The sequence below is a fragment of the Phyllobates terribilis genome, unplaced genomic scaffold (genome assembly GCF_046119375.1).
Source record: "Phyllobates terribilis strain yellow unplaced genomic scaffold, ASM4611937v1 Scaffold_10__3_contigs__length_209671492, whole genome shotgun sequence".
NCBI classification, from domain to species: domain Eukaryota; kingdom Metazoa; phylum Chordata; class Amphibia; order Anura; family Dendrobatidae; genus Phyllobates; species Phyllobates terribilis.
In genome coordinates, this window is record NW_027362770.1 from 195,571,284 (window position 1) to 195,632,231 (window position 60,948).

At 44.0% G+C, this 60,948-nt stretch overlaps 1 protein-coding gene across 4 annotated transcripts; it reads right to left on the bottom strand.

Moving 5' to 3' along the window:
• Positions 1 to 1,271: 1,271 nt before the first annotated feature.
• ETV6 (ETS variant transcription factor 6) lies at positions 1,272 to 51,538 on the bottom strand. Of its 4 annotated transcripts, none has more exons than XM_073650478.1 (8): positions 51,177 to 51,538; positions 40,705 to 40,840; positions 27,354 to 27,518; positions 26,953 to 27,087; positions 26,320 to 26,865; positions 22,460 to 22,602; positions 22,278 to 22,378; positions 1,272 to 2,156 (listed from the first exon to the last, which is right to left on the bottom strand). In XM_073650478.1, the coding sequence occupies exons 1-8, from the start codon at positions 51,201 to 51,203 to the stop codon at positions 2,051 to 2,053; spliced, it is 1,359 nt and encodes a 452-aa protein (XP_073506579.1). In that variant the 5' UTR covers positions 51,204 to 51,538; the 3' UTR covers positions 1,272 to 2,050. The 4 variants fall into 4 exon arrangements, with proteins under 4 accessions (XP_073506579.1, XP_073506580.1, XP_073506578.1 ...); XM_073650479.1 differs by lacking the exon at positions 51,177 to 51,538 and adding an exon at positions 49,189 to 49,381; XM_073650477.1 differs by lacking the exon at positions 51,177 to 51,538 and adding an exon at positions 46,362 to 46,842.
• Positions 51,539 to 60,948: the final 9,410 nt, after the last annotated feature.

The window sequence follows — 60,948 nt, forward strand, 5'->3', positions numbered from 1 at the left end:
TGGTGATGGATAGGCGGCATTCTCAGTGATGTCACCGCTGATCTCTGGTGATGGATAGGCGGCATTCTCAGTGATGTCACCTCTGATCTCTGGTGATGGATAGGCGGCATTCTCAGTGATGTCACCGCTGATCTCTAGTGATGGATAGGAGGCATTCTCAGTGATGTCACCGCTGATCTCTAGTGATGGATAGGCGGCATTCTCAGTGATGTCACCGCTGATCTCTGGTGATGGATAGGCGGCATTCTCAGTGATGTCACCGCTGATCTCTAGTGATGGATAGGCGGCATTCTCAGTGATGTCCCCGCTGATCTCTAGTGATGGATAGGAGGCATTCTCAGTGATGTCACCGCTGATCTCTAGTGATGGATAGGCGGCATTCTCAGTGATGTCACCTCTGATCTCTGGTGATGGATAGGAGGCATTCTCAGTGATGTCACCGCTGATCTCTAGTGATGGATAGGCGGCATTCTCAGTGATGTCACCGCTGATCTCTAGTGATGGATAGGCGGCATTCTCAGTGATGTCACCGCTGATCTCTAGTGATGGATAGGCGGCATTCTCAGTGATGTCACTGCTGATCTCTGGTGATGGATAGGCGGCATTCTCAGTGATGTCACCGCTGATCTCTAGTGATGGATAGGCGGCATTCTCAGTGATGTCACCTCTGATCTCTGGTGATGGATAGGTGGCATTCTCAGTGATGTCACCGCTGATCTCTAGTGATGGATAGGCAGCATTCTCAGTGATGTCACCTCTGATCTCTGGTGATGGATAGGCGGCATTCTCAGTGATGTCACCTCTGATCTCTGGTGATGGATAGGCGGCATTCTCAGTGATGTCACCTCTGATCTCTGGTGATGGATAGGTGGCATTCTCAGTGATGTCACCGCTGATCTCTAGTGATGGATAGGCGGCATTCTCAGTGATGTCACCTCTGATCTCTGGTGATGGATAGGCGGCATTCTCAGTGATGTCACCTCTGATCTCTAGTGATGGATAGGCGGCATTCTCAGTGATGTCACCTCTGATCTCTAGTGATGGATAGGCGGCATTCTCAGTGATGTCACCGCTGATCTCTGGTGATGGATAGGCGGCATTCTCAGTGATGTCACCGCTGATCTCTAGTGATGGATAGGCGGCATTCTCAGTGATGTCACCTCTGATCTCTAGTGATGGATAGGCGGCATTCTCAGTGATGTCACCGCTGATCTCTAGTGATGGATAGGCGGCATTCTCAGTGATGTCACAAACCACACTGACACAATGGCGGGATTTGAGTTTTGATTTAGTGGCCCCATGAATCAGGTCTCATTTTTCTATAAACCACAAATCAACTGTTTGAGAAAAAAAAATTAAGAAAAATAAAAAAAAATATAGAAAACGACCAAAATAAGAAAAATAAACCCCTTCATTGCCGATCATCCACCCGCACTTCTGATGCTTTAAAGGGTTTTGTTTTTTTTCTACTTGAAATAAAACAAGAAAAAGTCGTTGGAGACCAAACTCCTAACAGGAAGCGACCGAGTGTAAACAGGAAGTAATGCTGCGTGTGATGATGTCACTGGGAAGGTGCTGATGACATCATCCACGTGACATCACCAGTACAGAGAGTGAAGTAAAACCCGAGCGTAGATAAAATGACATTAGTGCAATTTACAAATTTTTACAAAAAGTTGAAGAAAGTTTTGTCTCCGATCCGCGAGGACACCGGAAGTCCCAGCGCGGCGATCACAGTCACAGTGCACCGTCCGCCGCGTCTTTCTCCAGTGCAAATACTTCCAAAAATGAGTCCTGCATTAATAAACAACATAAAAACCCATATTCACTAGTCTTGGTGAAGGCGCCGCACACAATGCCGCCCGCACAGTACCGGTATGCGGCAGTACTATGCCAATTCACTCCCATCGTCAACCACGAACGTCCTTTATACGAGGTGCGGGAGCAGAGTGCCGGGCTCAGCTGCTGCTCCTGCAAGAAGTTACTACTCCAGTCCATGCGATACCGGAACCAGACACATCGCAACCCGCAGAAACCGCGAGGTCTCAGCTCAGCAATCGTCCTCCTGATACATCTGCTCATCCAGCTCCTGAGACTCCAGATGTTCCAGGCGGTCCGTCCTGCCGCTCATTATCTCATCCGGGGTCTTCATAAACCTGAGCACAAGGAGAAGAAGGTTTATACACTGCTGATCTATCCTTCTACAACGCAGCATTATAGCGGTATTTATACAATACATAGGGGCAGTATTATAGTAGTTATATTCTTGTACATAGGGGCAGTATTATAGTAGTTATATTCTTGTACATAGGGGCAGTATTATAGTAGTTATATTCTTGTACATAGGGGCAGTATTATAGTAGTTATATTCTTGTACATAGGGGCAGTATTATAGTAGTTATATTCTTGTACATAGGGGCAGTATTATAGTAGTTATATTCTTGTACATAGGAGCAGTATTATAGTAGTTATATTCTTGTACATAGGGGCAGTATTATAGTAGTTATATTCTTGTACATAGGGGCAGTATTATAGTAGTTATATTCTTGTACATAGGGGCAGTATTATAGTAGTTATATTCTTGTACATAGGGGCAGTATTATAGTAGTTATATTCTTGTACATAGGGGACAGTATTATAGTAGCTATATTCTTGTACATAAGGGGCAGTATTATAGTAGTTATATTCTTGTACATAGGGGCAGTATTATAGTAGTTATATTCTTGTACATAGGGAGCAGTATTATAGTAGTTATATTCTTGTACATAGGGGGCAGTATTATAGTAGTTATATTCTTGTACATAGGGGTCAGTATTATAGTAGTTATATTCCTGTACATAGGGGCAGTATTATAGTAGTTATATTCTTGTACATAGGGGCAGTATTATAGTAGTTATATTCTTGTACATAGGAGCAGTATTATAGTAGTTATATTCTTGTACATAGGGGCAGTATTATAGTAGTTATATTCTTGTACATAGGAGCAGTATTATAGTAGTTATATTCTTGTACATAGGGGACAGTATTATAGTAGTTATATTCCTGTAAATAGGGGCAGTATTATAGTAGTTATATTCTTGTACATAGGGGCAGTATTATAGTAGTTATATTCTTGTACATAGGAGCAGTATTATAGTAGTTATATTCTTGTACATAGGGGACAGTATTATAGTAGTTATATTCCTGTACATAGGGGCAGTATTATAGTAGTTATATTCTTGTACATAGGGGGCAGTATTATAGTAGTTATATTCTTGTACATAGGGGCAGTATTATAGTAGTCATATTCTTGTACATAGGAGCAGTACTATAGTAGTTATATTCTTGTACATAGGGGCAGTATTATAGTAGTTATATTCTTGTACATAGGGGAGAGTATTATAGTAGTTATATTCTTGTACGTAGGAGCAGTATTATAGTAGTTATATTCTTGTACATAGGAGCAGTATTATAGTAGTTATATTCTTGTACATAGGGAGCAGCATTATAGTAGTTATATTCTTGTACATGGGAGCAGTATTATAGTAGTTATATTACTGTACATAGGGGGCAGTATAATAGTAGTTATATTCTTGTACATAGGAGCAGTATTATAGTAGTTATATTCTTGTACATAGGGAGCAGCATTATAGTAGTTATATTCTTGTACATAGGGAGCAGCATTATAGTAGTTATATTCTTGTACATAGGGAGCAGCATTATAGTAGTTATATTCTTGTACATAGGAGGCAGTATTATAGTAGTTATATTCTTGTACATAGGAGTCAGTAATATAGTAGTTATATTCTTGTACATAGGAGCAGTATTATAGTAGTTATATTCTTGTACATAGTAGGCAGTATTATAGTAGTTATATTCTTGTACATAGGGGGCAGTATTATAGTAGTTATCTTCTTGTACATAGGGGGCAGCATTATAGTAGTTATATTCTTGTACATAGGAGCAGTATTATAGTAGTTATATTCTTGTACATAGGGGACAGTATTATAGTAGTTATATCCCTGTACATAGGAGCAGTATTATAGTAGTTATATTCTTGTACATAGGGGGCAGTATTATAGTAGTTATATTCTTGTACATAGGAGCAGTATTATAGTAGTTATATCCCTGTACATAGGAGCAGTATTATAGTAGTTATATTCTTGTACATAGGGGGCAGTATTATAGTAATTATATTTTTGTACATAGGGAGCAGTATTATAGTAGTTATATTCTTGCACATAGGGAGCAGTATTATAGTAGTTATATTCTTGTACATAGGGGGCAGTATTATAGTAGTTATATTCTTGCACATAGGGAGCAGTATTATAGTAGTTATATTCTTGTACATAGGGTGCAGTATTATAGTAGTTATATTCTTGTACATAGGAGCAGTATTATAGTAGTTATATTCTTGTACATAGGGGGCAGTATTATAGTAGTTATATTCTTGTACATAGGAGCAGTATTATAGTAGTTATATTCTTGTACATAGGGGCAGTATTATAGTAGTTATATTCTTGTACATAGGGGCAGTATTATAGTAGTTATATTCTTGTACATAGGGGCAGTATTATAGTAGTTATATTCTTGTACATAGGGGCAGTATTATAGTAGTTATATTCTTGTACATAGGGGACAGTATTATAGTAGTTATATTCTTGTACATAGGGGGCAGTATTATAGTAGTTATATTCTTGTACATAGGGGCAGTATTATAGTAGTTATATTCTTGTACATAGGGGCAGTATTATAGTAGTTATATTCTTGTACATAGGGAGCAGTATTATAGTAGTTATATTCTTGTACATAGGGGGCAGTATTATAGTAGTTATATTCTTGTACATAGGGGTCAGTATTATAGTAGTTATATTCCTGTACATAGGGGCCAGTATTATAGTAGTTATATTCCTGTACATAGGGGCAGTATTATAGTAGTTATATTCTTGTACATAGGGGCAGTATTATAGTAGTTATATTCTTGTACATAGGAGCAGTATTATAGTAGTTATATTCTTGTACATAGGGGCAGTATTAATAGTAGTTATATTCTTGTACATAGGGGAAGTATTAATAGTAGTTATATTCTTGTACATAGGGGCAGTATTATAGTAGTTATATTCTTGTACATAGGGGCAGTATTATAGTAGTTATATTCTTGTACATAGGGGCAGTATTATAGTAGTTATATTCTTGTACATAGGGGCAGTATTATAGTAGTTATATTCTTGTACATAGGGAGCAGTATTATAGTAGTTATATTCTTGTACATAGGGGTCAGTATTATAGTAGTTATATTCTTGTACATAGGGGTCAGTATTATAGTAGTTATATTCTTGTACATAGGGGCAGTATTATAGTAGTTATATTCTTGTACATAGGGGCAGTATTATAGTAGTTATATTCTTGTACATAGGGAGCAGTATTATAGTAGTTATATTCTTGTACATAGGGGGCAGTATTATAGTAGTTATATTCTTGTACATAGGGGTCAGTATTATAGTAGTTATATTCCTGTACATAGGGGCAGTATTATAGTAGTTATATTCTTGTACATAGGGGCAGTATTATAGTAGTTATATTCTTGTACAGAGGAGCAGTATTATAGTAGTTATATTCTTGTACATAGGGGCAGTATTATAGTAGTTATATTCTTGTACATAGGAGCAGTATTATAGTAGTTATATTCTTGTACATAGGGGACAGTATTATAGTAGTTATATTCCTGTACATAGGGGCAGTATTATAGTAGTTATATTCTTGTACATAGGGGCAGTATTATAGTAGTTATATTCTTGTACATAGGAGCAGTATTATAGTAGTTATATTCTTGTACATAGGGGACAGTATTATAGTAGTTATATTCCTGTACATAGGGGCAGTATTATAGTAGTTATATTCTTGTACATAGGGGGCAGTATTATAGTAGTTATATTCTTGTACATAGGGGCAGTATTATAGTAGTTATATTCTTGTACATAGGAGCAGTATTATAGTAGTTATATTCTTGTACATAGGAGCAGTATTATAGTAGTTATATTCTTGTACATAGGGGGCAGTATTATAGTAGTTATATTCTTGTACATAGGGGGCAGTATTATAGTAGTTATATTCTTGTACATAGGGAGCAGTATTATAGTAGTTATATTCTTGTACAAAGGAGCAGTATTATAGTAGTTATATTCTTGTACATAGGGGCAGTATTATAGTAGTTATATTCTTGTACATAGGAGCAGTATTATAGTAGTTATATTCTTGTACATAGGGGGCAGTATTATAGTAGTTATATTCTTGTACATAGGGGGCAGTATTATAGTAGGTATATTCTTGTACAAAGGAACAGTATTATATTAGTTACATTCTTGTACATAGGGGGCAGTATTATAGTAGTTATATTCTTGTACATAGGGAGCAGTATTATAGTAGTTATATTCTTGTACATAGGGAGCAGTATTATAGTAGTTATATTCTTGTACATAGGAGCAGTATTATAGTAGTTATATTCTTGTACATAGGAGCAGTATTATAGTAGCTATATTCTTGTACATAGGGGGCAGTATTATAGTAGTTATATTCTTGTACATAGGAGCAGTATTACAGTAGTTATATTCTTGTACATAGGAGCAGTATTACAGTAGTTATATTATTGTACATAGGGAGCAGCATTATAGTAGTTATATTCTTGTACATAGGAGGCAGTATTATAGTAGTTATATTCTTGTACATAGGAGTCAGTATTATAGTAGTTATATTCTTGTACATAGGAGCAGTATTATAGTAGTTATATTCTTGTACATAGTAGGCAGTATTATAGTAGTTATATTCTTGTACATAGGGGGCAGTATTATAGTAGTTATATTCTTGTACATAGGAGCAGTATTATAGTAGTTATCTTCTTGTACATAGGGGGCAGCATTATAGTAGTTATATTCTTGTACATAGGAGCAGTATTATAGTAGTTATATTCTTGTACATAGGGGACAGCATTATAGTAGTTATATCCCTGTACATAGGAGCAGTATTATAGTAGTTATATTCTTGTACATAGGGGGCAGTATTATAGTAGTTATATTCTTGTACATAGGAGCAGTATTATAGTAGTTATATCCCTGTACATAGGAGCAGTATTATAGTAGTTATATTCTTGTACATAGGGGGCAGCATTATAGTAATTATATTTTTGTACATAGGGAGCAGTATTATAGTAGTTATATTCTTGCACATAGGGAGCAGTATTATAGTAGTTATATTCTTGTACATAGGGGGCAGTATTATAGTAGTTATATTCTTGCACATAGGGAGCAGTATTATAGTAGTTATATTCTTGTACATAGGGTGCAGTATTATAGTAGTTATATTCTTGTACATAGGAGCAGTATTATAGTAGTTATATTCTTGTACATAGGGGGCAGTATTATAGTAGTTATATTCTTGTACACAGGAGCAGTATTATAGTAGTTATATTCTTGTACATAGGAGCAGTATTATAGTAGTTATATTCTTGTACATAGGAGCAGTATTATAGTAGTTATATTCTTGTACATAGGGAGCAGTATTATAGTAGTTATATTCTTGTACATAGGGGGCAGTATTATAGTAGTTATATTTTTGTACATAGGGGGCAGTATTATAGTAGTTATATTCTTGTACATAGGGGGGAGTATTATAGTAGTTATATTCTTATACATAGGAGCAGTATTATAGTAGTTATATTCTTGTACATAGGAGCAGTATTATAGTAGTTATATTGTTGTACATAGGAGCAGTATTATAGTAGTTATATTCTTGTACATAGGAGCAGTATTATAGTAGTTATATTCTTGTACATAGGGAGCAGTATTATAGTAGTTATATTCTTGTACAAAGGAGCAGTATTATAGTAGTTATATTCTTATACATAGGGGCAGTATTATAGTAGTTATATTCTTATACATAGGGGCAGTATTATAGTAGTTATATTCTTGTACATAGGAGCAGTATTATAGTAGTTATATTCTTGTACATAGGAGTCAGTATTATAGTAGTTATATTCTTGTACATAGGAGCAGTATTATAGTAGTTATATTCTTGTACATAGTAGGCAGTATTATAGTAGTTATATTCTTGTACATAGGGGGCAGTATTATAGTAGTTATATTCTTGTACATAGGAGCAGTATTATAGTAGTTATATTCTTGTACATAGGAGCAGTATTATAGTAGTTATATTCTTGTACATGGGAGCAGTATTATAGTAGTTATATTCTTGTACATAGTAGGCAGTATTATAGTAGTTATATTCTTGTACATAGGGGACAGTATTATAGTAGTTATATCCCTGTACATAGGAGCAGTATTATAGTAGTTATATTCTTGTACATAGGGGGCAGTATTATAGTAGTTATATTCTTGTACATAGGAGCAGTATTATAGTAGTTTTATCCCTGTACATAGGAGCAGTATTATAGTAGTTATATTCTTGTACATAGGGGGCAGTATTATAGTAATTATATTTTTGTACATAGGGAGCAGTATTATAGTAGTTATATTCTTGCACATAGGGAGCAGTATTATAGTAGTTATATTCTTGTACATAGGGGGCAGTATTATAGTAGTTATATTCTTGCACATAGGGAGCAGTATTATAGTAGTTATATTCTTGTACATAGGGTGCAGTATTATAGTAGTTATATTCTTGTACATAGGGGGCAGTATTATAGTAGTTATATTCTTGTACATAGGGGGCAGTATTATAGTAGTTATATTCTTGTACATAGGAGCAGTATTATAGTAGTTATATTCTTGTACATAGGAGCAGTATTATAGTAGTTATATTCTTGTACATAGGAGCAGTATTATAGTAGTTATATTCTTGTACATAGGGAGCAGTATTATAGTAGTTATATTCTTGTACATAGGGGGCAGTATTATAGTAGTTATATTTTTGTACATAGGGGGCAGTATTATAGTAGTTATATTCTTGTACATAGGAGCAGTATTATAGTAGTTATATTCTTGTACATAGGGGGCAGTATTATAGTAGTTATATTTTTGTACATAGGGGGCAGTATTATAGTAGTTATATTCTTGTACATAGGGGGGAGTATTATAGTAGTTATATTCTTATACATAGGAGCAGTATTATAGTAGTTATATTCTTGTACATAGGAGCAGTATTATAGTAGTTATATTCTTGTACATAGGAGCAGTATTATAGTAGTTATATTCTTGTACATAGGGAGCAGTATTATAGTAGTTATATTCTTGTACAAAGGAGCAGTATTATAGTAGTTATATTCTTGTACATAGGGGCAGTATTATAGTAGTTATATTCTTGTACATAGGAGCAGTATTATAGTAGTTATATTCTTGTACATAGGGGGCAGTATTATAGTAGTTATATTCTTGTACATAGGGGGCAGTATTATAGTAGGTATATTCTTGTACAAAGGAGCAGTATTATATTAGTTACATTCTTGTACATAGGGGGCAGTATTATAGTAGTTATATTCTTGTACATAGGGAGCAGTATTATAGTAGTTATATTCTTGTACATAGGGAGCAGTATTATAGTAGTTATATTCTTGTACATAGGAGCAGTATTATAGTAGTTATATTCTTGTACATAGGAGCAGTATTATAGTAGCTATATTCTTGTACATAGGGGGCAGTATTATAGTAGTTATATTCTTGTACATAGGAGCAGTATTATAGTAGTTATATTCTTGTACATAGGAGCAGTATTATAGTAGTTATATTCTTGTACATAGGAGCAGTATTATAGTAGTTATATTCTTGTACATAGGAGCAGTATTATAGTAGCTATATTCTTGTACATAGGGGGCAGTATTATAGTAGTTATATTCTTGTACATAGGAGCAGTATTATAGTAGTTATATTCTTGTACATAGGAGCAGTATTACAGTAGTTATATTCTTGTACATAGGAGCAGTATTATAGTAGTTATATTCTTGTATATAGGGGGCAGTATTATAGTAGTTATATTCTTGTACATAGGAGCAGTATTATAGTAGTTATATTCTTGTACATAGGAGCAGTATTATAGTAGTTATATTCTTGTACATAGGAGCAGTATTATAGTAGCTATATTCTTGTACATAGGGGGCAGTATTATAGTAGTTATATTCTTGTACATAGGAGCAGTATTATAGTAGTTATATTCTTGTACATAGGAGCAGTATTACAGTAGTTATATTCTTGTACATAGGAGCAGTATTATAGTAGTTATATTCTTGTATATAGGGGGCAGTATTATAGTAGTTATATTCTTGTACATAGGAGCAGTATTATAGTAGTTATATTCTTGTACATAGGAGCAGTATTATAGTAGTTATATTCTTGTACATAGGGGGCAGTATTATAGTAGTTATATTCTTGTACATAGGAGCAGTATTATAGTAGTTATATTCTTGTACATAGGAGCAGTATTATAGTAGTTATATTCTTGTACATAGGAGCAGTATTATAGTAGTTATATTCTTGTACATAGGAGCAGTATTATAGTAGTTATATTCTTGTACATAGGGGCAGTATTATAGTAGTTATATTCTTGTACATAGGAGCAGTATTATAGTAGTTATATTCTTGTACATAGGGGCAGTATTATAGTAGTTATATTCTTGTACATAGGGGCAGTATTATAGTAGTTATATTCTTGTACATAGGAGCAGTATTATAGTAGTTATATTCTTGTACATAGGAGCAGTATTATAGTAGCTATATTCTTGTACATAGGGGGCAGTATTATAGTAGTTATATTTTTGTACATAGGAGCAGTATTATAGTAGTTATATTCTTGTACATAGGAGCAGTATTATAGTAGTTATATTCTTGTACATAGGAGCAGTATTACAGTAGTTATATTCTTGTACATAGGAGCAGTATTACAGTAGTTATATTCTTGCACATAAGAGACAGTATTATAGTAGTTACATTCTTGTACATAGGAGCAGTATTATAGTAGTTATATTCTTGTACATAGGAGCAGTATTATAGTAGTTATATTCTTGTACATAGGAGCAGTATTATAGTAGTTATATTCTTGTACATAGGGGCAGTATTATAGTAGTTATATTCTTGTACATAGGGGCAGTATTATAGTAGTTATATTCTTGTACATAGGGGCAGTATTATAGTAGTTATATTCTTGTACATAGGAGCAGTATTATAGTAGTTATATTCTTGTACATAGGGGCAGTATTATAGTAGTTATATTTTTGTACATAGGAGCAGTATTATAGTAGTTATATTCTTGTACATAGGGGCAGTATTATAGTAGTTATATTCTTGTACATAGGGGCAGTATTATAGTAGTTATATTTTTGTACATAGGAGCAGTATTATAGTAGTTATATTCTTGTACATAGGGGCAGTATTATAGTAGTTATATTCTTGTACATAGGGGCAGAATTATAGTAGTTATATTCTTGCACATAGGGGGCAGTATTATAGTAGTTATATTCTTGTACATAAGAAACAGTATTATAGTAGTTATATTCATGTACATAGGGGGCAGTATTATAGTAGTTATATTCTTGTAGATAGGGGGCAGTATTATAATAGTTATATTCTTGTACATAGGGGCGGTATTATAGTAGTTATATTCTTGTACATAGAGGCAGTATTATAGTAGTTATATTCTTGTACATAGAAGCAGTATTATAGTAGTTATATTCTTGTACATAGGGGCAGTATTATAGTACTTATATTCTTGTACATAGGAGCAGTTTTATCGTAGTTATATTCTTGTACATAGGAGCAGTATTATAGTAGTTATATTCTTGTACATAGGGGCAGTATTATAGTAGTTATGCTCTTGTACATAGGGGTCAGTATTATATTAGTTATATTCTTGTACATAGGAGCAGTATTATCGTAGCTATATTCTTCTACATAGGAGCAGTATTATAGTAGTTATACTCTTGTTCATAGGAGCAGTATTATAGTAGTTATATTCTTGTACATAGGGGCAGTATTATAGTAGTTATATTCTTGTACATAGGGGCAGTATTATAGTAGTTATATTCTTGTACATAGGGGGCAGTATTATAGTAGTTAAATTCTTGTACATAGGGGCAGTATTATAGTAGTTATATTCTTGTACATAGGGGCAGAATTATAGTAGTTATATTCTTGCACATAGGGGGCAGTATTATAGTAGTTATATTCATGTACATAGGGGGCAGTATTATAGTAGTTATATTCTTGTACATAGGGGCAGAATTATAGTAGTTATATTCTTGCACATAGGGGGCAGTATTATAGTAGTTATATTCATGTACATAGGGGGCAGCATTATAGTAGTTATATTCTTGTACATAGGGGCAGTATTATAGTAGTTATATTCTTGTACATAGGGGCAGTATTATAGTAGTTATATTCTTGTACATAGGGGGCAGTATTATAGTAGTTAAATTCTTGTACATAGGGGCAGTATTATAGTAGTTATATTCTTGTACATAGGAGCAGTATTATAGTAGTTATATTCTTGTACATAAGAGACAGTATTATAGTAGTTATATTCATGTACATAGGGGGCAGTATTATAGTAGTTATATTCTTGTAGATAGGGGGCAGTATTATAATAGTTATATTCTTGTACATAGGGGCGGTATTATAGTAGTTATATTCTTGTACATAGAGGCAGTATTATAGTAGTTATATTCTTGTACATAGAAGCAGTATTATAGTAGTTATATTCTTGTACATAGGGGCAGTATTATAGTAGTTATATTCTTGTACATAGGAGCAGTATTATAGTAGTTATATTCTTGTACATAGGAGCAGTATTATAGTAGCTATATTCTTCTACATAGGAGCAGTATTATAGAAGTTATATTCTTGTACATAGGGGGCAGTATTATAGTAGTTATATTCTTGTACATAGGGGGCAGTATTATAGTAGTTATATTCCTGTACATAGGGGGCAGTATTATAGTAGTTATATTCTTGTACATAGGGGCAGTATTATAGTAGTTATATTCTTGTACATAGGGGGCAGTATTATAGTAGTTATATTCTTGTACATAGGGGTCAGTATTATAGTAGTTATATTCCTGTACATAGGGGCAGTATTATAGTAGTTATATTCTTGTACATAGGGGCAGTATTATAGTAGTTATATTCTTGTACATAGGAGCAGTATTATAGTAGTTATATTCTTGTACATAGGGGCAGTATTAATAGTAGTTATATTCTTGTACATAGGGGAAGTATTAATAGTAGTTATATTCTTGTACATAGGGGCAGTATTATAGTAGTTATATTCTTGTACATAGGGGCAGTATTATAGTAGTTATATTCTTGTACATAGGGGCAGTATTATAGTAGTTATATTCTTGTACATAGGGGCAGTATTATAGTAGTTATATTCTTGTACATAGGGAGCAGTATTATAGTAGTTATATTCTTGTACATAGGGGTCAGTATTATAGTAGTTATATTCTTGTACATAGGGGTCAGTATTATAGTAGTTATATTCTTGTACATAGGGGCAGTATTATAGTAGTTATATTCTTGTACATAGGGGCAGTATTATAGTAGTTATATTCTTGTACATAGGGAGCAGTATTATAGTAGTTATATTCTTGTACATAGGGGGCAGTATTATAGTAGTTATATTCTTGTACATAGGGGTCAGTATTATAGTAGTTATATTCCTGTACATAGGGGCAGTATTATAGTAGTTATATTCTTGTACATAGGGGCAGTATTATAGTAGTTATATTCTTGTACAGAGGAGCAGTATTATAGTAGTTATATTCTTGTACATAGGGGCAGTATTATAGTAGTTATATTCTTGTACATAGGAGCAGTATTATAGTAGTTATATTCTTGTACATAGGGGACAGTATTATAGTAGTTATATTCCTGTACATAGGGGCAGTATTATAGTAGTTATATTCTTGTACATAGGGGCAGTATTATAGTAGTTATATTCTTGTACATAGGAGCAGTATTATAGTAGTTATATTCTTGTACATAGGGGACAGTATTATAGTAGTTATATTCCTGTACATAGGGGCAGTATTATAGTAGTTATATTCTTGTACATAGGGGGCAGTATTATAGTAGTTATATTCTTGTACATAGGGGCAGTATTATAGTAGTTATATTCTTGTACATAGGGGCAGTATTATAGTAGTTATATTCTTGTACATAGGAGCAGTATTATAGTAGTTATATTCTTGTACATAGGAGCAGTATTATAGTAGTTATATTCTTGTACATAGGGGGCAGTATTATAGTAGTTATATTCTTGTACATAGGGGGCAGTATTATAGTAGTTATATTCTTGTACATAGGGAGCAGTATTATAGTAGTTATATTCTTGTACAAAGGAGCAGTATTATAGTAGTTATATTCTTGTACATAGGGGCAGTATTATAGTAGTTATATTCTTGTACATAGGAGCAGTATTATAGTAGTTATATTCTTGTACATAGGGGGCAGTATTATAGTAGTTATATTCTTGTACATAGGGGGCAGTATTATAGTAGGTATATTCTTGTACAAAGGAACAGTATTATATTAGTTACATTCTTGTACATAGGGGGCAGTATTATAGTAGTTATATTCTTGTACATAGGGAGCAGTATTATAGTAGTTATATTCTTGTACATAGGGAGCAGTATTATAGTAGTTATATTCTTGTACATAGGAGCAGTATTATAGTAGTTATATTCTTGTACATAGGAGCAGTATTATAGTAGCTATATTCTTGTACATAGGGGGCAGTATTATAGTAGTTATATTCTTGTACATAGGAGCAGTATTACAGTAGTTATATTCTTGTACATAGGAGCAGTATTACAGTAGTTATATTATTGTACATAGGGAGCAGCATTATAGTAGTTATATTCTTGTACATAGGAGGCAGTATTATAGTAGTTATATTCTTGTACATAGGAGTCAGTATTATAGTAGTTATATTCTTGTACATAGGAGCAGTATTATAGTAGTTATATTCTTGTACATAGTAGGCAGTATTATAGTAGTTATATTCTTGTACATAGGGGGCAGTATTATAGTAGTTATATTCTTGTACATAGGAGCAGTATTATAGTAGTTATCTTCTTGTACATAGGGGGCAGCATTATAGTAGTTATATTCTTGTACATAGGAGCAGTATTATAGTAGTTATATTCTTGTACATAGGGGACAGCATTATAGTAGTTATATCCCTGTACATAGGAGCAGTATTATAGTAGTTATATTCTTGTACATAGGGGGCAGTATTATAGTAGTTATATTCTTGTACATAGGAGCAGTATTATAGTAGTTATATCCCTGTACATAGGAGCAGTATTATAGTAGTTATATTCTTGTACATAGGGGGCAGCATTATAGTAATTATATTTTTGTACATAGGGAGCAGTATTATAGTAGTTATATTCTTGCACATAGGGAGCAGTATTATAGTAGTTATATTCTTGTACATAGGGGGCAGTATTATAGTAGTTATATTCTTGCACATAGGGAGCAGTATTATAGTAGTTATATTCTTGTACATAGGGTGCAGTATTATAGTAGTTATATTCTTGTACATAGGAGCAGTATTATAGTAGTTATATTCTTGTACATAGGGGGCAGTATTATAGTAGTTATATTCTTGTACATAGGAGCAGTATTATAGTAGTTATATTCTTGTACATAGGAGCAGTATTATAGTAGTTATATTCTTGTACATAGGAGCAGTATTATAGTAGTTATATTCTTGTACATAGGGAGCAGTATTATAGTAGTTATATTCTTGTACATAGGGGGCAGTATTATAGTAGTTATATTTTTGTACATAGGGGGCAGTATTATAGTAGTTATATTCTTGTACATAGGGGGGAGTATTATAGTAGTTATATTCTTATACATAGGAGCAGTATTATAGTAGTTATATTCTTGTACATAGGAGCAGTATTATAGTAGTTATATTGTTGTACATAGGAGCAGTATTATAGTAGTTATATTCTTGTACATAGGAGCAGTATTATAGTAGTTATATTCTTGTACATAGGGAGCAGTATTATAGTAGTTATATTCTTGTACAAAGGAGCAGTATTATAGTAGTTATATTCTTATACATAGGGGCAGTATTATAGTAGTTATATTCTTATACATAGGGGCAGTATTATAGTAGTTATATTCTTGTACATAGGAGCAGTATTATAGTAGTTATATTCTTGTACATAGGAGTCAGTATTATAGTAGTTATATTCTTGTACATAGGAGCAGTATTATAGTAGTTATATTCTTGTACATAGTAGGCAGTATTATAGTAGTTATATTCTTGTACATAGGGGGCAGTATGATAGTAGTTATATTCTTGTACATAGGAGCAGTATTATAGTAGTTATATTCTTGTACATAGGAGCAGTATTATAGTAGTTATATTCTTGTACATGGGAGCAGTATTATAGTAGTTATATTCTTGTACATAGTAGGCAGTATTATAGTAGTTATATTCTTGTACATAGGGGACAGTATTATAGTAGTTATATCCCTGTACATAGGAGCAGTATTATAGTAGTTATATTCTTGTACATAGGGGGCAGTATTATAGTAGTTATATTCTTGTACATAGGAGCAGTATTATAGTAGTTTTATCCCTGTACATAGGAGCAGTATTATAGTAGTTATATTCTTGTACATAGGGGGCAGTATTATAGTAATTATATTTTTGTACATAGGGAGCAGTATTATAGTAGTTATATTCTTGCACATAGGGAGCAGTATTATAGTAGTTATATTCTTGTACATAGGGGGCAGTATTATAGTAGTTATATTCTTGCACATAGGGAGCAGTATTATAGTAGTTATATTCTTGTACATAGGGTGCAGTATTATAGTAGTTATATTCTTGTACATAGGGGGCAGTATTATAGTAGTTATATTCTTGTACATGGGGGCAGTATTATAGTAGTTATATTCTTGTACATAGGAGCAGTATTATAGTAGTTATATTCTTGTACATAGGAGCAGTATTATAGTAGTTATATTCTTGTACATAGGAGCAGTATTATAGTAGTTATATTCTTGTACATAGGGAGCAGTATTATAGTAGTTATATTCTTGTACATAGGGGGCAGTATTATAGTAGTTATATTTTTGTACATAGGGGGCAGTATTATAGTAGTTATATTCTTGTACATAGGAGCAGTATTATAGTAGTTATATTCTTGTACATAGGGGGCAGTATTATAGTAGTTATATTTTTGTACATAGGGGGCAGTATTATAGTAGTTATATTCTTGCACATAGGGGGGAGTATTATAGTAGTTATATTCTTATACATAGGAGCAGTATTATAGTAGTTATATTCTTGTACATAGGAGCAGTATTATAGTAGTTATATTCTTGTACATAGGAGCAGTATTATAGTAGTTATATTCTTGTACATAGGGAGCAGTATTATAGTAGTTATATTCTTGTACAAAGGAGCAGTATTATAGTAGTTATATTCTTGTACATAGGGGCAGTATTATAGTAGTTATATTCTTGTACATAGGAGCAGTATTATAGTAGTTATATTCTTGTACATAGGGGGCAGTATTATAGTAGTTATATTCTTGTACATAGGGGGCAGTATTATAGTAGGTATATTCTTGTACAAAGGAGCAGTATTATATTAGTTACATTCTTGTACATAGGGGGCAGTATTATAGTAGTTATATTCTTGTACATAGGGAGCAGTATTATAGTAGTTATATTCTTGTACATAGGGAGCAGTATTATAGTAGTTATATTCTTGTACATAGGAGCAGTATTATAGTAGTTATATTCTTGTACATAGGAGCAGTATTATAGTAGCTATATTCTTGTACATAGGGGGCAGTATTATAGTAGTTATATTCTTGTACATAGGAGCAGTATTATAGTAGTTATATTCTTGTACATAGGAGCAGTATTATAGTAGTTATATTCTTGTACATAGGAGCAGTATTATAGTAGTTATATTCTTGTACATAGGAGCAGTATTATAGTAGCTATATTCTTGTACATAGGGGGCAGTATTATAGTAGTTATATTCTTGTACATAGGAGCAGTATTATAGTAGTTATATTCTTGTACATAGGAGCAGTATTACAGTAGTTATATTCTTGTACATAGGAGCAGTATTATAGTAGTTATATTCTTGTATATAGGGGGCAGTATTATAGTAGTTATATTCTTGTACATAGGAGCAGTATTATAGTAGTTATATTCTTGTACATAGGAGCAGTATTATAGTAGTTATATTCTTGTACATAGGAGCAGTATTATAGTAGTTATATTCTTGTACATAGGAGCAGTATTATAGTAGCTATATTCTTGTACATAGGGGGCAGTATTATAGTAGTTATATTCTTGTACATAGGAGCAGTATTATAGTAGTTATATTCTTGTACATAGGAGCAGTATTACAGTAGTTATATTCTTGTACATAGGAGCAGTATTATAGTAGTTATATTCTTGTATATAGGGGGCAGTATTATAGTAGTTATATTCTTGTACATAGGAGCAGTATTATAGTAGTTATATTCTTGTACATAGGAGCAGTATTATAGTAGTTATATTCTTGTACATAGGGGGCAGTATTATAGTAGTTATATTCTTGTACATAGGAGCAGTATTATAGTAGTTATATTCTTGTACATAGGAGCAGTATTATAGTAGTTATATTCTTGTACATAGGAGCAGTATTATAGTAGTTATATTCTTGTACATAGGAGCAGTATTATAGTAGTTATATTCTTGTACATAGGGGCAGTATTATAGTAGTTATATTCTTGTACATAGGAGCAGTATTATAGTAGTTATATTCTTGTACATAGGGGCAGTATTATAGTAGTTATATTCTTGTACATAGGGGCAGTATTATAGTAGTTATATTCTTGTACATAGGAGCAGTATTATAGTAGTTATATTCTTGTACATAGGAGCAGTATTATAGTAGCTATATTCTTGTACATAGGGGGCAGTATTATAGTAGTTATATTTTTGTACATAGGAGCAGTATTATAGTAGTTATATTCTTGTACATAGGAGCAGTATTATAGTAGTTATATTCTTGTACATAGGAGCAGTATTACAGTAGTTATATTCTTGTACATAGGAGCAGTATTACAGTAGTTATATTCTTGCACATAAGAGACAGTATTATAGTAGTTACATTCTTGTACATAGGAGCAGTATTATAGTAGTTATATTCTTGTACATAGGAGCAGTATTATAGTAGTTATATTCTTGTACATAGGAGCAGTATTATAGTAGTTATATTCTTGTACATAGGGGCAGTATTATAGTAGTTATATTCTTGTACATAGGGGCAGTATTATAGTAGTTATATTCTTGTACATAGGGGCAGTATTATAGTAGTTATATTCTTGTACATAGGAGCAGTATTATAGTAGTTATATTCTTGTACATAGGGGCAGTATTATAGTAGTTATATTTTTGTACATAGGAGCAGTATTATAGTAGTTATATTCTTGTACATAGGGGCAGTATTATAGTAGTTATATTCTTGTACATAGGGGCAGTATTATAGTAGTTATATTTTTGTACATAGGAGCAGTATTATAGTAGTTATATTCTTGTACATAGGGGCAGTATTATAGTAGTTATATTCTTGTACATAGGGGCAGAATTATAGTAGTTATATTCTTGCACATAGGGGGCAGTATTATAGTAGTTATATTCTTGTACATAAGAAACAGTATTATAGTAGTTATATTCATGTACATAGGGGGCAGTATTATAGTAGTTATATTCTTGTAGATAGGGGGCAGTATTATAATAGTTATATTCTTGTACATAGGGGCGGTATTATAGTAGTTATATTCTTGTACATAGAGGCAGTATTATAGTAGTTATATTCTTGTACATAGAAGCAGTATTATAGTAGTTATATTCTTGTACATAGGGGCAGTATTATAGTACTTATATTCTTGTACATAGGAGCAGTTTTATCGTAGTTATATTCTTGTACATAGGAGCAGTATTATAGTAGTTATATTCTTGTACATAGGGGCAGTATTATAGTAGTTATGCTCTTGTACATAGGGGTCAGTATTATATTAGTTATATTCTTGTACATAGGAGCAGTATTATCGTAGCTATATTCTTCTACATAGGAGCAGTATTATAGTAGTTATACTCTTGTTCATAGGAGCAGTATTATAGTAGTTATATTCTTGTACATAGGGGCAGTATTATAGTAGTTATATTCTTGTACATAGGGGCAGTATTATAGTAGTTATATTCTTGTACATAGGGGGCAGTATTATAGTAGTTAAATTCTTGTACATAGGGGCAGTATTATAGTAGTTATATTCTTGTACATAGGGGCAGAATTATAGTAGTTATATTCTTGCACATAGGGGGCAGTATTATAGTAGTTATATTCATGTACATAGGGGGCAGTATTATAGTAGTTATATTCTTGTACATAGGGGCAGAATTATAGTAGTTATATTCTTGCACATAGGGGGCAGTATTATAGTAGTTATATTCATGTACATAGGGGGCAGCATTATAGTAGTTATATTCTTGTACATAGGGGCAGTATTATAGTAGTTATATTCTTGTACATAGGGGGCAGTATTATAGTAGTTAAATTCTTGTACATAGGGGCAGTATTATAGTAGTTATATTCTTGTACATAGGAGCAGTATTATAGTAGTTATATTCTTGTACATAAGAGACAGTATTATAGTAGTTATATTCATGTACATAGGGGGCAGTATTATAGTAGTTATATTCTTGTAGATAGGGGGCAGTATTATAATAGTTATATTCTTGTACATAGGGGCGGTATTATAGTAGTTATATTCTTGTACATAGAGGCAGTATTATAGTAGTTATATTCTTGTACATAGAAGCAGTATTATAGTAGTTATATTCTTGTACATAGGGGCAGTATTATAGTAGTTATATTCTTGTACATAGGAGCAGTATTATAGTAGTTATATTCTTGTACATAGGAGCAGTATTATAGTAGCTATATTCTTCTACATAGGAGCAGTATTATAGAAGTTATATTCTTGTACATAGGGGGCAGTATTATAGTAGTTATATTCTTGTACATAGGGGGCAGTATTATAGTAGTTATATTCCTGTACATAGGGGGCAGTATTATAGTAGTTATATTCTTGTACATAGGGGCAGTATTATAGTAGTTATGCTCTTGTACATAGGGGTCAGTATTATATTAGTTATATTCTTGTACATAGGGAGCAGTATTATAGCAGTTATATTCTTGTACATAGGAGCAGTATTATAGTAGTTATATTCTTGTACATAGGAGCAGTATTATAGTAGTTATATTCTTGTACATAGGGGGCAGTATTATAGTAGTTATATTCTTGCACATAAGGGCAGTATTATAGTAGTTATATTCTTGTACATAGGGAGCAGTATTATAGTAGTTATATTCTTGTACATAGGGAGCAGTATTATAGTAGTTATATTCTTGTACATAGGGGGCAGTATTATAGCAGTTATATTCTTGTACATAGGAGCAGTATTATAGTAGTTATATTCTTGTACATAGGGAGCAGTATTATAGTAGTTATATTCTTGTACATAGGGGCAGTATTATAGTAGTTATATTCTTGCACATAAGGGCAGTATTATAGTAGTTATATTCTTGTACATAGGGAGCAGTATTATAGTAGTTATATTCTTGTACATAGGGGCAGTATTATAGTAGTTATATTCTTGTACATAGGGGCAGTATTATAGTAGTTATATTCTTGTACATAGGAGCAGTATTATAGAAGTTATATTCTTGTACATAGGGGGCAGTATTATAGTAGTTATATTCTTGTACATAGGGGGCAGTATTATAGTAGTTATATTCCTGTACATAGGGGGCAGTATTATAGTAGTTATATTCTTGTACATAGGGGCAGTATTATAGTAGTTATGCTCTTGTACATAGGGGTCAGTATTATATTAGTTATATTCTTGTACATAGGGAGCAGTATTATAGCAGTTATATTCTTGTACATAGGAGCAGTATTATAGTAGTTATATTCTTGTACATAGGAGCAGTATTATAGTAGTTATATTCTTGTACATAGGGGGCAGTATTATAGTAGTTATAGTCTTGTACATAGGAGCAGTATTATAGTAGTTATATTCTTGTACATAGGAGCAGTATTATAGTAGTTATATTCTTGTACATAGGGAGCAGTATTATAGTAGTTATATTCTTATATATGGGGGGGCATATCTTGTACTATAACAGCCGCCATATTTGTGGCTCGCTGGTTGCAGACTGTGTATTACCCTGGTCACTACAGCACGGCGGAGCACCGTTACCTGAAGAGTAGTCTTTGTCCGGGCTCCTTGCGGATGATGTTGAGCTTGTAGTAATGGCGGAGCGCTCGTGACATCTTCTCGTAGGTCATGTTCGTCCTGTTCTGTTTATTGAGGTGCGAGAAGAATTAGTGCGGGGGAGGGGGGATGTGAGAGGTCGGCAGGACGAGATATGAGGGACTCACTTTGTGGTTGCCCCAGAGTCGCGCCAAACCGTTGGGGTCCATGATTCGGAAGACCATCGACTCCTTATCTTCCCAGCGGATGAAGTTCTCGTATCTGGTGTCGGACAGGAGCTGATAGACGTAATCCCAGAGCAGCCGGCAGTCTGGAGGGCGAGAAATACAGAATCAGATGTGCCCCTTACAACTCTACGCTGCACCCATAGGCGGATTATAATGAGGGCAATCTGGGCTACCGCCCGGGGCCTCGGGCCTCCAGGGGGCCCGGGGTGTCTATGGCTAGATTGCCCTCATTATATGTGCGGCGCTGCGGCACATTCCGGCAGTCAAAGGCGGGGGGCCCCGGACCGCTCCCCTAGCAGCGGTGCACGGACGTTGCTTCTTCTCCAGCCGGGCCAGCACTGCAGCAGTTAACTTTCCTGTGCGCGGCCGTGTCTCCTAGCTGTGACGTCATGCAGTGCGCACCCGGCCTGCACTGCTGCACCGGAGAGGAGCAGGAGGACTGGAGCGGAGCAAGTGTGTATGTGTGATTGAGTGAGTGTGTATGTCACAGTGAGTGTGTGTGTCACAGTGAGTGTGTGTGCAGACAGATATCATTGTGTGATGTCTGTTTATATGTATTTTTGTGTTTCAAATGTGTTTATGCGTGTATGTACAGTACAGACCAAAAGTTTGGACACACCTTCTCATTTAAAGATTTTTCTGTATTTTCATGACTATGAAAATTGTACATTCACACTGAAGGCGTCAAAACTATGAATTACCACATGTGGAATTATAGACTTACCAAAAAAGTGTGAAACAACTGAAAATATGTCTTATATTCTAGGTTCTTCACAGTAGCCACCTTTTGCTTTGATGACTGCTTTGCACACTCTTGGCATTCTCTTGATGAGCTTCAAGAGGTAGTCACCGGAAATGGTCTTCCAACAATCTTGAAGGAGTTCCCAGAGATGCTTAGCACTTGTTGGCCCTTTTGCCTTCACTCTGCGGTCCAGCTCACCCCAAACCATCTCGATTGGGTTCAGGTCTGGTGACTGTGGAGGCCAGGTCATCTGGCGTAGCCCCCCATCACTCTCCTTCTTGGTCATATAGCCCTTACACAGCCTGGAGGTGTGTTTGGGGTCATTGTCCTGTTGAAAAATAAATGATGGTCCAACTAAACGCAAACCGGATGGAATAGCATGCCGCTGCAAGATGCTGTGGTAGCCATGCTGGTTCAGTATGCCTTCAATTTTGAATAAATCCCCACCAGTGTCACCAGCAAAGCCCCCCCACACCATCACACCTCCTCCTCCATGCTTCACGGCGGGAACCAGGCATGTAGAGTCCATCCGTTCACCTTTTCTGCGTCGCACAAAGACACGGTGGTTGGAACCAAAGATCTCAAATTTGGACTCATCAGACCAAAGCACAGATTTCCACTGGTCTAATGTCCATTCCTTGTGTTCTTTAGCCCAAACAAGTCTCTTCTGCTTGTTGCCTGTCCTTAGCAGTGGTTTCCTAGCAGCTATTTTACCATGAAGGCCTGCTGCACAAAGTCTCCTCTTAACAGTTGTTGTAGAGATGTGTCTGCTGCTAGAACTCTGTGTGGCATTGACCTGGTCTCTAATCTGAGCTGCTGTTAACCTGCGATTTCTGAGGCTGGTGACTCGGATAAACTTATCCTCAGAAGCAGAGGTGACTCTTGGTCTTCCTTTCCTGGGGCGGTCCTCATGTGAGCCAGTTTCTTTGTAGCGCTTGATGGTTTTTGCAACTGCACTTGGGGACACTTTCAAAGTTTGCCCAATTTTTCGCACTGACTGACCTTCATTTCTTAAAGTAATGATGGCCACTCGTTTTTCTTTATTTAGCGGATTTTTTCTTGCCATTATACAAATTCTAACAGTCTATTCAGTAGGACTATCAGCTGTGTATCCACCTGACTTCTGCACAACACAACTGATGGTCCCAACCCCATTTATAAGGCAAGAAATCCCACTTATTAAACCTGACAGGGCACACCTGTGAAGTGAAGACCATTTCCGGTGACTACCTCTTGAAGCTCAAGAGAATGCCAAGAGTGTGCAAAGCAGTCATCAAAGCAAAAGGTGGCTACTGTGAAGAACCTAGAATATAAGACATATTTTCAGTTGTTTCACATTTTTTTGTTAAGTATATAATTCCACATGTGGTAATTCATAGTTTTGATGCCTTCAGTGTGAATGTACAATTTTCAAAGTCATGAAAATACAGAAAAATCTTTAAATGAGAAGGTGTGTCCAAACTTTTGGTCTGTACTGTATATGTCTGTATATGTTTGTGTGTGCGTGACTGTGTGCGGCCTCCCGCTGTCTCTGGGGGGGGCGCCCTGCGGCCTCCCACTGTGTATAGATGGCTACGTGCGGCCTCCCGCTGTGTATAGGTGGCTACGTGCGGCCTCCCGCTGTGTATAGGTGGCTACGTGCGGCCTCCTCCCGCTGTGTATAGATGGCGCCGTGCGGCCTCCCGCTGTGTATAGATGGCTACGTGCGGCCTCCCGCTGTGTATAGATGGCGCCGTGCGGCCTCCCGCTGTGTATAGATGGCGCCGTGCGGCCTCCCGCTGTGTATAGATGGCGCCGTGCGGCCTCCCGCTGTGTATAGATGGCTACGTGCGGCCTCCCGCTGTGTATAGATGGCTACGTGCGGCCTCCCGCTGTGTATAGATGGCTACGTGCGGCCTCCCGCTGTGTATAGATGGCGCCGTGCGGCCTCCCGCTGTGTATAGATGGCTACGTGCGGCCTCCCGCTGTGTATAGATGGCACCGTGCAGCCTCCCGCTGTGTATAGATGGCTACGTTTGCTCAATATTGAGTCATACAATTAATGTCAGGCTATGTGCCAACGATGCAGAAATGCTCCAGATTTTTTTTGAGCGTTTCTGCATCTCCCTGGCAGAAAAAACGCATGCGGATTGTACATGCGGATTGTACGTGTGTGTTTCCTGCCAGGGACATGCGGGTGTCAAGCGATTTTAGCATCACTTGGAAAGTGCTTGACAACTAGGTCACACAATATAAATCCATGCAACCGGCAACCATCATGGATTTATATAGTGTGACTGTAAAAGAATGGTAAAAATTAAGAATAAATATATACTTACCTTCTGATGGCCTGCCGACGTCAGCGGTCGCGTGACCCATCACATGACTAAATGACATCATGGCAGGTCCTTTTCAGACCATGTTGAGCTGCCGGCAGCCAGGAGGCATCGGATAAAGACACCGGGGGCCATCAGAAGGTAAGTATAATGTATATTTTTTATTTTATTCTTTTTTTTACAGGTTCTATGGTACCCGGGTCCGGAGGAGAGTCTCCTGTCCTCCACACCCTGGTACCATCTGCACATTGAAACGCATGGATTCTGCATGTACAGATCCAGTGATGCGGATTCCATGCGTTCCAATGCAAGTCAATGGCGGTGAAAGCGCCGCGCTTCCGCAAAATAATTGGTAGTGCTGCGTTTTTTTCCGCAATGATAATCCGCAGCGGAAATTTCGGCAGCATGTGCACAGCACATGCGGATTATCATTAGGGAACACGGCAGATCTTCTACCAAGCGTTTTTAATGCGTTTCTGCGGCAGCATTGCCGCTGCGGAAATGCTTAAAAAACGCATCGTGGGCACACAGCCTAAAAAAAATTATTCTAATTAATATATTAATATTGTGCCAAATTAATTTCACGTGAACTATCACATGATCTATCACAGGGGATCATGTGACATGTCACGTGATACATCAGGTGTGTGTGTGGTGGGGGGGCCCGCGCCTTCTAAACTGCCCGGGGCCCTTGCTACTCTTAATCCACCCCTGGCTGCACCCCATTCTCTGTGCCATCTCACCCGCTATCCTGCCCATGGGTATGGTCTGCTCTTCGGGGGGCGAGATGGACACCATGACATGATTCATGTACGCCATCTCCTCGCGGTGAGACAAGTTCATGGGTTTGCTCTCGCGCTGCTGCCCGTCGTCCGCTCCCAGCCGCGGCTGCTTGAACTCCACAGGATGGCGCGTGTTGAGCAGCAGCGGGTGCATGATGGGGCTGGGCATGAGCTGGATGACCCGCGGGTTCTCCTGCCGCGGGCTGCTGGTTTTGGGGAGGGTATCGCTGGGACAGTGGTTGGCTTCGGCTGGCGACACAGACAGCGGGTAGGCGTCCTGATTGTGGTGGTTGCTTTCACTTTGCAGTCGGTGGAGGCGATCGGCAGGGGACGGGCGGCGGAGGTTGCTGTCGAGCGGTGAGCGCAGCGGGCGAGGCTCAGGATCCGGAGAGGGGTGATGGTTGGAGGTGAGGGGTGAGAGCGATCGATGGCGCAGCTCTATTGTGGGGGTATTCTGCGAGTGGATATCAGAGGGCGTTCTGGGGGGAGCTCGGTGATGAATTTGATCTGAAAAAGAAAAGAGACAAAAATCAAATCAAAAATGCTTATCCTGAGCCTCCTGGTTCATGAGCAGAAAGCTAGAACAGCACTTACCGTCATGGTGGTTCTGGGGGAGAATGATGTCGGGGTGACTGTGGATAGAGTTTCCAGTGTGAAACGCAGACGGGGGCAGCGGCCGGGGTTTCCTCTGCCGCAGGAGGTGCTGCAGAATCTCGTACAAGACGTCACCTGCGGCACAAAAACACGTTATTGACCACCTTAGAGCAGTTCTACCCGACACCTCTGGAGGGCGCCACTGCCAAAAAGGAAATCTACGGTAAATACAAGGAGCTGCATCGTCCTCCGCTACCGGGAAAGCTGGGTGACCGCCAATACGGTCATCATTACAGCTTTCCTGGTTTCCGGAGTCCAAGAAAGCTGAGTGAGGTCGACCGCGGCAGCCGTGTTGGTTGTGTTACCCCCCTTTTTACCCTTTAGGGTAAACGTCCAATCACCTGAGTGGGGGCAGCGGTAGCGGAAATCCTCCTTGGTGAGAAGCAGGAGGGCTTTGCCGTTCATCTCGAATGTATTACTCTCTATGGGATGCAGAGAGAATTCGCCTTCAGCCCAGCGCAACCACTGAGACACGTCCTCCCGGGACCAATAAGACGGCGGGAGACCTGGAGAAGAGAGCGGTGTTATCACGGGGTCCCAAATACTCCACGTTGGTTCATCATAGTCACATGACCACTAGACAGTGGCGACGGGACACATGACCACTAGAAAGCAGCGAGGGGACACATGACCACTAGAGGACACCCAGGGAAACACATGACCACCAGAGGGCAACACATGACCACCAGAGGGCAACGAGGGGAACACATGACCACCAGAGGGCAACGAGGGGAACACATGACCACCAGAGGGCAACGAGGGGAACACATGACCACTAGAGGGCACCAAGGGGAACACATGACCACCAGAGGGCACCAAGGGGAACACAAGACCACTAGAGGGCATCGAGGGGAACACATGACCACCAGAGGGCACCAAGGGGAATACAAGACCACTAGAGGGCATCGAGGGGAACACATGACCACTAGGGGGCATCGAGGGGAACACATGACCACTAGAGGGCACCGAAGGGGACACATGACCACTAGAGGGCACCGAAGGGGACACATGACCACTAGAGGGAATCGAGGGGAACACATGACCACTAGAGGGCACTGAGGGGAACACATGACCACTAGAGGGCATCGAGAGGAACACATGACCAGACAACCACTAGAGGACACTGAAGGGGACACATGACCACTAGAGGGCACCGAGGAGAACACATGACCACTAGACGGCACCGAAGGGGAACACATGACCACTAGAGGGCATCGAGGGGAACACATGACCAGACAACCACTAGAGGACACTGAAGGGGACACATGACCACTAGAGGGCACCGAGGAGAACACATGACCACTAGACGGCACCGAAGGGGAACACATGACCACTAGAGGGCATCGAGGGGAACACATGACCACTAGAGGGCACCAAGGGGAACACAAGACCACTAGAGGGCATCGAGGGGAACACAAGACCACTAGAGGGCATCGAGGGGAACACATGACCACTAGGGGGCATCGAGGGGAACACATGACCACTAGAGGACACCGAAGGGGACATATGACCACTAGAGGGCACCGAAGGGGACATATGACCACTAGAGGGCACCGAAGGGGACACATGACCACTAGAGGGAATCGAGGGGAACACATGACCACTAGAGGGCACTGAGGGGAACACATGACCACTAGAGGGCATCGAGAGGAACACATGACCAGACAACCACTAGAGGACACTGAAGGGGACACATGACCACTAGAGGGCACCGAGGAGAACACATGACCACTAGACAGCACCGAAGGGGAACACATGACCACTAGAGGGCATCGAGGGGAACACATGACCACTAGAGGACACCGAGGGGAACACATGAACACTAGAGGGCACCGAGGGGAACACATGAACACTAGAGGGCACCGAGGGGAACACATGAACACTAGAGGGCACCGAGGGGAACACATGAACACTAGAGGGCACCGAGGGGAACACATGAACACTAGAGGGCACCGAGGGGAACACATGAACACTAGAGGGCACCGAGGGGAACACATGAACACTAGAGGGCACCGAGGGGAACACATGAACACTAGAGGGCACCGAGGGGAACACATGAACACTAGAGGGCACCGAGGGGAACACATGAACACTAGAGGGCACCGAGGGGAACACATGAACACTAGAGGGCACCGAGGGGAACACATGAACACTAGAGGGCACCGAGGGGAACACATGAACACTAGAGGGCACCGAGGGGAACACATGAACACTAGAGGGCACCGAGGGGAACACATGACCACTAGAGAGCACCGAGAGGACACATGACCACTAGAGAGCACCGAGAGGACATAAAATAAAGTAAAAATTTGGGAAAAAAAATCTGTATTTTTAAATACAACTGGTGCAGTTAAATATTTTAACACCTCTCCCCCATCATCCCACCCAAATGTTCGCCCTCTCATTTCTCCAGGAAGCTCTTGTCTTTGGGAAGGAAATTTCCTGCGGTCAAAACAGACGAAGCCCGAGGGTCGTTATCAGACCCAGCGCAGAACGGGAGCCCCGAGTGAAAAATATTAATGCAAAAATGAGAATTATGAAGACTGGCTCTTCACACTGGTATTAATCTAAAGCCGCAGAGTCGGGTCTCTGTGCACCAGAAATCTAAAGTCTAATACGTTGCAATAAGCCCTAAAACTTTCGCTAAGTTCTGCTCACTTTTAATGAAGCAGATGACAACTTTTGCAACTTTTTTTTTCCTGCAGTAAATCAGGCTCATGGTCCTTAGTTCCAGCTAAAGACTTAGACTTTATTTCAATTAGAAAAAGTTCTGCAAATTTCTAATTATCGTAGGAGACTGAACGCCGGCCCTTTACAATAAAATGGGGGAAAAAAACAAAACACAACTGTGACTCAACTGATAAGCAGCCAAAATAAAACGGGTGCTGGCCTGAGAATCCCAGAAACACTGGAAAAGAAAGAGGGGGAACAGTGGTGCTCGGGCCGCGTCCACCATCATGCAGGATCCCCTCCTCTCCTTACAACAGTCCGTTAACCTTGAGGAAGCGAGGAGACAATCGCTGGAGTTCTGGGAGAGGAACGTTGTCTCCATCTTGTTGGACGTCAGATTCTCGCTGCTCCACAGTTAAGAATCTTTGCCGGATAAGTAAATTCATAATGAACCAAATGTTTATTACTGCAGGCAGCTGCTTTATCCCCGGACTCTTCTTCTGCGGAGTTGTGCTGCTGTGATGGATGCAGTACGTGGTTTACCATTGCTGAATTATACAGGGTCTTACCTGAGAGACGTTGTCTGGATGGAGCAAATGTTGTTCTATCACCACTGCTGCCCCTGCCATAGGCACTAATGTCCCCCTACATTAGTGGTTCAGGCACTGTGTGCTGATAACGAGCCGGCTGGTCCCTCTGCTCCACAACGAGCCGGCTGGTCCCGCTGCTCCACAACGAGCCGGATGGTCCCTCTGCTCCACAACGAGCCGGATGGTCCCTCTGCTCCACAACGAGCCGGCTGGTCCCGCTGCTCCACAACGAGCCGGATGGTCCCTCTGCTCCACAACGAGCCGGATGGTCCCTCTGCTCCACAACGAGCCGGCTGGTCCCGCTGCTCCACAACGAGCCGGCTGGTCCCTCTGCTCCACAACGAGCCGGCTGGTCCCTCTGCTCCACAACGAGCCGGCTGGTCCCTCTGCTCCACAACGAGCCGGCTGGTCCCTCTGCTCCACAACGAGCCGGCTGGTCCCTCTGCTCCACAACGAGCCGGATGGTCCCTCTGCTCCACAACGAGCCGGATGGTCCCTCTGCTCCACAACGAGCCGGATGGTCCCTCTGCTCCACAACGAGCCGGATGGTCCCTCTGCTCCACAACGAGCCGGATGGTCCCTCTGCTCCACAACGAGCCGGATGGTCCCTCTGCTCCACAACGAGCCGGATGGTCCCTCTGCTCCACAACGAGCCGGATGGTCCCTCTGCTCCACAACGAGCCGGATGGTCCCTCTGCTCCACAACGAGCCGGATGGTCCCTCTGCTCCACAACGAGCCGGATGGTCCCTTTCCTCTACAACAAGCTGGATGGTCCCTCAATAAACTGGATGGTCCCTCTGCTCCAGAATGAGCCGGCTGGTCCCTTTCCTCCAGAACAAGCTGGATGGTCCCTCTCCTCCAGAACAAGCTGGATGGTCCCTCTCCTCCAGAACAAGCTGGATGGTCCCTCTCCTCCAGAACAAGCTGGATGGTCCCTCTCCTCCAGAACAAGCTGGATGGTCCGTCGCTAACAAACTGGATGGTCCGTCGCTAACAAACTGGATGGTCCGTCGCTAACAAACTGGATGGTCCGTCGATAACAAACTGGATGGTCCCTTTCCATAAAAAGCAGGATGATCCCTCTCCTCCAGAACAAGCTGGATGGTCCCTCGATAACAAACTGGATGGTCCCTTTCTATAAAATGCAGGATGATCCCTCTCCTCCATAACAAGCTGAATGGTCCCTCACCTCCCGAGTCCACAGGACATGGTGTCCGGGGTTTCCATAAAGAAATTCACATTCTGATTCATCCGACCACCGAACAGTTTTCCACTTTGCTTCCATCCATTATAAATTAGCTTTGGCCCAGAGAAGATGGCGGCATTTCTGAATTGTGTTGATACAGGACTTTTTTAGCTTTCACTTGCATTTGTATATGTACGGAGACTGATCACAGACCATGATTTCTGGATTATTCTTCACCCCATGCAGTGGATTCATGCCTGTATTTAGTGCAGTGACTTCTGCGGGCCTGGAAATCACAAGCATCCCATATTGGCCACTGGCCTTGTTCCTTATGTACATGGATTTATCCAGAATCTCTGATGATATTATGTACTATATCTGGTGGATAATCAAAGTTGTTGCAATTTTATATTGAGGAACATTTTCCCGAAATTGTTTCACACTTTTTAGCCGCGGATTGGTGACCTCCGACCATCTTTGCTGCGGAGAGACTCTGCCTCTCTCACGTGATTTTTTTTATACACAGTCGTGTGACTTTGATGACAATTGACCCTCTGGCTGTTTTTCATTAATAATACTTAATTTTTTTTTTTTTTATCCTTTTGTTGACCCCGTCCCACTGCCATTTTCAATGTTCACCTTCTGATCTGTGTGATAAATTAAGGCGATAGGAGATTTAGAAATAAATCGCATTCTTGTTGTCTTAACAACTTACTTGGCCAAACTTTTTAGGAACTCTGCCTCGGACATGACTGAAGGGGTTAAGCCGCCGCCGGGTTCACAAAAGGTCCCTGGAGGTGAATTTAATTCGTCATCGTCATCGCCATTAGGAAACACAGGTCCCATCCAAGAAGTTTGCTGCAGGAAACCTCATCGTCCCACGCAGTAAATTCCTTCCACTTCACCTTCTCAAATAGGAAATTTCCCTCGTGGAGAAAGAAGAAGCCGCAGGAAGAAGGGAGAGGAGCGGCGCCCACAATAAAAGGAGGGGGTGGCGGTAGAAACTGTTCATACACCACGGCGCACACGAGCGAGAATATACACTGTGTACGGTATATAGTATCGGCGAACCTACAGACATTAATACTGCCACATAGTGCCTGTATATCCTGTGTGAGAGGTTGTCAGCCGCGCTACCTGGTCCTGACAACCCGCCTGTATATCCTGTGTGAGAGGTTGTCAGCCGCGCTACCTGGTCCTGACAACCCGCCTGTATATCCTGTGTGAGAGGTTGTCAGCCGCGCTACCTGGTCCTGACAACCCGCCTGTATATCCTGTGTGAGAGGTTGTCAGCGGCGCTACCTGGTCCTGACAACCCGCCTGTATATCCTGTGTGAGAGGTTGTCAGCCGCGCTACCTGGTCCTGACAACCCGCCTGTATATCCTGTGTGAGAGGTTGTCAGCCGCACTACCTGGTCCTGACAACCCGCCTGTATATCCTGTGTGAGAGGTTGTCAGCCGCGCTACCTGGTCCTGACAACCCGCCTGTATATCCTGTGTGAGAGGTTGTCAGCCGCGCTACCTGGTCCTGACAACCCGCCTGTATATCCTGTGTGAGAGGTTGTCAGCCGCGCTACCTGGTCCTGACAACCCGCCTGTATATCCTGTGTGAGAGGTTGTCAGCCGCGCTACCTGGTCCTGACAACCCGCCTGTATATCCTGTGTGAGAGGTTGTCAGCCGCGCTACCTGGTCCTGACAACCCGCCTGTATATCCTATGTGAGAGGTTGTCAGCCGCGCTACCTGGTCCTGACAACCCGCCTGTATATCCTGTGTGAGAGGTTGTCAGCCGCGCTACCTGGTCCTGACAACCCGCCTGTATATCCTGTGTGAGAGGTTGTCAGCCGCGCTACCTGGTCCTGACAACCCGCCTGTATATCCTGTGTGAGAGGTTGTCAGCCGCGCTACCTGGTCCTGACAACCCGCCTGTATATCCTGTGTGAGAGGTTGTCAGCCGCGCTACCTGGTCCTGACAACCCGCCTGTATATCCTGTGTGAGAGGTTGTCAGCCGCGCTACCTGGTCCTGACAACCCGCCTGTATATCCTGTGTGAGAGGTTGTCAGCCGCGCTACCTGGTCCTGACAATCCGCCTGTATATCCAGTGTGAGAGGTTGTCAGCCGCACTACCTGGTCCTGACAACCCGCCTGTACATCCTGTGTGAGAGGTTGTCAGCCGCACTACCTGGTCCTGACAACCCGCCTGTACATCCTGTGTGAGAGGTTGTCAGCCGCACTACCTGGTCCTGACAACCCGCCTGTATATCCTGTGTGAGAGGTTGTCAGCCGCACTACCTGGTCCTGACAACCCGCCTGTATATCCTGTGTGAGAGGTTGTCAGCCGCACTACCTGGTCCTGACAACCCGCCTGTATATCCTGTGTGAGAGGTTGTCAGCCGCGCTACCTGGTCCTGACAACCCGCCTGTATATCCTGTGTAAGAGGTTGTCAGCCGCACTACCTGGTCCTGACAACCCGCCTGTATATCCTGTGTGAGAGGTTGTCAGCCGCGCTACCTGGTCCTGACAACCCGCCTGTATATCCTGTGTGAGAGGTTGTCAGCCGCGCTACCTGGTCCTGACAACCCGCCTGTATATCCTGTGTGAGAGGTTGTCAGCCGCGCTACCTGGTCCTGACAACCCGCCTGTATATCCTGTGTGAGAGGTTGTCAGCCGCGCTACCTGGTCCTGACAACCCGCCTGTATATCCTATGTGAGAGGTTGTCAGCCGCGCTACCTGGTCCTGACAACCCGCCTGTATATCCTGTGTGAGAGGTTGTCAGCCGCGCTACCTGGTCCTGACAACCCGCCTGTATATCCTGTGTGAGAGGTTGTCAGCCGCGCTACCTGGTCCTGACAACCCGCCTGTATATCCTGTGTGAGAGGTTGTCAGCCGCGCTACCTGGTCCTGACAACCCGCCTGTATATCCTGTGTGAGAGGTTGTCAGCCGCGCTACCTGGTCCTGACAACCCGCCTGTATATCCTGTGTGAGAGGTTGTCAGCCGCACTACCTGGTCCTGACAACCCGCCTGTATATCCTGTGTGAGAGGTTGTCAGCCGCACTACCTGGTCCTGACAATCCGCCTGTATATCCAGTGTGAGAGGTTGTCAGCCGCACTACCTGGTCCTGACAACCCGCCTGTACATCCTGTGTGAGAGGTTGTCAGCCGCACTACCTGGTCCTGACAACCCGCCTGTATATCCTGTGTGAGAGGTTGTCAGCCGCACTACCTGGTCCTGACAACCCGCCTGTATATCCTGTGTGAGAGGTTGTCAGCCGCACTACCTGGTCCTGACAACCCGCCTGTATATCCTGTGTGAGAGGTTGTCAGCCGCGCTACCTGGTCCTGACAACCCGCCTGTATATCCTGTGTAAGAGGTTGTCAGCCGCACTACCTGGTCCTGACAACCCGCCTGTATATCCTGTGTGAGAGGTTGTCAGCCGCGCTACCTGGTCCTGACAACCCGCCTGTATATCCTGTGTAAGAGGTTGTCAGCCGCGCTACCTGGTCCTGACAACCCGCCTGTATATCCTGTGTGAGAGGTTGTCAGCGGCGCTACCTGGTCCTGACAACCCGCCTGTATATCCTGTGTGAGAGGTTGTCAGCGGCGCTACCTGGTCCTGACAACCCGCCTGTATATCCTGTGTGAGAGGTTGTCAGCCGCGCTACCTGGTCCTGACAACCCGCCTGTATATCCTGTGTAAGAGGTTGTCAGCCGCGCTACCTGGTCCTGACAACCCGCCTGTATATCCTGTGTGAGAGGTTGTCAGCCGCGCTACCTGGTCCTGACAACCCGCCTGTATATCCTGTGTGAGAGGTTGTCAGCCGCGCTACCTGGTCCTGACAACCCGCCTGTATATCCTGTGTGAGAGGTTGTCAGCCGCGCTACCTGGTCCTGACAACCCGCCTGTATATCCTGTGTAAGAGGTTGTCAGCCGCGCTACCTGGTCCTGACAACCCGCCTGTATATCCTGTGTGAGAGGTTGTCAGCCGCGCTACCTGGTCCTGACAACCCGCCTGTATATCCTGTGTGAGAGGTTGTCAGCCGCGCTACCTAGTCCTGACAACCCGCCTGTATATCCTGTGTAAGAGGTTGTCAGCCGCACTACCTGGTCCTGACAACCCGCCTGTATATCCTGTGTGAGAGGTTGTCAGCGGCGCTACCTGGTCCTGACAACCCGCCTGTATATCCTGTGTGAGAGGTTGTCAGCGGCGCTACCTGGTCCTGACAACCCGCCTGTATATCCTGTGTGAGAGGTTGTCAGCGGCGCTACCTGGTCCTGACAACCCGCCTGTATATCCTGTGTGAGAGGTTGTCAGCGGCGCTACCTGGTCCTGACAACCCGCCTGTATATCCTGTGTGAGAGGTTGTCAGCGGCGCTACCTGGTCCTGACAACCCGCCTGTATATCCTGTGTGAGAGGTTGTCAGCGGCGCTACCTGGTCCTGACAACCCGCCTGTATATCCTGTGTGAGAGGTTGTCAGCGGCGCTACCTGGTCCTGACAACCCGCCTGTATATCCTGTGTGAGAGGTTGTCAGCCGCGCTACCTGGTCCTGACAACCCGCCTGTATATCCTGTGTAAGAGGTTGTCAGCGGCGCTACCTGGTCCTGACAACCCGCCTGTATATCCTGTGTGAGAGGTTGTCAGCGGCGCTACCTGGTCCTGACAACCCGCCTGTATATCCTGTGTGAGAGGTTGTCAGCGGCGCTACCTGGTCCTGACAACCCGCCTGTATATCCTGTGTGAGAGGTTGTCAGCGGCGCTACCTGGTCCTGACAACCCGCCTGTATATCCTGTGTGAGAGGTTGTCAGCCGCGCTACCTGGTCCTGACAACCCGCCTGCATATCCTGTGTGAGAGGTTGTCAGCCGCGCTACCTGGTCCTGACAACCCGCCTGTATATCCTGTGTGAGAGGTTGTCAGCCGCGCTACCTGGTCCTGACAACCCGCCTGTATATCCTGTGTAAGAGGTTGTCAGCCGCGCTACCTGGTCCTGACAACCCGCCTGTATATCCTGTGTGAGAGGTTGTCAGCCGCGCTACCTGGTCCTGACAACCCGCCTGTATATCCTGTGTAAGAGGTTGTCAGCCGCACTACCTGGTCCTGACAACCCGCCTGTATATCCTGTGTGAGAGGTTGTCAGCCGCACTACCTGGTCCTGACAACCCGCCTGTATATCCTGTGTAAGAGGTTGTCAGCCGCGCTACCTGGTCCTGACAACCCGCCTGTATATCCTGTGTGAGAGGTTGTCAGCCGCGCTACCTGGTCCTGACAACCCGCCTGTATATCCTGTGTGAGAGGTTGTCAGCCGCGCTACCTGGTCCTGACAACCCGCCTGTATATCCTGTGTAAGAGGTTGTCAGCGGCGCTACCTGGTCCTGACAACCCGCCTGTATATCCTGTGTGAGAGGTTGTCAGCGGCGCTACCTGGTCCTGACAACCCGCCTGTATATCCTGTGTGAGAGGTTGTCAGCGGCGCTACCTGGTCCTGACAACCCGCCTGTATATCCTGTGTGAGAGGTTGTCAGCCGCACTACCTGGTCCTGACAACCCGCCTGTATATCCAGTGTGAGAGGTTGTCAGCCGCACTACCTGGTCCTGACAACCCGCCTGTATATCCTGTGTGAGAGGTTGTCAGCCGCGCTACCTGGTCCTGACAACCCGCCTGTATACCCCGAGGTTTATGGAGCTTCTCGCCATCTCTATGTACATTCCTCTCAGCTGCACAATAAAGAGTTAAATAAAGTCAGATCTTTGGTAGTAAAATACTTCCCATGTAATTGTGCAACTTCTGGGAGAATTCCCCTCTGTGAGCTCAGCTGTGAGATGCTCCGGATACAACCGTTGGATTATTTCTGCATGACTGTACAGGGCAGCGTGGGATTGTATGTGTAGGGGGTGGTGGGTACATGGGGGGCAGGCTGAGACCTGTGCCGACAGCGGTAATCCTGGTGCCCACCATCAACTCCTGCCAGTGACGCGCGTTAGGTCATAGCCAGAGAAGGAAACCAGAAAGTGACCACCCGTCGCCTCCATCATCAGTATCTGGTGACCGCCCGTCGCCTCCATCATCAGTATCTGGTGACCGCCCGTCGCCTCCATCATCAGTATTTGGTGACCGCCCGTCGCCTCCATCATCAGTATCCGGTGACCGCCCGTCGCCTCCATCATCAGTATCTGGTGACCGCCCGTCGCCTCCATCATCAGTATGTGGTGACCGCCCGTCGCCTCCATCATCAGTATCTGGTGACCGCCCGTCGCCTCCATCATCAGTATCTGGTGACCGCCCGTCGCCTCCATCATCAGTATCTGGTGACCGCCCGTCGCCTCCATCATCTGTATCTTATGACCACACGTCGCCTCCATCATCAATATCTGGTGACCACACGTCGCCTCCATCATCAGTATCTGGTGACCGCCCGTCACCTTTATCATCAGTATCTGGTGACCGCCCGTCACCTTCATCATCAGTATCTGATGACCGCCCGTCGCCTTCATCATCAGTATCTGGTGACCGCCCGTCACCTTCATCATCAGTATCTGATGACCGCCCGTCACCTTCATCATCAGTATCTGATGACCGCCCGTCGCCTCCATCACTTATTCACAGGTTATTGAGGAACTTGGCATGAGATTGTACAAAGATCTCGGAGAACTAACCCCTGATCTTTAAGATACTGACCCGTCTGATCGGCTCCAAATTATTCTGCAACCGGACAATGACCCCCAACATCCAGCCAATGTGATTAAGAAAGAGGAGTCCTCGGGGTGATGATCTGGCCCCACAGATCCCTGATCTCCCGTCATCCTTTCTGTCCAGGATCATATGAAGAGACAGAAGGATCCGCACAAGCCTCATACACAGAAGATCTGGGGTCAGGTCTCCAAGATGTTTGGCACAAGATCCTGCCGAAATCCTCCATAACCAGTGTACAAGTGACAAGAAGAAGTGATGGAGGAGACGGGGCTCTCACCAGATACTGATGATGGAGGAGACGGGGCTCTCACCAGATACTGATGATGGAGGAGACGGGGCTCTCACCAGATACTGATGATGGAGGAGACGGGGCTCTCACCAGATACTGATGATGGAGGAGACGGGGCTCTCACCAGATACTGATGATGGAGGAGACGGGGCTCTCACCAGATACTGATGATGGAGGAGACGGGGCTCTCACCAGATACTGATGATGGAGGAGACGGGGCTCTCACCAGATACTGATGATGGAGGAGACGGGGCTCTCACCAGATACTGATGATGGAGGAGACGGGGCTCTCACCAGATACTGATGATGGAGGAGACGGGGCTCTCACCAGATACTGATGATGGAGGAGACGGGGCTCTCACCAGATACTGATGATGGAGGAGACGGGGCTCTCACCATATATTGATGATGGAGGAGACGTATTATAGTAGTTATATTCTTGTAAATAGGGGGCAGTATTATAGTAGTTATATTCTTGTACATAGGGGGCAGTATTATAGTAGTTATATTCTTATACACAGGGAGCAGTATTATAGTAGTTATATTCTTGTACATAGGAGCAGTATTATAGTAGTTATATTCTTGTACATAGGGGCAGTATTATAGTAGTTATATTCTTGTACATAGGGGCAGTATTATAGTAGTTATATTCTTGTACATAGGAGCAGTATTATAGTAGTTATATTCTTGCACATAGGGGGCAGTATTATAGTAGTTATATTCTTGTACATAGGGGCAGTATTATAGTAGTTATATTCTTGTACATAGGGGCGGTATTATAGTAGTTATATTCTTGTACATAGGGAGCAGTATTATAGTAGTTATATTCTTGTACATAGGAGCAGTATTATAGTAGTTATATTCTTGTACATAGGGGCAGTATTATAGTAGTTATATTCTTGTACATAGGAGCAGTATTATAGTAGTTATATTCTTGTACACAGGGGGCAGTATTATAGTAGTTATATTCTTGTACACAGGGGGCAGTATTATAGTAGTTATATTCTTGCACATAGGGGGCAGTATTATAGTAGTTATATTCTTGTACATAGGGGGCAGTATTATAGTAGTTATATTCCTGTACATAGGGGGCAGTATTATAGTAGTTATACTCTTGTACATAGGGGGCAGTATTATAGTAGTTATATTCTTGTACATAGGAGCAGTATTATAGTAGTTATATTCTTGTACATAGGGAGCAGTATTATAGTAGTTATATTCTTGTACATAGGGGCAGTATTATAGTAGTTATATTCTTGTACATAGGGGCAGTATTATAGTAGTTATACTCTTGTGTATAGGGGCAGTATTATAGTAGTTATATTCTTGTACATAGGGAGCAGTATTATAGTAGTTATATTCTTGTACATAGGAGCAGTATTATAGTAGTTATATTCTTGTACATAGGGGGCAGTATTATAGTAGTTATATTCTTGTACATAGGGCGCAGTATTATAGTAGTTATACTCTTGTGTATAGGGGCAGTATTATAGTAGTTATATTCTTGTACATAGAGGGCAGTATTATAGTAGTTATACTCTTGTACATAGGAGGCAGTATTATAGTAGTTATATTCCTGTACATAGGGGGCAGTATTATAGTAGTTATATTCTTGTACATAGGGCGCAGTATTATAGTAGTTATACTCTTGTACATAGGAGCAGTATTATAGTAGGTATATTCTTGTACATAGGAGCAGTATTATAGTAGTTATACTCTTGTACATAGGAGCAGTATTATAGTAGTTATACTCTTGTGTATAGGAGCAGTATTATAGTAGTTATATTCTTGTACATAGAGGGCAGTATTATAGTAGTTATATTCTTGTACATAGGAGGCAGTATTATAGTAGTTATATTCCTGTACATAGGAGCAGTATTATAGTAGTTATATTCTTGTACATAGGGGCAGTATTATAGTAGTTATATTCTTGTACATAGGGAGCAGTATTATAGTAGTTATATTCTTGTGTATAGGGGCAGTATTATAGTAGTTATATTCTTGTACATAGGGGCAGTATTATAGTAGTTATATTCTTGTACATAGGGAGCAGTATTATAGTAGTTATATTCTTGTGTATAGGGGCAGTATTATAGTAGTTATACTCTTGTGTATAGGGGCGGTATTATAGCAGGTAGCTCTTGTCTATATGGGGCTATGGATACATTTGTGACTAGGTATTGGGGGCAGACATTTTCTCTCTGTAGTGGTCACTCCCCCTCCCCCGCTCTTATACAGGTATATTACATAGGTACTTACGTAGGTGCGCCGGCAGTTTGACAGGATCCTCTTCCATCCTGTAGGTACGTGGCCCGGAGACATGGAGAGATGAGGGGGATGGTGTGGCACAGTTTGGCCCCGGGCTTTCCGGAGGGGAGTATGAACTGTGTTCTTGCTGTAATAATAAAGGAGAGGACAGATGTAAATACTCGCTGCTGCTGCTGCTGCTGCTGTCGAGTTGCTATTGACGACGGCAGATATTTTGGAGAATACAGGTTTGGAGCCAGTCAGCTGGACATAAGTAGTGTTTTCTATAAGAGCCAATCAGATCCCAGGTTTCATCCTGGAAGTGAAGAGACAAACATGAAAGCAGCAATCTCATTGGCTGTCATGGGCAACTCAACAGAAAAAGGAGTATCCTACAGCAACCAATCAGCTCACAGGTTTCATTTCAAAAACTAAAATAGAAAAACGGTAATGAAAGCTTGTATCTGACTGGTTGCTATGGACCCAGAGCAACCAATCAGATCACAGTTTACATCTTTTGCCCTGCACTGGACAATAAAAGCTGGAATCTAATTAGTTGCTGTGGATCGTCAGTCGTCAATGGCTGCCAACATCTGGAACACGCGTGACTCAAAGCTGGAGCTGCAGGCGGCCGTTGCTACGGGTAACAGCGCTACGTTTCGGCACCGTTATTGTGCGCGTCGTTCGGTATTCAGCATCCCCCCGGCCCCTCACACTGCGGAGGGCAGGAGCATCACATGATCACCCGGAGCCACCGCCATCAGGAGCGCGACGCTATGAATATAAAGTTATAATAGGAACATATTCCAGTATTCAAATAGAAGCGGCAGCGATCCAAACACATGGAAATAACCCCAGTGCCGGGACAGCCGAGCCATGTATCTAATCCTGTGTGATACTGTCTGCTGAGCCGTGTATCTAATCCTGTGTGATACTGTCTGCTGAGCTGTGTATCTAATCCTCTCCTGTGTGATACTGTCTGCTGAGCCGTGTATCTAATCCTCTCCTGTGTGATACTGTCTGCTGAGCCGTGTATCTAATCCTCTCCTGTGTGATACTGTCTGCTGAGCCGTGTATCTAATCCTCTCCTGTGTGATACTGTCTGCTGAGCCGTGTATCTAATCCTGTGTGATACTGTCTGCTGAGCCGTTTATCTAATCCTCTCCTGTGTGATACTGTCTGCTGAGCCGTGTATCTAATCCTCTCCTGTGTGATACTGTCTGCTGAGCTGTGTATCTAATCCTCTCCTGTGTGATACTGTCTGCTGAGCCGTGTATCTAATCCTCTCCTGTGTGATACTGTCTGCTGAGCCGTGTATCTAATCCTGTGTGATACTGTCTGCTGAGCCGTGTATCTAATCCTCTCCTGTGTGATACTGTCTGCTGAGCTGTGTATCTAATCCTCTCCTGTGTGATACTGTCTGCTGAGCCGTGTATCTAATCCTCTCCTGTGTGATACTGTCTGCTGAGCCGTGTATCTAATCCTGTGTGATACTGTCTGCTGAGCCGTGTATCTAATCCTCTCCTGTGTGATACTGTCTGCTGAGCCGTGTATCTAATCCTCTCCTGTGTGATACTGTCTGCTGAGCCGTGTATCTAATCCTATCCTGTGTGATACTGTCTGCTGAGCTGTGTATCTAATCCTGTGTGATACTGTCTGCTGAGCCGTGTATCTAATCCTATCCTGTGTGATACTGTCTGCTGAGCCATGTATCTAATCCTCTCCTGTGTGATACTGTCTGCTGAGCCGTGTATCTAATCCTCTCCTGTGTGATACTGTCTGCTGAGCCCTGTATCTAATCCTCTCCTGTGTGATACTGTCTGCTGAGCCGTGTATCTAATCCTATCCTGTGTGATACTGTCTGCTGAGCTGTGTATCTAATCCTGTGTGATACTGTCTGCTGAGCCGTGTATCTAATCCTATCCTGTGTGATACTGTCTGCTGAGCCCTGTATCTAATCCTATCCTGTGTGATACTGTCTGCTGAGCCGTGTATCTAATCCTATCCTGTGTGATACTGTCTGCTGAGCCGTGTATCTAATCCTATCCTTGTGATACTGTCTGCTGAGCCGTGTATCTAATCCTATCCTGTGTGATACTGTCTGCTGAGCCGTGTATCTAATCCTCTCCTGTGTGATACTGTCTGCTGAGCCGTGTATCTAATCCTGTGTGATACTGTCTGCTGAGCCATGTATCTAATCCTCGCCTGTGTGATACTGTCTGCTGAGCCGTGTATCTAATCCTCTCCTGTGTGATACTGTCTGCTGAGCCGTGTATCTAATCCTATCCTGTGTGATACTGTCTGCTGAGCCGTGTATCTAATCCTATCCTGTGTGATACTGTCTGCTGAGCCGTGTATCTAATCCTCTCCTGTGTGATACTGTCTGCTGAGCCGTGTATCTAATCCTATCCTGTGTGATACTGTCTGCTGAGCCGTGTATCTAATCCTGTGTGATACTGTCTGCTGAGCCATGTATCTAATCCTCGCCTGTGTGATACTGTCTGCTGAGCCGTGTATCTAATCCTCTCCTGTGTGATACTGTCTGCTGAGCCCTGTATCTAATCCTATCCCGTGTGATACTGTCTGCTGAGCCGTGTATCTAATCCTCTCCCGTGTGATACTGTCTGCTGAGCTGTGTATCTAATCCTATCCTGTGTGATACTGTCTGCTGAGCCGTGTATCTAATCCTAACCTGTGTGATACTGTCTGCTGAGCTGTATCTAATCCTCTCCTGTGTGATACTGTCTGCTGAGCCGTGTATCTAATCCTCTCCTGTGTGATACTGTCTGCTGAGCCGTGTATCTAATCCTCTCCTGTGTGATACTGTCTGCTGAGCCGTGTATCTAATCCTCTCCTGTGTGATACTGTCCGCTGAGCCGTGTATCTAATCCTCTCCTGTGTGATACTGTCTGCTGAGCCGTGTATCTAATTCTATCCTGTGTGATACTGTCTGCTGAGCCGTGTATCTAATCCTCTCCTGTGTGATACTGTCTGCTGAGCCGTGTATCTAATCTATGCTGTGTGATACTGTCTGCTGAGCCGTGTATCTAATCCTATCCTGTGTGATACTGTCTGCTGAGCCGTGTATCTAATCCTCTCCTGTGTGATACTGTCTGCTGAGCTGTATCTAATCCTCTCCTGTGTGATACTGTCTGCTGAGCTGTATCTAATCCTCTCCTGTGTGATACTGTCTGCTGAGCCGTGTATCTAATCCTATCCTGTGTGATACTGTCTGCTGAGCCGTGTATCTAATCCTCTCCTGTGTGATACTGCCTGCTGAGCTGTATCTAATCCTCTCCTGTGTGATACTGTCTGCTGAGCAGTGTATCTAATCCTCTCCTGTGTGATACTGTCTGCTGAGCCGTGTATCTAATCCTCTCCTGTGTGATACTGTCTGCTGAGCCGTGTATCTAATTCTATCCTGTGTGATACTGTCTGCTGAGCCGTGTATCTAATCCTCTCCTGTGTGATACTGTCTGCTGAGCCGTGTATCTAATCCTATGCTGTGTGATACTGTCTGCTGAGCCGTGTATCTAATCCTCTCCTGTGTGATACTGTCTGCTGAGCCGTGTATCTAATCCTATGCTGTGTGATACTGTCTGCTGAGCTGTGTATCTAATCCTCTCCTGTGTGATACTGTCTGCTGAGCCGTGTATCTAATCCTATCCTGTGTGATACTGCCTGCTGAGCTGTATCTAATCCTCTCCTGTGTGATACTGTCTGCTGAGCCGTGTATCTAATCCTCTCCTGTGTGATACTGTCTGCTGAGCCGTGTATCTAATCCTCTCCTGTGTGATACTGCCTGCTGAGCCGTGTATCTAATCCTCTCCTGTGTGATACTGTCTGCTGAGCCGTGTATCTAATCCTATGCTGTGTGATACTGTCTGCTGAGCAGTGTATCTAATCCTCTCCTGTGTGATACTGTCTGCTGAGCAGTGTATCTAATCCTCTCCTGTGTGATACTGTCTGCTGAGCCGTGTATCTAATCCTCTCCTGTGTGATACTGTCTGCTGAGCCGTGTATCTAATCCTCTCCTGTGTGATACTGTCTGCTGAGCCGTGTATCTAATCCTATCCTGTGTGATACTGCCTGCTGAGCTGTATCTAATCCTCTCCTGTGTGATACTGTCTGCTGAGCCGTGTATCTAATCCTCTCCTGTGTGATACTGTCTGCTGAGCAGTGTATCTAATCCTCTCCTGTGTGATACTGTCTGTGGAGCCGCTTCATTATATACATTGATGTCTCTTATTATACAGGACATAAACAAAAATCTAAAAAAAAATGAAAGAGAGAGGAAAACCGTGACATTTGCCATTGGCTGCACCACACCCTGGCACTGGGGGCACCTGATGTCACCCACCTGGCACAGGAGTGCTGGGGGGGGGGGGCCCTCTGGGTGGGACGACATGTGGATACATCACAGACCTGACCTTAAATTCCCAGGAATCCTCTAAACTGCCCCCCCCACGCCCCCTTCAAAAAGAAAAAAAAGCAACAGAAAAGTGTGATCATAACTTTCTTCTGAATTCTGGGCTTCATTCAGTTGGGGCAGTCACCCTGCTCTGCCAGCCTGCTCTACTCCACCTTCCCCCACACCACTGCCCCCCTCTGCTCCCCCTGACCTGCTCCCCCGTTACCCTTGCCCCGTTCCCACTGCCCAGATATGCTCCTCCTGCTCTGCTACCACTGCCCCACTCTGCAAATCACTGTCACTTCCACCTTCTTTAGCCCTTTCAATCTATTTCTCGGCTCCACAGTAATTTTATTTCTATCCCTGGCGTTTCCATATTTCGGCAGCTTCTGAGGAGGCCCGAACTCCTCTGCCCGGCCTCCTCTGCCCGGCCTTCCGTATATGGCCCGGCCTTCCGTATATGGCCCGGCCTCCTCGGCCCGGCCTTCCGTATATGGCCCGGCCTCCTCGGCCCGGCCTTCCGTATATGGCCCGGCCTCCTCGGCCCGGCCTTCCGTATATGGCCCGGCCTCCTCGGCCCGGCCTTCCGTATATGGCCCGGCCTCCTCGGCCCGGCCTTCCGTATATGGCCCGGCCTCCTCGGCCCGGCCTTCCGTATATGGCCCGGCCTCCTCGGCCCGGCCTTCCGTATATGGCCCGGCCTCCTCGGCCCGGCCTTCCGTATATGGCCCGGCCTCCTCGGCCCGGCCTTCCGTATATGGCCCGGCCTCCTCGGCCCGGCCTTCCGTATATGGCCCGGCCTCCTCGGCCCGGCCTTCCGTATATGGCCCGGCCTCCTCGGCCCGGCCTTCCGTATATGGCCCGGCCTCCTCGGCCCGGCCTTCCGTATATGGCCCGGTCTCCTCTGCCCGGCCTTCCGTATATGGCCCGCTCTCCTCGGCCCGGCCTTCCGTATATGGCCCGCTCTCCTCGGCCCGGCCTTCCGTATATGGCCCGGCCTCCTCTGCCCGGCCTTCCGTATATAGCCCGGTCTCCTCTGCATACAGGTATATGGCCCGGTCCCCTCGGCCTGCTGCCCCCCCAGCTATATGATCTCTGGCACGTTTAACCCTTTCAGGAACACTTCGGTGATGGAGGAAGTGTCAGTGGAAGTTGTACAGTGCACCCCGCAGTCATATCCAGACCCCCTCCCTGCAACAAGTGCTTTTAACCCCTCACTCCCCAGAGTGCAGTCCCTCCCAGAGTTACCTGTTCTTACCCATTTCCTCCACTCTCCTCCGAGTCTCCTCATGTCCCTTTTTCTGGCTTCTTCCTCCTCCGGTTCCTGCCCGTCACCCGCCGCCTCTCTCCTCCTCGTGACCCTCCCACCTCAGTCTCACCCTGGGGTGGCTGCTAGACTCCTCTCTGGATATTTCCCTTCCCGGTTTCTCTTTCGGTCTCCTTCTTCCTCATGACTCCTTCCCTCGGTCACTAGACGCGTTTTGGGTTCCCATTTTCTATGTCATCACACAGCGGTTCCCCCTCGCTGGGGTCAAACTCCTCCGAAAAGCGACAGACTGTATAGCACAGTCTCCTGGCGATGGAGGGGTTAAGGGCTTTCCATACATTTGGGAGAGTCTGTGATCCTCTCCTAGACTTTGGATCCGGCCCAATGGAGAACGGAAGTCAACAAACCGACCAAACTGGTCAGACAGTCCACGGATCAACGTGGAAGAGCGCCGTAACCTCAGTGAGCAGCAGCGCACACCTCCGCACGCTCTGCCCTATCACTCTCACACTCAGGTGCAAGGGAGTCCGTCAGAATAAGGCTTCGTTCACACACAAGCGTGAAATGTCAGTGAGCTGGAGGATTCGGACAGAACACAGAAACATAGAGTTTCATGAACTGGACTGGTCCACAGAGGGGGTCTCAGGATTCCCCCCCAACCCTCCTCAGCCGCAGAGACGTTCTTACACGTCTTACAATGGTCGCTCCTCGCAGAGACGTTCTTACACTCAGCGCAGTCAGTTGACAGGAACAGATTTCTGGCATCAACCATGTAAACCTGCTTAGGGCACAATTGGGAAATTCCCAAACAAACAGGATTTTTTTCTTCTTTTGTTTTTTAAAAAAAACAGACCAATAAATATCACAAATGGAGGTCCACCCACACCACCGAACAAGGTGAGGAAGGGTCAGGAAATCCTCCCAGAAAAGACAATCTCCGAAGGCAGAACTGCAAGATTGATAATGGGGCTTATAGTCCAATGGGTGGGAGAGGGATCAATCAACAGGGTCGACATGAGAATCATACAAGTATTACTATAATACTGCCCCCTATGTATAAGAATATAACTACTATAATACTGCCCCTATGTACAAGAATATAACTACTATAATACTGCTCCTATGTACAAGAATATAACTACTATAATACTGCTCCTATGTACAAGAATATAACTACTATAATACTGCTCCTATGTACAAGAATATAACTACTATAATACTGCTCTCTATGTACAAGAATATAACTACTATAATACTGCCCCTATGTACAGGAATATAACTACTATAATACTGCCCCCTATGTACAGGAATATAACTACTATAATACTGCCCCCTATGTACAGGAATATAACTACTATAATACTGCCCCCTATGTACAAGAATATAACTACTATAATACTGCTCCTATGTACAAGAATATAACTACTATAATACTGCTCCTATGTACAAGAATATAACTACTATAATACTGCTCCTATGTACAAGAATATTACTACTATAATACTGCTCTCTATGTACAAGAATATAACTACTATAATACTGCCCCTATGTACAGGAATATAACTACTATAATACTGCCCCATATGTACAAGAATATAACTACTATAATACTGCCCCCTATGTACAAGAATATAACTACTATAATACTGCTCCTATGTACAAGAATATTACTACTATAATACTGCTCCTATGTACAGGAATATAACTACTATAATACTGCCCCATATGTACAAGAATATAACTACTATAATACTGCTCCTATGTACAAGAATATTACTACTATAATACTGCTCCTATGTACAAGAATATAACTACTATAATACTGCCCCTATGTACAAGAATATAACTACTATAATACTGCCCCTATGTACAAGAATATAACTACTATAATACTGCCCCCTATGTACAAGAATATAACTACTATAATACTGCTCCTATGTACAAGAATATAACTACTATAATACTGCTCCTATGTACAAGAATATAACTACTATAATACTGCCCCCTATGTACAAGAATATATCTACTATAATACTGCTCCTATGTACAAGAATATAACTACTATAATACTGCTCCTATGTACAAGAATATAACTACTATAATACTGCCCCCTATGTACAAGAATATAACTACTATAATACTGCTCCTATGTACAAGAATATTACTACTATAATACTGCTCCTATGTACAAGAATATAACTACTATAATACTGCCCCCTATGTACAAGAATATAACTACTATAATACTGCCCCCTATGTACAAGAATATAACTACTATAATACTGCCCCCTATGTACAAGAATATAACTACTATAATACTGCTCCTATGTACAAGAATATAACTACTATAATACTGCTCCTATGTACAAGAATATAACTACTATAATACTGCCCCCTATGTACAAGAATATAACTACTATAATACTGCCCCCTATGTACAAGAATATAACTACTATAATACTGCCCCCTATGTACAAGAATATAACTACTATAATACTGCTCCTATGTACAAGAATATTACTACTATAATACTGCTCCCTATGTACAAGAATATTACTACTATAATACTGCTCCCTATGTACAAGAATATAACTACTATAATACTGCTCCTATGTACAAGAATATTACTACTATAATACTGCTCCTATGTACAAGAATATAACTACTATAATACTGCCCCATATGTACAAGAATATAACTACTATAATACTGCTCCTATGTACAAGAATATTACTACTATAATACTGCTCCTATGTGTTAGACTCCATAATGTGTTTTGGACACAGCTGCTGACAATGAGGCAGACATGTTTTCTTACATATCTTAGGAGGAAGAAGATCGGGGAGCCATCCGATAGCCGCCAGTCATGTGACCCTGATGAGCGGAGCGACACAATCTCCCTAGTACACACATAAGATACGTTCTGCTCTTCACAGGATCAGGCACAGGGCAAACTCTCTCTCCGCAGCGCAGTTTCGGGGTTAAAGTATAGGATCGGCAGCTCGTATCTCTGGCAGCGACGTCACGCAGCGCGGGCTGACGTCAGCACACGGCTTTATAACACATCCTGTGTAACCATTAACATGGGAGCGCGAGCTAGACGGGAGGCAAGAATCCGGGAGTAGTATAGATAGATAGATAGATAGATAGAGAATCCGGGAGTAATATATATGGTCGGGTCATAGACCATCCAGCTAATAATAAAACCACAACCATCTTTTTACAGTATAAAAAAAAAAATTCTCAGCAAAAGTTGCATTAAACCCGATATGGAGGAGTTACTGTTGGTTTCCTGGAAGCGCAATGTAGTCTACAATGTTGTGTGACATGACCGATCACCGGGCACCAAGGAAAGCCAAAGCCCTGGCATGGCGGCCAACCACTGGGCATTCTGGGAGATGCCCCTAAAACCACGGCAGGGAAGTTGGCTGTCAGGGAATAAATAGTTCCTTAACAACTTTGAGCAGAATGCTCTAGAGCTACAAGCGCTGCTCCGTGCCTCAGCGGTCAGCGCTGCTCCGTGCCTCAGCGGTCAGCGCTGCTCGGTAGCTCAGCGGTCAGCGCTGCTCGGTAGCTCAGCGGTCAGCGCTGCTCGGTAGCTCAGCGGTCAGCGCTGCTCGGTAGCTCAGCGGGCAGCGCTGCTCGGTGCCTCAGCGGGCAGCACTGTACCGCGCCTCAGCGGGCAGCACTGTACCGCGCCTCAGCGGGCAGCACTGTACCGCGCCTCAGCGGGCAGCACTGTACCGCGCCTCAGCGGGCAGCGCTGTACCGCGCCTCAGCGGGCAGCGCTGTACCGCGCCTCAGCGGGCAGCGCTGTACCGTGCCTCAGCGGGCAGCGCTGCACCGTGCCTCAGCGGGCAGCGCTGCACCGTGCCTCAGCGGGCAGCGCTGCACCGTGCCTCAGCGGGCAGCACTATATGGTGGCTCAGTGGGCAGCACTGCTCGGTGGCTCAGTGGGCAGCACTGTCTATTGCAGCACTGGGTTCAAATCCCACCAAGGACAACATCTGCAAGGAGTTTGTATGTTCTCCCCGTGTTCGTGTGGGTTTCCTTCGAGTTCTCCCGTCTCCTACAAATACATGCCGATAGGGAATGTAGATTGTGAGCCCCAATGGGGACGGCGATGTCTGTAAAGCGCCGCGGAATATGATGGCGCTATATAAGAAAACGCATGATAGAGCAGAGAGAATCAAAATGTGCCGAAACATTGCAACAGTCACTTATACTAATACCATCCATAGGGTGCCATGAACAAAACCAAAACCCTGGAGGGAAGAAAGTCTGGGAATTTGGCCTGAGACAACTTAAGGGGAGACTAGTTACAACAGCCAGTGAGCAGGCAGGTTACAGCAGCAAACACATCAGGGCATTATGGGACTGCACAACACCTGTCACATCAAACAAACAAATAACTAAAGAAAACACAAAACAAACAAAACAAAAAAAGAAACAAAATAACAAAAAACAAAACATGAACAAACAAAAAAATGCATTAACCCTGAGAATGCCACTCTCCCCGTCTACAACAACCTGCGAGTGTCCGATAATTGCGGTACAATTTCTAATATCACCGCCATATGACGCCGGGTGTAGGACCTTGTGCACACGTGCGGCACAGTCTCATGTCCATTGGATTTTTGGGCAGCTTACGGCCACATTTTCTAGAATCACTGGACTCGTTATTACAAGTTTATCAGAAATCCCGGGGTCACATATCACAGAGGGGACGGCAGGAGATATCACCCCCCAACCCACCATCACCTGCAGTGAGAGGACCCCCAGCCTGCCACACAGGGGGGCACTTACCTTAATACAGAACTGTGCAGAAGACATGGCCAGGACTGAGCAGAGCACCTGGGGGCGTCCGCTGTGATCAGGGGGGACACATCACCCCCCCTGTGACTCCCAGAAGTTGGCACATTGCTGCAGGAGTTGGGGGCGCAGGGTCCCAGCAGGCAGGGGTCTGGGGGGGTGCAGGATCCTGGGGAGGTTTCGGCTTCTGTTTCTGGATTTTAAGGGCTTTTTCTTTTTTTTCTGTTTTCCTTCCTGGAAGAGAGAAGTGAAGGCAGAAGTGAGTGCCCCCTCCTTCCTCCCTCATTGATCTCAGAGTGCAAGTCCTGAAACTGACGTGTATTCCCAGCAAGCAGCTCTGCCTCTTAAAGGGACAGGAGCACCAGGAAACACAGACAGGGAAGTGCCAGACTCAGGCAGAGCGAGGGGGAGGGGGAGGGGAAGCAAGGAGTGAGGGGCTGCAGGGGGAGGGGGAGCTGCTGGAGAAATGTGGGATCGTCTGAGACAAGGAGGGAAGGAAGATGGAAGCACATGGGAAGTGAATGTGCAGGGGGGGAGGGGAGGAAGGAGAGGTTACAATGGATGGGGGGTATATAATAACATTGCAGCAGAGATGGGGGGCAGCTGACAGCAGGGTCCTCAGAGGGGGGCTCCTCTGCACCTGACATGATACATTGTCACAAGCAGCACAGATCTGGATACAATGCTCTGGAGGAAGTAGCTCTTAACCCCTTAGGTGAAGGGATAATCCAGCGGAAGGGGGCGCTGCTGTCACTGCAGAAGGACAGGCAGGGCCACAGAGGAGGCGCACAGGGGCCACACCAGGCCCCCTACACAAGACCTACCCGGAAATGTTAGAGAGAGGGACATAAGGAAGAAGGAGGAGAGTAGGGGGGGGGATCAGAGAATGGATGAGGGGGATCAGAGAATAGATGGGGGAGGGGAGGATCAGAGTATAGGTGAGGGGGATCAGAGAATGGATGGGGGAGGGGAGGATCAGAGTATAGGTGAGGGGTATCAGAGAATGGATGGGGGAGGGGAGGATCAGAGTATAGGTGAGGGGGTATCAGAGAATGGATGGAGGAGGGGAGGATCAGAGTATAGGTGAGGGGGTATCAGAGAATGGATGGGGGAGGGGAGGATCAGAGTATAGGTGAGGGGGTATCAGAGAATGGATGGAGGAGGGGAGGATCAGAGTATAGGTGAGGGGGTATCAGAGAATGGATGGGGGAGGGGAGGATCAGAGTATAGGTGAGGGGGTATCAGAATGGATGGGGGAGGGGAGGATCAGAGTATAGGTGAGGGGGTATCAGAATGGATGGGGGAGGGGAGGATCAGAGTATAGGTGAGGGGGTATCAGAATAGATGGGGGAGGGGAGGATCAGAGTATAGGTCAGGGGGTATCAGAGAATGGATGGGGGAGGGGAGGATCAGAGTATAGGTGAGGGGGTATCAGAGAATGGATGGGGGAGGGGAGGATCAGAGTATAGGTCAGGGGGTATCAGAGAATAGATGGGGGAGGGGAGGATCAGAGTATAGGTGAGGGGGTATCAGAGAATGGATGGGGGAGGGGAGGATCAGAGTATAGGTCAGGGGGTATCAGAGAATAGATGGGGGAGGGGAGGATCAGAGTATAGGTGAGGGGGTATCAGAGAATGGATGGGGGAGGGGAGGATCAGAGTATAGGTGAGGGGGTATCAGAGAATGGATGGAGGAGGGAAGGATCAGAGTATAGGTGAGGGGGTATCAGAGAATGGATGGAGGAGGGAAGGATCAGAGTATAGGTGAGGGGGTATCAGAGAATGGATGGGGGAGGGGAGGATCAGAGTATAGGTGAGGGGTATCAGAGAATGGATGGAGGAGGGAAGGATCAGAGTATAGGTGAGGGGGTATCAGAGAATGGATGGGGGAGGGGAGGATCAGAGTATAGGTGAGGGGGTATCAGAATGGATGGGGGAGGGGAGGATCAGAGTATAGGTGAGGGGGTATCAGAATGGATGGGGGAGGGGAGGATCAGAGTATAGGTGAGGGGGTGTCAGAGAATGGATGGGGGAGGGGAGGATCAGAGTATAGGCGAGGGGGTATCAGAGAATGGATGGAGGAGGGAAGGATCAGAGTATAGGTGAGGGGGTATCAGAGAATGGATGGGGGAGGGGAGGATCAGAGTATAGGTGAGGGGGTATCAGAATGGATGGGGGAGGGGAGGATCAGAGTATAGGTGAGGGGGTATCAGAATGGATGGAGGAGGGGAGGATCAGAGTATAGGTGAGGGGGTATCAGAATGGATGGGGGAGGGGAGGATCAGAGTATAGGTGAGGGGGTATCAGAATGGATGGGGGAGGGGAGGATCAGAGTATAGGTGAGGGGGTATCAGAATGGATGGGGGAGGGGAGGATCAGAGTATAGGTGAGGGGGTATCAGAGAATGGATGGGGGAGGGGAGGATCAGAGTATAGGTGAGGGGTATCAGAGAATGGATGGAGGAGGGAAGGATCAGAGTATAGGTGAGGGGGTATCAGAATGGATGGGGGAGGGGAGGATCAGAGAATAGGTGAGGGGGTATCAGAATGGATGGGGGAGGGGAGGATCAGAGTATAGGCGAGGGGGTATCAGAGAATGGATGGGGGAGGGGAGGATCAGAGTATAGGTGAGGGGGTATCAGAATGGATGGAGGAGGGGAGGATCAGAGTATAGGTGAGGGGGTATCAGAATGGATGGAGGAGGGGAGGATCAGAGTATAGGTGAGGGGGTATCAGAGAATGGATGGGGGAGGGGAGGATCAGAGTATAGGTGAGGGGGTATCAGAGAATGGATGGGGGAGGGGAGGATCAGAGTATAGGTGAGGGGGTATCAGAATGGATGGGGGAGGGGAGGATCAGAGTATAGGTGAGGGGGTATCAGAGAATGGATGGGGGAGGGGAGGATCAGAGTATAGGTGAGGGGGTATCAGAATGGATGGAGGAGGGGAGGATCAGAGTATAGGTGAGGGGGTATCAGAGAATGGATGGGGGAGGGGAGGATCAGAGTATAGGTGAGGGGGTATCAGAATGGATGGGGGAGGGGAGGATCAGAGTATAGGTGAGGGGGTATCAGAGAATGGATGGAGGAGGGGAGGATCAGAGTATAGGTGAGGGGGTATCAGAATGGATGGGGGAGGGGAGGATCAGAGTATAGGTGAGGGGGTATCAGAGAATGGATGGGGGAGGGGAGGATCAGAGTATAGGTGAGGGGGTATCAGAATGGATGGGGGAGGGGAGGATCAGAGTATAGGTGAGGGGGTATCAGAGAATGGATGGGGGAGGGGAGGATCAGAGTATAGGTGAGGGGGTATCAGAATGGATGGGGGTATGTAAACATCTATCATTGTGAGGAGACTGGAGCAGGAGAGGAAGATAGTGCGACATCCTGGGGAGGGAAAGAAACAAAAGTGTCATACTGGGGCGGAAGAGATGGGAAGAAAGAAGGGATGGGGAAGAAGAGTAAAGGATAGGAAAAAACAAAGGTGTTATACAGGAGGAGGAAGAGATGGGAGGGAAGAAGGGATGGATGGGAAGAGAAAGGGTTGGGAAGAAACAAAGGTATGATACGGGGGGGAGATGGGAAGGAAGAAGGGATCAGAAGAAATGAGGGAGGAAGAGATGGAAAGGATAAGTGGGAGGAAACAAAGGTGTCATACTGGTGGGCGGAAGAGATGGAAAGGAAGAAGGGATGGTGGTAAAGAGAAAGGGATGGAAAGAAACAAAGGTGTTATACAGAGGGGAGGAAGAGATGGGAGAGAAGAAGGGATGGGAAGAAATGAGGGCTGGGGAGGCAAAGATTGGAAGGAGGGATGGGAGGAAGCAAAGATGTAATTATGGAGGGGGAAAAGAGATGGGGAGAAGAGAAAGGGATGTGAAGGAATAGATGGGAGGGAAGAAGTGATGGGAATAAAGGAGAAATGGGGGAGGAAGAGATGGGATGGAGAAATGGAAGGAAACAAAGGTGTCCTACTAATGGGAAGAGATGGGAGGGAAGAAGGCATGGGAAGAAAGAAATTATGGGTGAGAAGAGAAAGGGATGGGAAGAAACAAAGGTGTTATACGGGGGGAGATGTGAAGCAAAAGGTGGGAGGAAACAAAGATGTCATACTGGTGGGAAGAAGAGATGGGAAAGAAGAAGGGATGGGAGGAAACAAAGGTGTAATCATGGAGGGGGAAAATAGATGGGAAGGAAGAGGGGATGGGGGATGTCATAGAAATATTAAAAATCCCTGCAGCCACTGTAGTGCAGGGACATTCTCCACCCATGCCTCCTCCTCTATCACAGATTAGCAGTCGGACAAGAGCTTGCAATCTAAGCGGCCTATATGTAGAATGCCCAGTGGACAAGTAGGAAATTAGATGTAGCTGTATGGTGAACCATCTTAATTAACATGCAAGAGCTCCTTTTAGGACAAAAGACCCCGGCAGTACCAAGCAGGATGTCTTTTGTGCATAGACAAAGATTTATAATTGAGACAGGAAAAGTTTTCAGAGGGTTGGGTAACAATAGGGACACATGTTTACACATAGACAAAGAAGTGGAGAAGCCTTTTGTCCCCATGAAATACATTGTCCCTTCAAGGAAAATATTACATCTGCAGCCAGTCGAGCGGGCACCGGTGAAAAGATAGTAATATCTGGGAGTGTGTATCCGATATTGATGAGACACACATTTTCAGCGTCAGGGCGAATCAGGGAAGAAGACGCATATTTTCTCATAACTGTAACCCCTGCCTATAAGCCACAAATCAATAGGGGTTGACCGCTGACAGCAGCCATGTCATGTTTTGTCTCTGGGTAACGGTAAAATCCCAATAAAAAATATGGTGGTGATCTTGAACTTCTGCAATTATCCAGAGAGGAGTTATCGCATAAGTAGAGAATTTCATAAAATCCTGAAGGGCTCAGGACGTCCCACAACCCGGCCCATGTGAGGTAATTACGGGGGTGGGGGGGGGATAACTCAGGTGCTGATAAAAGATCAAGGCAAATTATGATAATTTTGATCTTGGTTCCTGTAGAGAGATACACGTCATGTATGCATGAATCCCGTTCACTAAATGTCCCCAAGCCAAATGCTCTCCTTCGGCTAAGTTGACTCATCTATGTAGCCAGCGTTTAGTAAGTTTCTTTTCTCAATCCTGTTTAATTTCTTTAACTGTATATGCTGTATTGTTTTGTCCCCTTTGTAAAATCTTTTGTATATTTTTTATAAACACTGCCTCATTTTGGATTAAATATGAAATTTAATAGTTCTGATCATTTTGTTCTATGAACTGGACCTCGAAGCCATACGCTACCTACCAGGTCTCCAGTCAGCCTGTAAAAATGACTGGTGGTGACAGCTAATAATCTTTCTTGAGTTATCGTAGAATTCAAAGTGACCGTACAGGGGTTATATACATATTCCATGCGTTGGAATTGGAGGTGTATATACAATACGCTCACTGTTAGTTTCCCAATAACTAGTCTATTAGCGGTGACATTCTGAGGCCTCCTCTGTTAATCGTCGGCCAATCGTGTAATTGTCCGGGTGATACGGGGCAGCAGAGAGCTGTTCACTCCAAAGATAACAGTGGGTGGGTTAAGTGATAATCCCCCCTTGCTGTGATCTTTGATATTTATTGGCAGCGGTGGGGTTCTAGGTGATCTCTCCAGTGTCATCCTTGACATTTGGTGGCAGCGGTGGGATTCTAGGTGATCTCTCCAGTGTCATCCTTGACATTTGGTGGCAGCGGTGGGATTCTACGTGATCTCTCCAGTGTCATCCTTGACATTTGGTGGCAGCGGTAGGATTCTAGGTGATCTCTCCAGTGTCATCCTTGACATTTGGTGGCAGCGGTGGGATTCTACGTGATCTCTCCAGTATCATCCTTGACATTTGATGGCAGCGGTGGGATTCTACGTGATCTCTCCGGTGTCATCCTTGACAATTGGTGGCAGTGGTGGGATTCTACGTGATCTCTCCAGTATCATCCTTGACATTTTGTGGCAGCAGTGGGATTCTACGTGATCTCTCCGGTGTCATCCTTGACATTTTGTGGCAGCAGTGGGATTCTACGTGATCTCTCCAGTGTTATCCTTGACATTTGGTGGCAGTGGTGGGATTCTACGTGATCTCTCCAGTGTCATCCTTGACATTTGGTGGCAGCGGTGGGATTCTACGTGATCTCTCCACAGTGTCATCCTTGACATTTGGTGGCAGCGGTGGGATTCTACGTGATCTCTCCAGTATCATCCTTGACATTTGGTGGCAGCGGTGGGATTCTACGTGATCTCTCCAGTGTCATCCTTGACATTTGGTGGCAGCGGTGTGATTCTACGTGATCTCTCCAGTGTCATCCTTGACATTTGGTGGCAGCGGTGGGATTCTACGTGATCTCTCCAGTGTCATCCTTGACATTTGGTGGCAGCGGTGGGATTCTACGTGATCTCTCCACAGTGTCATCCTTGACATTTGGTGGCAGCGGTGGGATTCTACGTGATCTCTCCAGTATCATCCTTGACATTTGGTGGCAGCGGTGTGATTCTACGTGATCTCTCCAGTGTCATCCTTGACATTTGGTGGCAGCGGTGTGATTCTACGTGATCTCTCCAGTGTCATCCTTGACATTTGGTGGCAGTGGAGGGATTCTTCGTGATCTCTCCAGTGTCATCCTTGACATTTGGTGGCAGCGGTGGGATTCTACGTGATCTCTCCAGTATCATCCTTGACATTTTGTGGCAGCGGTGGGGTTCTAGGTGATCTCTCCAGTGTCATCCTTGACATTTGGTGGCAGCGGTGGGATTCTACGTGATCTCTCCAGTGTCATCCTTGACATTTGGTGGCAGTGGAGGGATTCTTCGTGATCTCTCCAGTGTCATCCTTGACATTTGGTAGCAGCGGAGGGATTCTACGTGATCTCTCCAGTATCATCCTTGACATTTTGTGGCAGCAGTGGGATTCTACGTGATCTCTCCAGTGTCATCCTTGACATTTGGTAGCAGCGGAGGGATTCTTCGTGATCTCTCCAGTGTCATCCTTGACATTTGGTAGCAGCGGAGGGATTCTACGTGATCTCTCCTGTGTCATCCTTGACATTTTGTGGCTGCGGTGGGATTCTACGTGACTTCTTTGGGGGTAGGAATAGTTCGAAAGAAAGGAGAGTGAAGGAAAGGGGGAGACATAGGAAGGAGAGAAGAGATAGTAAGGAGAGTAAAATCTTGGGAGGAAGAGGAAGTTGTTAGGAAAGGGGAAGGGAAGATAAGTAGGTGACATCCTGGGAAATGGTGAGAGGAAAAGAAGGTAACATGAAAATGCAAAGGAAAGGAAGAGATGGGAATAGGAGGAAAAGGAAGGAGACATCATAGAGGGGAAAGGTAAAGAGAAGCGGGATGAGAATGAAGGCTGAAGGGAAGAAGGCTTCCTGGACAGGGAGATAGAAAACCAGCAGACATAGGAGGTAAGACTCCAAGAGAGGAAGAGATGGGAATGAAAGGGGGATAAAAGGAAAGTGTCATACTGGGGATAGGAACCAACGGGTGAATAGAAGCGATGGCGGAAAGGAAGGCGACATCTGGAGGCTGAGAGCTCTCGAGTGCTAATTGAAGTAAAGAACGTGACATGGGAGGAGGGAAAGTAGGAAATATTCTGGGGAACAGGTAAAGCAGAACTTTGGGGGGTTAGAAAGTGGAGCTCGAAGCTTCAGCGCTATGTAAGAGTATTAATTAGGTGAGATAAATATCGGGGTGAGATCTAATGTCCTCACTCTCACCCGCAGGTGTTGTGCAATGTACGGACATGACTCACTACATAGTATGTATGCTGGGAATCCCCTGATAGGTATGTACATGGTATATATATATCCCCTGATAGGTGTGTGCATGGTATGTATATATATATATATATATCCCCTGATAGGTGTGTTCATGGTTTGTGTATATATTGTAAAGCAGCGCTACTTATTATCCTGGGGGATACTCGCTTGCTGCGTCAATCAACTCACATATGATAAGTTCAACAATGCTCAGCAGTTTATTAAACTCCATAAACTGTAGTTCACACACATAAAGTCAAACAAGCCCAAGTGGCAGACAGGCCCACTTGGTTCTAATAACAGCCTTCCGCAAGGTAATAATAAAGCAATGTCCATGTGAATGTCCATAACACAAAGAGTATTACCTTAGTCGGTTTTAGCTGCTTCAGTCCGCCACCACTGTAGCTCTAAGGCTTGACCACACGTGGTCTCCAGCCTTCCACCCGTCCAAGGCCACTGGCATCTCTCACATACTCAGATCCAGGCTCTGCCCTCCAGGACGCTTGTGTGACACTCCGAGGCTTACTGGCATCCCCCACACTCTCACACAGGGATCCAGGCTTCACCTCCACCGGAGTCCACCAGGCCTCTTGTGTGGCACTCCGAGGCTTACTGGCATCCCCCACACTCTCACAGAGGGATCCAGGCTTCACCTCCACCGGAGTCCACCAGGCCTCTTGTGTGACACTCCGAGGCTTACTGGCATCCCCCACACTCTCACACAGGGATCCAGGCTTCACCTCCACCGGAGTCCACCAGGCCTCTTGTGTGGCACTCCGAGGCTTACTGGCATCCCCCACACTCTCACACAGGGATCCAGGCTTCACCTCCACCGGAGTCCACCAGGCCTCTTGTGTGGCACTCCGAGGCTTACTGGCATCCCCCACACTCTCACAGAGGGATCCAGGCTTCACCTCCACCGGAGTCCACCAGGCCTCTTGTGTGGCACTCTGAGGCTTACTGGCATCCCCCACACTCTCACACAGGGATCCAGGCTTCACCTCCACCGGAGTCCACCAGGCCTCTTGTGTGGCACTCCGAGGCTTACTGGCATCCCCCACACTCTCACACAGGGATCCAGGCTTCACCTCCACCGGAGTCCACCAGGCCTCTTGTGTGGCACTCCGAGGCTTACTGGCATCCCCCACACTCTCACACAGGGATCCAGGCTTCACCTCCACCGGAGTCCACCAGGCCTCTTGTGTGGCACTCCGAGGTTTACTGGCATCCCCCACACTCTCACACAGGGATCCAGGCTTCACCTCCACCGGAGTCCACCAGGCCTCTTGTGTGGCACTCCGAGGCTTACTGGCATCCCCCACACTCTCACACAGGGATCCAGGCTTCACCTCCACCGGAGTCCACCAGGCCTCTTGTGTGGCACTCCGAGGCTTACTGGCATCCCCACACTCTCACACAGGGATCCAGGCTTCACCTCCACCGGAGTCCACCAGGCCTCTTGTGTGGCACTCCGAGGCTTACTGGCATCCCCCACACTCTCACACAGGGATCCAGGCTTCACCTCCACCGGAGTCCACCAGGCCTCTTGTGTGGCACTCCGAGGCTTACTGGCATCCCCCACACTCTCACACAGGGATCCAGGCTTCACCTCCACCGGAGTCCACCAGGCCACTCCAGGCCTCACACGAGCGGTGTTCCCCCACACACACAGGGAACAGCCTCGTACCCCTCACACGGTGCCCACACAGGAGCTCCCTACACACCGGAACTCCTACACACCGGAACACACCCACACTGGAACACACAGGGTTTTTATATCTTGCAGCACACTCACAGATAGGACCTTAACTGATGTCAGAGTCATGTGTCCACACCCTCTGTGTGCATAAGGACCTGTGTGATGTCACAGTCATGTGACCAGTCCGTTAAAGGGGAAGGTACATGGTCATTCAAACACACTGAACCATTAAAGGGATGTCTGCTACCTCACAATATATATATATATATATAT

Excerpts from the sequence above, each read along its gene's own strand:
- ETV6 (XM_073650477.1), bottom strand. The coding sequence starts at position 46,394 with ATGAGGAGACTCGGAGGAGAGTGGAGGAAATGG. Across the intron at positions 22,603-26,319 it reads ACCCATGGGCAGGATAGCGG|ACTGCCGGCTGCTCTGGGAT; the intron begins GTGAGATGGCAC and ends CTCGCCCTCCAG. Across the intron at positions 2,157-22,277 it reads GGACAAAGACTACTCTTCAG|GTTTATGAAGACCCCGGATG; the intron begins GTAACGGTGCTC and ends CCTTGTGCTCAG.